This window comes from Chaetodon auriga, chromosome 5, assembly GCF_051107435.1.
Source record: "Chaetodon auriga isolate fChaAug3 chromosome 5, fChaAug3.hap1, whole genome shotgun sequence".
NCBI classification, from domain to species: Eukaryota; Metazoa; Chordata; class Actinopteri; order Chaetodontiformes; family Chaetodontidae; genus Chaetodon; species Chaetodon auriga.
The window spans coordinates 29,813,439-29,874,386 of record NC_135078.1 but is presented as its reverse complement, the minus strand read 5'-3'; the positions used below and the strand labels follow the sequence as shown (position 1 = coordinate 29,874,386).

At 43.2% G+C, this 60,948-nt stretch overlaps 3 protein-coding genes and 1 pseudogene across 4 annotated transcripts; 1 reads left to right on the top strand and 3 right to left on the bottom strand.

Annotated features, from left to right (window-relative positions):
- Positions 1-352: 352 nt before the first annotated feature.
- On the bottom strand, positions 353-30,103 carry LOC143320498 (formin-binding protein 1-like). 2 transcript variants are annotated; one of them, XM_076730202.1, is made up of 18 exons: positions 29,832-30,103; positions 24,727-24,842; positions 23,057-23,107; positions 19,514-19,661; positions 19,040-19,102; positions 18,774-18,869; positions 17,096-17,110; positions 15,060-15,188; positions 14,815-14,961; positions 13,487-13,663; positions 13,174-13,365; positions 11,046-11,060; positions 10,797-10,906; positions 9,497-9,629; positions 6,568-6,716; positions 6,337-6,473; positions 4,911-5,069; positions 353-1,463 (listed from the first exon to the last, which is right to left on the bottom strand). In XM_076730202.1, the coding sequence occupies exons 1-18, from the start codon at positions 29,859-29,861 to the stop codon at positions 1,435-1,437; spliced, it is 1,896 nt and encodes a 631-aa protein (XP_076586317.1). In that variant the 5' UTR covers positions 29,862-30,103; the 3' UTR covers positions 353-1,434. The 2 variants fall into 2 exon arrangements, with proteins under 2 accessions (XP_076586317.1, XP_076586318.1); XM_076730203.1 differs by lacking the exon at positions 353-1,463 and having other exon boundaries at positions 4,755-5,069.
- Positions 30,104-35,037: 4,934 nt separating this feature from the next.
- med27 (mediator complex subunit 27) lies at positions 35,038-49,185 on the bottom strand. Its single transcript, XM_076731047.1, has 8 exons — positions 48,957-49,185; positions 40,919-41,063; positions 40,493-40,623; positions 40,084-40,177; positions 35,661-35,768; positions 35,525-35,566; positions 35,366-35,443; positions 35,038-35,268 (listed from the first exon to the last, which is right to left on the bottom strand). Exons 1-8 carry the CDS (start codon positions 49,157-49,159, stop codon positions 35,134-35,136), a joined length of 936 nt encoding a protein of 311 aa, XP_076587162.1. The 5' UTR covers positions 49,160-49,185; the 3' UTR covers positions 35,038-35,133.
- Positions 35,728-40,075, bottom strand: LOC143320974 (uncharacterized). Its single transcript, XM_076731048.1, has 2 exons — positions 39,994-40,075; positions 35,728-39,951 (listed from the first exon to the last, which is right to left on the bottom strand). The coding sequence occupies exon 2, from the start codon at positions 37,441-37,443 to the stop codon at positions 36,847-36,849; it is 597 nt and encodes a 198-aa protein (XP_076587163.1). The 5' UTR covers positions 37,444-39,951; positions 39,994-40,075; the 3' UTR covers positions 35,728-36,846.
- LOC143320602 (ubiquitin-conjugating enzyme E2 D2-like) lies at positions 44,881-47,610 on the top strand (annotated as a pseudogene).
- Positions 49,186-60,948: the final 11,763 nt, after the last annotated feature.

Here is a 60,948-nt window from a genome sequence, read left to right as displayed (position 1 = left end):
TCATATTCGTATCTCTGTTGGATTAAAAATGTAGACTGTGCTTTTTAATCATTGTTCTGAATCGTTGTGTCAGGGCTTTTTTTTCCATTTGCATTTGCTTAACTCAGAGTGAACATTGTCAGTTGATTGAACTAATTCTGATCAGCTGTTCTGGAATCAAAAACTCAGGATTAATCGGCCCAGACTTCAGGGTCAGAGTCAAAGTTGGTTTACATATTAAAACAAAATGTCTCAAAGAGAAACAGCTGAGAGTTTAATCAGCTGACAGGGAGATGGTTGCTGGTTCACACTTAATATTTCTGCCAAAGTACCTCTCAGCAACAAGGTCTAAATGAAGACAGTGGACAGACTCTCTGATTCAGAGTGTAATTTATTTTGAAAGATTAACATACAGGAAGTTGAAAACAGCGTGATAAGCAGTCTCACGTCTCAATAAAAAAATGAATAAGGGATCAATATCTCACTAGAAAATAAAAAGTTTCACAGAATCACACAATAACATGATCATTGATCAACAAGCAGGGAGGGGCCAAGAGGTGGGACTAATACGGTCTGGTTAATCGGGGGGGGGGGGGGCATGTCAGTCAGTATACAGGGGGTGGAACTACACCTCTGCAGCTACAGTTTCTATTTACACACAGTTGACTCCTCAGGGGTTTAACTGCGCAGTTAGCTTCCATTTTTTTGACATTTATGTAAGTTTTAAAGTTTGGAGTTGAAAGTTTGTAGAGACGAACGTCACAGCAGCTCGCCTGCACCGACACATTCAGTTCACTTAAACCTTTGAACTCTCATCAGCCAACAGGAAGGATTGTCCTCTACAACATTTGACTTTTCTTTTCACAACATTTTTACAAACATTAGTTTTTTTAAAGTTTACTTTTGTCAGTTTTTATAAAAGATTTATGACAGCAGGTAAACTGTTCCCAGGTCAGTTTATTGGTGGATAAGAAAACATTCAAACTAATTAATTACAGACACTCAGTTTTCACATTGGAACAAATATTTAAAAAACTGGACACAAAGAAGATAAAATTATAATTTTGGGCTCAAAAATGTGAATTTAATAGTTAAATACATTTCATCAGAACTTCAGGGTTAGTTTAATTTCTTCATCTACATGTAATAATGTGTATTTCGTCACATTTACAGAAATCTGATCTGATGATGAGTCATGATTACGGTGACAGTCGGGATCAACAGTAATACAGATGGTGTGGATCAGTTTGGGACCTGTCTAATATCTGATCTCTGATTTCTCAGTCACCAGTAGAAGTTTGCCTCCATCGTATATTGACAGTAGTCTGTCACCTGATTGGTCAAGATATCTGAAGAGTTAAACTGTCCAATGAAAAACTGTTACCGGACTTCCTCAGAGCTCTTTCCTTTACATCACTTCCTGTGGCGAGACGTCCTCATTGGCCGATTACTGTGCTAGACTAGCCGACTACTCTGCACAAAGCCTACAAGATAGACAGAGGCAGGCAGACAGACAGACAGACAGACAGACAGGCAGATATGTTAGAGCTGGTATAGTGAGACAGGAGGTCAGACTGCTGCCGACCGTCTGCAGCACAAACACTAACAACTTCACTAAAACTACACTCAGTATTGCAATACTGCTGCTACTAGTTTTATTAATGCTAATAATCATGCTTATGCCAGTGTTTAATAGTAATGACAATAAAAATGAGGTTATTGGAGATAAACAGTTTTCTGACATCACAGATAGAAAATCTGTTGCTGTAGCTGAACTTTATTAGTTTGTGTTCAAATGGACAGAAATCAGGTCTCTCTTTAAAATTAATCTTGAACACTAGTTTCTTGTTCTCTGATTTAAATAATGGGAAACTGAATACATTTGACTTTTGAAGGAAACAATACAGCTCAAGTTGTCACCTTGGACTGAGATTGACATTTTTCACTTTCGACATTTCACAGGCCAAATAATGAATTGATTAATTTATAATGAAAATAATTGTGAGATAGAGTTAGTAGGCAATGATGTGAAATAAAAAGATGGAGGGAAGCTGAAAAAAGACATGAAGCATGAGCATGAGTCGACTGAATGAATAAATGGGACTGATGTGAACATTAAGATGTTTCATGGTTTATAGAATAAATAACTGATTTCATAAATGTTTCATATGTGCTCAGCATCAGGTGATCCAGTTAATGAGGCCTGACCCACCTGTATAAACACTGCAAGCAGGTCTCTACCTCAGTGTCACACAGTTAGGTTCAGCTTGGTTTGTTATTGATTAATCACAATAATTGATATTTTGCCACGTATTGTATTGCTGAATTGGTCATTTATTGTCTGAGTGAAAACACTTTAATCATCACCATCAGTGTTTAAATGCTGGTGTCATAGTGGAGAAGTCAATCTGTGGCTCCTCAATAAGCCTTCATCGCTGACACAGTTTCATATGTTTAATGTGTTTGGGCACTGATGGTGTAACTGTTGGAAATACAACAACCAGTAATCAGAGACCAAATCTACAACTTAACATTCATAATGGAGATCTCAGTTTTCTGACATGAATGAAACAGATTCAGGTTCATGAGAAAATATTTGTCTGAGCTGATCTCTCTCACACCTCTGACATGTCTTCACATCTCTCACATCTATAACATCTCCAACCTCTCTGACATCTCTAAAATCCTTATTATCTCACACATATAACATTTCTAACATGGCTGATGTGTTGTTTGACCTGATGAACTGATACACGATCAGTTACTGGTTCCAGATATCACTGAGCAGATCTGACTGTAGATCAGCATTACTGACATTTGACAGCCGTAAAAAAGTAAGTCTGTTTGTGAAAAGTAGGACGTTTTTCCAACAGTATTTGAATCCTGTGAACTCATTGGCACATTTCAATAAAGCACATAAGGTGTGGGCTGAATGGATAGTTAAGCTTGACATCCAGGATGGACTCTGCAGCTACAGATACTGATCTCTTAGACAAACAGAAGCAGAAGATCCAGATCTATACAATAAAAACAAGCTGTGTCACATAACCAGATTAAAAAAAAATACACAATACAACAAATTCATACTGAAGTACTCAGGAAATTGAACTTGGTAAGTTTGACTCTAGAGTCCAAACTTGGGAGGACAGTCTCAAAATCTCCACCATTGATGCTGGTTGATTTGAAACAGATGCTGGGTACTACTCTAAATTTAGCTCCTAAAGTATCCTGAGACCTCTTATGGTCCATTGGATTGAACTGGTCTGGAAGTGACTCTGGGTGTGAACTGTAGTCTAACTCATGACATTTCAAAAAGATTGAGAAAGAACCACTGCCTGTCTAAGGACAGTTGAATCAAGGGCAGCTGCCTTGATTGTAGAAACTTGAAAACATTTCACCTCTCACCCAAGGCGCTTCTTCAGGTCTAATTGACTGGTGGGGAGTCTCAGTTGTTTAACATCTGTGGAGTTGCCACCACAGTAGTTGAAACCACTTGGGTCGTTAGTGCTCCTGACTGTGTAACGGCACTCTGAGTCACCTGAGGCCAACTGTGAACATGTGTTAAATCTGCTGTGAAGGAATGAGGGGACAGCAGAGACTGAATGGTGTCACAGACCTTCTCCTTCAGGGATGGCTTCTCTGTTTTTATGTAATATCACTCCTCTTTCAAACCATTTGTCCTCTCTGTCCAAAATATGTATGTTGTTGTCCACCAGTGAGTATCCCTTATCTTTTAGGTGGAGGTGAACTACTGAGTCTTGACCTGAGGAGCTGGCCCTCCTGTGCTGAGTCATGCTTTTGTTTAGTGGTTGTTCAGTTTCTGCGATATAGAAGTCTGTGCTTTCCTCTCTGTATTGGACTGATTGCTTTTCTTGTGGAAAAAGCAGAAAAATAGTGAAACCATCCCTCAACAGAGGAGGAGGTCTAAGACAACACTTATCCCCCAGTGCTGTCTTTTCATCCCTTCTGAGGATATTTAATAACCACTCACAGTTGGCCTCGTGTGATAACTCTAACGGCTGTCAAGTACACAGCCAGGAGCGCGAACGACACCAGTGGTATCAATGACTTCAACAACAGCCCTACACAGGGTAAATACCTGGGACTCCCCAACAGTTGGTTTAAACTGAAGAAGCAACTTGGCTGAGAGGCGAAACATTTTCATGTTTCTACAACCAAGTACAGTTGCCCTAGATTCAACCCTCCTTGGTTAACCATGATCGAGAATCTTCACAGACATCTACTGCCTGTCATTAAAGACAGAAATTATCTTAAGCATCCCACAGTGCACTGCACACCGGTCACTGTTCAGAGCATCTAGTCATGAGCATGTGAGCATGTGAGCATGTGACCAGGTGTTTCAGGAGCACCTAAGTGCATCAGTCTGGTCTCTGCAGAAGGTGTGAGGAGGCAGGTTCAGCTCTCTGACAGACATACCTCTGTAGGCCATGCCCCCATGGAGACAGAGCCTGAGATCAGACACACCTGCCTTACAGGTGTACAGCTGTGTCACACAGGTAGTTTTCCTCAGAAAACAAATAACAGCATGAAAACCTCAGCACACAGACAGGCAGAGCACACATAGATACAGACAAGCTGCTGTTAACCACATCAACCAATGTCTTGACATTCACAGGTCAAAGCTCAAAGTTCACAGATGTCATCAGGTGGGAAGGATTACTTGAGGTTTACATAAGAAAGGTCAAAGTTCATCTGGAGGTCAAAGACCATCATCTGTACGTGTTTGACAAGAGGTCACCTACTGTCACATAGAGGTCATTCAACAGTCAAAATGAGGTCAGATTCAGGTCATTAAAAGGTTATATTATGGTCAGCTGTAGATCATATGTAGGTCATGTGTAGAACTTCATGTGTAGGTCATTTGAAGGTCAAATTTAGGTGATGTGAAGGTCAAATGTAGGTCATGGCACCTTTGGCACTGCTGTCCAGGAAGACTTTGATGTAGGAGGTGGGGACATATCCCTCCTCCTCAAGGTTCCTCCGTACTCTGGTCCAGCCATCACCTTTGTCCTCTTCCACTACAGAAAGTAGTTCTCCCTCCACCATTGACAGCGTGCCTTCATTCTGACCTGCAGAAGATCAACAGCAACAGGTTCACACCACAGAGAACCAGAGTGGAACCCAGTCAAACCAGAAGACAACTCAGCATGTGGTCCGGGTAATCAAAATGCCTTAGGGCCAAATATCGAATCATTTTTATACCACAATTGTGTAAAGTAGGTTTTTAGAATGATTCTTAAAAAGAATTAGACTACTTTCTCTAGTAAAAACACACAGGTGGAGGGAGGTTGTGGTTTGTGTTGATGAACTTGAACTTGACTTTCAGATAATTAACTGATTCAATGTCCTACAACCCTTAGTTGTGTTAGGATTTGCTTTTTGTCTTCTCCTAGTGTTATTGGTCTGTTTGTCTCCCCTGTTCTGTCTGAGACTGGGCGTGTCTTCCTCGTGCTCAGCTGGCCATGTCTGATTACCTGCAACACCTGAGATGTGTTAGAGCCTTAATGCTGGCAGTATTTAGGGGAGGCTTTCTGGACTCGTGGCTGCCAGTTTGTCCTGATCTCAACTGTGTGGTCATCCTATCTTCCATGTGAGCACTTGAGAAAAGAAAAACTTTGAAAGCCGTGCTTCTAAGATTTCGTCCAGGATTTTCCTGTGGATTATTTTGTTGTATTTTTGGACTCCATGCTTATCCGTGCTGTTTCAGTGTTTTCAGCCCCGCTCTGCGTGCCTCTCTGCCTCAGTTCTCCAGTATAGTTTCTTTGCTATTTCCACTCAGTTTGAGTGCACTTTTGGTTTTCCTTTTTGTAAATAAATTGAATTGTTTGTTTCTGGCAATTGTCTTTGTATTGGTCTGCTAATTTGAGTCCTGAAATTATTACTAATTAAGGCTAGTCCTTAACAAGGTGCTGTTGCTACATCAGACAAGCTTCACAAAAAGCACTCTTATTGGACACTGTCCCTATGCTCTCATTGGATACTGTTCCTGCCCTGTCAATAGACCCTGTCTGTGCATTTGTTGGATACAGTCCCCCAACTATAAGCACATCTAGTTTTTGGCAATCAGAAAATCAAACATGTATCATCTGGGACAACTCACAATGAGGTGAAGAGTCATCTCCGTCAGCCGTCTTGATAGATATGAATGCTGATTCCATACCAGCTCTAGGGTTTTACTCTCAATCAAAGAAATCTGTTTGATACAGGCATAGTGTAGTAAAACTCTTGTAATCTGCATTAAAACTAATGGTTACCCCGGATGAGATCACTGTGTGCCTGTATGTGAGGTGATGTACTGACAGTAGGAGCTAGTGCAGTAAAATAACATCATAGTACCTTGGAATGGGTAAAGGGACTTGCAGGTGCCAATACTTGGTAATGGTTCTTCATCATCAAAGTCATCATCAAACTCTGAACTACGAGACTTAAAGTGGAGCTCTGCACTGTGGTCCTCAGTGTAGCTGCCATCAGGGCTGAGGAGAGAGAGAGAATAATGTTTATAGTCTATAAACAATGAATCTGTATGTTGGAAATTTTTCTCAATAATCAATAATCAGTAATTAGTACCTCTCTCTGCTGGCTGGGCTGCGGTTGTCCAGCTGTTTCAGGCTGCTGCTGCTGCCTGGCGTTGTCACCTGGGAATTTAACCCACAACCTCCACTCTGTCGTCTACTGCTATGATCAGAGAGTCTGCTGTCAGTCTCTGTCAGCCAGGCCTGCACAAACACACCAACAGACATTAACATACACATTAACACATACAGATTAAGTCACAGAATGGGAGACAGCACGAGAATCAGCATCTCTCCAGATTCTGCTCATTTGTAGTTATCTGCTTAGTCTCTTCACTCAGATTTGACTGAAGAGTAATGAGCCAGAGAGAAGTGTGATTTTTATGAAACTACAGTAATTAACTTCCAGTCATTTTTGCAACACCTGCATGCACCTGTCCCTTTCAATTGACTCTCTTTATTCAGTTTGAACAAGAAGAGTGAAGTCAATAGAGCGATCTCTACCAGGTGTATCTGGGGGCATGTGGGTGAAGCAGTTGTTGATCACTTGCAGCCCCTACCAGCTGGTTAAGGGTGAAGAGTCAGCATTCAGTACTGGTATAAAACAGAGCAATCAATACGATAGGGTTTTCAAAAACTGTGAATCACTGCAACCACAAAATGTCCTTCAGCATACAGTGGCAAATGTGCACAAAAATGTAAGTTGACAGGTCCAGCTGCATGCACACACACAGACACACACACAACCAAACACGTGGAGGTGATAAAATGCTGATCGCTGTTACAATCCCAATTCCAAAAGAGTCAGGGCGATGTCGGAAACATCAATAACAACACAATCCATCATTTGCAATCAAACTAAATTTACGATCACTTTCTGAAGTGTTCCTGAGTCCATGTATTAATCTCCTTTATCCAATGATGTGTTCACAAAATGGTGAACCTCGCTTCATCTTCGCTTGTGAACAACTGAGCCTTTCCAGGATGCCCCTTTCATACCCAATCATGATACTATCACCTGTGACCAGTGAGCCTGTTTACCTTACTTTCCTAGTCTTTTGTTGCGCATGTCCCAACACACCATCCCAACTGTTTTGGAATCCGGGTTCTAATAAAGAGTGAAAAATATTAACATGTTTGATAAGAGATTTGTTAGTGCCAGAACAGAACAAAAATGAACTGACTATAGAATCTCTTTAAAAAAAAAAAAAAAAAAAAAAAAAAAAAGATGGCATCACACGAGTGGTAGCTTGTTACAGCAGTTCTGGTCATTTTTCTTTGTCTTAGAGTGCTTTTGTGTTTTTCTCGTGTTTCTTCCGTCACAAGTCTCAGTTGATCATGCATATGTATGGGTGTACAACTGGTAAGACTAGTGATTTGTTTTTACTCTTTCTTGGATTACTTGAAACAACATTGGGAGATCCACTCATTCAGGAGTGGTGGGCTGCCAGCCAACCGGCGCCTGTGGACCCATTTTCTTTTCCGTCACCATTGGTCAGGTGGTGATCTTCATGCATGTTTTTTAGAGGGGGGTTTCATTTTTTATGGAGGATCCCCTAGGTGAACATGGGGAGAACATGCAAACTCCACACAGAAAGGCCCCTTTACTCGAGATAAGGGGCAGCAGGCACCGAAGGCATGGTGGAGGATACGCCCTCAGCGCCCCAGGTGGGAATTGAACCCGGGACCTTCTAGCTGTGACACTGTGCCTACAAAGAAGGTGTAGTGTTTCCCAAACAACAAACCCTGGGTGTCCCTGGAGCTGAAAGCCTTACTGAATAATAAGAGGAGGGTCTTTAGATCAGGGGACAAAGATGAGCTCAGGAGGGTGCACATTGAGCTGAAATGGGAGATACGGAGAGGCAAAGACAGCTACAGGAGGAAGCTGGAGAAACACCTTCAGGGGAACAACACCAGAGAGGTTTGAAGGGGTCTGAAAACCACCTCAGGCCACAGCAGTGATGGGAGAGGGGCCCAGAATCTGGAGACTGGGAATGGGCCAATGAGCTGAACCTGTTTTTCAACAGATTTGATTCTAGCCCCATTCCTTCCCCCATTCACCAGAGCCCAGACCTGACTCCATTACTCCTCCACACTCCCTCCCTCCTCCTCGCAACATTCCTGACACCAGCAGCACCCTCTTCACACCCCCCCTCTGCTCCACTTCACAGACTGCATTCACCTCCTACCACCTAACTCAACAGAAGCCACCCCCCAGTCTCTCCATAACAGCTGATCAGGTGAGGAAGGAGCTCAGGAAGATGAAGGCGAGGAAGGCTATAGGCCCAGATGGCATCAGCTCCAGACTGCTCAGGGACTGTGCAGATCAGCTCTGCAGGTCATCCTGCACATCTTCAATATGAGCCTCAGTCTGGAGAGAGTTCCAGCCCTGTGGAAAACCTCCTGTGTGGTTGCAGTCCCAAAGACATCCCATGGAGCCCAACCACTTCAGGCCAGGAGCCTTCCATCGTCTTCCCAACTGGTGAAGACGATGGAAAGGATCACAGTGAACCCCCTGCGTCACTTCAGAAGCAAGACCCCCTACAGTTTGCATATCGATCAGACACTGGTGTGGAGGATGCAATCATCTACCTGCTTCACAGATCCCTTTCTCAGCCGGATAATACTGGGAGCACAGTGAGGGTCATGTTTTTTGACATCTCTTGTGCTTTCAACACGATCCAACCATCACTGCTTAGGGGAAAGCTGGAAGGAGCTGGAGCAGACTGCCACCCTGCTGCATGCAATTACAATTACAATTATATTTGTAATTGGTCAGCATCCAGGGTTTTTTTGTACATTGAGATTGTGGATGTGCACAAATACAAATATCTTAACCACAAACTGGACTGGACAAACAACACAAATATATATATATATATGTGTGTGTGTGTGTGTGTGTGTGTGTGTGTATATATATATATAGTACAGTGCATCTATGTTGTGTGTGCACTATGTTTAGAAATGTTAATTATAGCATAAACCTGGTTCCTCCTCAGCTCATCTTCCAATTTCTGTAGACTCTGTTTTACTTCCTCCAGTCGAGGCTCCAAACTGCCTGCGTCACCCATCTGAGGACTTCGCTCATACACCTCCCTCATCTTTAACAGAGCATCTCTGAAACAACACACACACACACACACACACAGCATGTAACACAATATTAAATACACAGTACACACAGGAAATAACACAGAAACATAATGCAGAAACATCAGAAGCAAACAATGGAAATGTGATTTTTATTCAGCCTGAACTCATTATATTTCATATTTTCATGTTAGCTTCGTCCAGACAGGGCTCAAATTTTAACTGATTTCCCAGAAAATGGTGACAACAGAACATGACTGAAGGCTTTTTTCCCATCCACACCCATTATGTGAATATGAGTTCATATTCATACGTGGCTGATGTAATAAACAGCTGATGGAGCTAATTCTCGAGTTGCTGCCATTAAACCATTGCAGGGGATGAGGAAACAATAAGATTAAAAGAGCTCCAGTCAAAGGTCAAACAATGGAAACCCGTGTGGAAAGCATAATGGAAATCAGACATTTCTGTTAGTTTCATGTATTAATATGAGGAAGGTTAAAGCCTCCTCATCGCTCCACATACATCTGATGATTTCAGCTGTTCACAGGAAGAGATGAGTGACATTCAAGTCACATGTTTCATTGCCATCATCATTTATTCATTCAATCTGTTCCTGTTTTTATCCATACCACTTTTACACCTCAACCAACAGGAATCACACATTTGCACTTTATTTATATGTCAAGTGTTTTGCAAGTTTTTTTATGGACACACTGGAAACCCATACATAAACAGGGGGATGGAATCTGTTTTGGCAGTTCTGCACAATAGTCTGTGTAAGCCAGAGGTCCTCAACTACATTTGTCTATTTCTTTCAAATCAAAAGCAAAATTTATTGACACCTACATAAAAAAAATGTAAAAATAGCAAATTTCACTTTATTAAGCCTATATGTGATTCTTCAATCATTTCACTTTCAATAACTCCACCTTCAGCAACTCCAACTTAAGCTCAACTGCTTCAAGCACTGCGTTGAGAATCAATAAGCAATAAAAGACATCAAACTGGATTTTGCTGAGAGATAGCTGGGCCCTTTTGCAGTGAGGGAGTAGTGAGTTGTCTGCAGTAGCAGAGCTTCATGGACAGACTCCTGCCTAGTTTGCCTGCATAGTACACATAGCAAGTGTGCATTTAGTGTGTGTGTAAGTGTGTATATGTATGTGTGCAAATGTACTGTATATGTGCGTGTACCTCTGCTCTCTCTCTCTCTGGATCTCTTGGTTGATGTTGTTGATTCTGGTTTGAAGTTTCTTTCGTCTCTGCTCAGGAGGAAGATGACTGCAGTCTGCAGGACCGGACCCCTACAACAAAACACATCTATACATTATAGTATGTCATATTATATCATGTTATACTACATTACAGTTACACACACTGATAACAGTAAATGTGGTATAATGCACATGTATAATTTCACAGAAAGACAGGTGTGTTACTGACCAGTTTGAGTGAGAGCTGTCCAATCAGAGAGGAGCGTGAGGGAAACATGACAACATTAAAAACACAGTTTTGGATTAATATACAGTATATGTGTGTATATGTGTACACATGTATGGGCATACACTCACACACAAATACATATACATGTATACATACACTTGTGTTGATGCATATTAGCATACATACAGTATATATATATGTGTAGACATACTGTATACCTTTGTACAATTGTACACATTGTATATGCATATACGCGTTTACACTGCTGTCCACACCAAGAACAATAAAACAACGATAACAATGTGAGTATCCACACTGATGTGCCAGAAATGGATATGATTTCTCACTTGGAGAAGGTTCAGGAGATGAGGCTCAGAATGAGGGGAGTCCTTTTGATATGGACCTCAAGGATAAGCTGAGGGCCATAACTTCTTTTGAACAAGCTTTCTATTTGAAGCCCCGGTTTTCAGAAGCTCCAGGCACAGCTGAATTGTTGGCTAAATCCTCCAGTAGCTCCAATGCTGGGCTAAGCATGAAGCCTGTTAGCTGCCTGTCAGCCCCAGTGTCCCAGCTATCATCCCAAGCCTCAGCCCCAGTTTCCCAGCCATGTGAACCACAGCCTGCTAGCTTTCAAGATGGCCTGTACAAGAAGAGTGAGGCCCCCAAGGACGTTGAAGGTCCATGTCATCTGGCTCCCTTTTGTCCAGCTCCCTGGTTTCTGCGAGACCTCGCTCCTCCACATGTAGCTCCATGGTATATCCCCAACTGGCAAACTTCACGAAAAGTAGAAAGGAAATGGCGTTCTACCAATTTGGAAGAATTTCATTTCGCCTGGCAAGTCAGTTTTAAAACATACAGGAAAGTCCTCCGCAGTGCCAGGGCAGCCTATTACTCGCACTAATACAGGAAAATAAGAACAATCCCAGGTTTCTCTTCAGCACTGTAGCCAGGCTGACAGAGAGACATAATTCAGTTGAACCATGTATTCCTTTATCTCTGAGCAGTAATGACTTCATGAGCTTCTTTAATGATAAAATTCTTACTATTAGAGACAGAATTCATTGGCTTCTGCCATCAACAGGTACTGTTTTGTCTTCAAACTTGTCATTAAAGAAATTGTCATTAAACCTGCTGCAGTTTTAGACTGTTTTTCACCCGTTGACCTCCACCAACTGATTTCAATAATTTCATCATCAAAATTATCAACCTGTATTTTAGACCCCATCCCAACTAAGCTGCTTAAAGAAGTTTTACCTTTAATTGACTCTTCCTTATTAGACATGATCAATCTGTCTTTATCAACAGGCTACATACCACAGTCCTTTAAAGTAGCTGTAATAAAACCTCTACTTAAAAAGCTGACTTTTGATGCAGGGGTGTTAGCCAACTATAGACCAATATCCAACCTCCCCTTTTTCTCAAAAATTTTTTATTTGAGGATTTCCAGTCAGGATTTAGAGTGCATCATAGCACAGAGACAGCACTGGTTAAAGTTACAAATGACTTTCTAACTGCATCAGATAAAAGACTTGTCTCTGTACTAGTCTTATTAGATCTTAGTGCTACATTCAACACCATTGACCATGGTATCCTATTAGAGACTGGAACACTTCATTGGCATTAAGGGAACTGCACTGAGCTCGTTTAAATCCTACTTTTTCAGATCGCTCTCGGTTTGTTGGACTCCCTTCAATTGCCTACCAGGCAAAGAGGTCAGAGGATGCAGTCAATATGGGACTGAACTACATCCTGCAGCACCTCGACCACCCAGGGACATATGCAAGGATCCTGTTTGTGGACTTCAGCTAAGCATTCAATACCATCACCCCAGAAATCCTCAGTCTAAACTCCCCCCGCTCACTGTGCCAGCCTCCACCTGTCAGTGGATAACAAACTTCCTGATAAATAGGAAGCAGCAGGTGAGGCTGGGGAAAATCACATCCAGCACCTGGACCATCAGCACTGGAGTCCTCCAGGGATGTCTGCTCTCGCCCCTGCTCTTCTGCCTCTGATTTTTTTTTTTTAAATGATACATTTGTAGTTATTGTTATAGTTATCATTGCTGATGTGGTCGGGCTATACGTGTGTGTAGATACATGTGTATATACACTTGTGGGTGTGTGTATACCCCTCTCTTGAGGCTGCGCAGACACTGTTTCCTGGTTCTGGAGCCAGAGGTCATGAGGTCATTTAGCCGCTGTGTGATTGGTTCCCTAGAGGCAGGGGGTGGGGACTGGGGACTGCTGACCACACCCCCTGGTGAGGGCGAGGTTGGGGGTGGAGGAGGAGGCTGCCGAGGGGAGGAGAGGAGGGTCAGCAGCTGGAGAGAGAGAGAGAGAGAGAGAGAGAGAGAGAGAGGCATGGTCAGTACAGCTAGGTGTGTGTGTGTGTGTGTGTGTGTGTGTGTGTGTGTGTGTGTGTGTGTATCTTTTGTTGTGCACCTTGTTTTTTCGTATAAAGGGCCACAGTTTCCTGCTGTGTCTCCGCCCCTCTGTTCGGTTGTCGAGGTAACTGGACTCAGAGATGCTTCTCCTTATGGTGGCACTATAGTCCTCAAACTCAACGTCACCTGGAGGTTCAAAGCCTGATTTGTACACCTCCACCACCTGCCGGGTGTCCTATATGCACACACATACATTAAAAAAAACACACACACAGACTGAAATATGACTTTTGACTTGTATGTCCCTCAGTGACACAATATCATTTTTGTTGGAATTTCACAAACAAATTCTCAACACGGCATCCACTTTCTTTGCTTCCAAAGCATTCAACTGCATGTTGTGGTGTTCCTCAGCAAGTTTGGTTTAGCTGCCAAAAACAGTGACAGCTACCAGGATCTCACTGGCAGCTGCCACAAACAGTGTGGCAGATGTATCATGATGAAAGTTCAAGCTACAGAGGCAGCTGTGGCTCAGATGGTAGAGTGACAAGCACACACACAAGACCCAGACTGATAAGCCTGCCACACAGTGGCAACCTCTGAGCAGTTCGGGATTCGTAACCTTACTCAAGGGCACCTCAGCAGTGCCCAGGAGGAGGACTGGCACCTTTCTAGCAGCCAGTCAGCACTCTATACTGTGGTCTGTGCTGAATTTGAACTGGTCACCCTTTGGTTTCAAAACCAAGTCCCCACAGACTGAGTGTACTGAATATTGCATATAGCCAGGGATGTCTTATTATGCTAGGGTGGTCTCATTATTGTGTGTGTGACACTGTGTTGAAGCATATCAGCAAGGACATGATTTAAAGATGCAGCTGCAGACTGTCTGTTTAGGAATGGCAGATTACAGTCACTCATATCAAGGTGGTCTCACTAAATAATGTACAAAAGATGCTGAGAGAAGAGGAAGTCTTCTTTCAGCCTGAAACACTGTTGAAAGTTGTTTGCACACACTTGCAAGTATGATAATAAATACCAGAATGACATTCTCTTGTTTCTGAGCCCTTTATTACAGATCTTGCCACCACACTAAGCTTTAGGTCTCTAAATAGCAATTCCTCCAGTGTCACTGATAACTGACAAACACAGAACTTTGTTTTGCTTTAATGAAAAATTGTTTGCTGTCTAAAGACCTGATGGACAAAGTCCCCTGAGACTTCCAGAATCTGCATGAGAGTGATGAGCTGGTGTACTTATCCACAGCTAGGAACAACAAAGGATTCTCAAGTTCAGTACTTTATATACGCAGTGTAGTCTCAAAGTATCCAGAGACTTCAGTATCTCAGATCAATCTATGGCCAGCAAACTTCCAAAGAGGAGACTCACCATCCTGGGCTGGATGCTCTCAGCAGCATCTATCATGGCATCCAGACAGCGACTTACAACAGGGAGAACTTTTCTCTCAGCCTCCGCTGATGAACGCATCGCTTCACAGATTCTCTCTATCCGCCGCTCCTCCATATCCTGGATACGCTGCAAACACACAGAAACAGAAATTAATACACTTTGTTAGACTGAGCCTGGTCTACCTGGTATGTAATTGGTAGCACTATGTGGTACTGCTAGTTTACCTGGTATATAACTGGTACCAGTGTGTGGTAGTACTGGTGCTGGTCCTGGTTAAATTGGTTTAAACTGGTAACATAGTCTTTCCTGGATTCATCGGCAGCTTGTTTTTTCTGTTGAGCCGTCTGACGAGCCTGAAACCAGCAAACAAATGAAAACACACTGAGAGATTTCCACCAAATACATCTACCAACACCTTCACAACTCAGCAATTAAGATGTTGTATCTTGTTTGTTCAATCCCAACAACAACAACAACTAATATAAAGAACACAGTTAGTGGTTTTACAGGGAGTTATGTGAAGAGCAAGATCTTGTAGAGCTAGAGCTAGCAGTTTCCCCCTTCCAATCTTCATGCTAAGCTGGCTAACCCCATCATGACTAGCTCTGTGCTGTGTACTGAATACACATCAGACATCATAATGGGAACATCTCACTGTCAAAAAAAAAAAAAAAAAAAAAAAAAAAAGTCAAAATACAGTAAACCTTCAAATACACCCAAAAACATAATCAAGTGAAAAACAGAACAATTGTTTTGGCTGTGCTACATCTGATTGCCCCTGGTAATACACAGTACACAGTACTTCACGGTGTGTCTGATGCTGCTAACACGGATGTTACCACGTTATGTCGGCTCACTATGCCCGCTTTATTTTACTCTTCAATAAACAAGCGTGTTCATCAAGTAAGTGTGATCCTTGACTCACACACAGAAACAGACAAGTTTCTACACCCTGCATGGTCAGTACCTAGTAACAACCACTTTGGTAAGTATCGCAGCTTGTTTTGAATATTTGTAGCCAGCTAATTGTCTTTCAGTTCTTGTTTTGTGGGATTTTCATCCATTCTTCATGCAAAAGCTTTCTAATTCAAATAGAACTGAACTAGAAGCTCATTTTGTATTTCTGTCCGAATCTATGTTAGGAATTATTGTACTATATATAGTTGAGTCAAAGTGTCCCATGATTTTAATTTCATTTTCAATTCAGTTTTATTTGTATAGCGCCACATCACAACTGAAGTTGTCTCAGGACACTTTACATATAGAGCTGGTACAGGCCAAGCTCTTTTATCTACAGAGACCCGACAATTCCCTCATGAGCAAGCATTGAAAAGCAGTCTACAAATGACTAGTTTTATTCTCATCCTTATTCTTCTTTATTGTATATATTTTATGTGTATCTGTATGTTTAACCTGCTCCTGCAACAAAAGAATTTCCCAATTGGGATCAATTAAGCAAAGTCTGAGTCTAATGGTTTACTGTCCAAAATTGTGCCATGTCCAAGTTTCCCCAGGAGGGGGTGTAGTTTGACACGATATCAGAGTTAATTGTTCACACTGAGAATTCTGAAATGATGTATGTAGGGACGTATCTGTGGTAAATATGAATGTTAAAGCCTAGCATCATCTTCACCTTTTCACTTACAAGTTGACTGTCTTCTTGTGCAGTAATTCTATTTCTTCTCTTAATCAAAATTTTTTGAGTGATTGTTATCACAAAGAAAGACAGATTGATGTTGGCTGGCATTTCCACACAGCTCCAACAGCTGTTTCATAAAGAGTATTATCAAGAAGTAACTTCGATCAAGTATAGTTTGTTCTTCTTTACAACGACGGGAACAAGCCAAATCCATGATTTGTGGTGTGAGATATGTAAAATATGAGCAAAGCAGCACATCACAACACAAACAGCCACAAATTCTCTATTCATTTTGAAAAATAGACTCAGTACATTATATATTAATCACAGAAATGTGATAGTCCAGCAATGATGGGGAGAAAATCACCTGAGAAGGGTTTTTTTCATTCTGCCGACGAGCTCAATATATATATATAGATATATCTATATATATCACTTACACTGACTATATATATATGTGTGTGTGTGTGTGTGTGTGTGTGTGTGTATATATACATAAACACACACACACACATATATATACAGTCCTCTATACAGAAATCCATCATCAGCCAGCAGGAAGGAGTTAATGACTTCAGACACAGCAGCTGAGTTTATACTAAATGTATGAAAGGAGCTTACCTTCAGAGAGCAGCGCTGAGACAGTCAGAGAGAGACAGGCAAGCAGGCAGACAGACAGACAGACAAGAGTTAGTTAAATATTAGCACCGATGTTGAATCAAAACATAAACTTCGCTCTCTGATGTGTTGATGAAATCACGTGACAGACATTTTTCCTCAGTTCTTCTTCAGGCAGTGTTGTTGATTGTGACACAACAGAGTCATGTGAATCTAACGACTGTCACATGGCAGCCAGGTGTCACTTAAATGGTATATGTCGGCTGTGGCTCAGGAGGTAGAGCGGTCGTCCATCGATCAGGAGGTCGGTGGTTCGATCTCTGGCCTTGGCAGTCCACATGCTGAAGTATCCTTGGGCAAGATACTGAACACCAAAAACTGCCCCTGATGCTGAGCCATTGTTGTGTGAATGTACGTCGCTTTGGATAGAGCGTCTGTAAGTGATTTACAGGAACACTTTTTCCTTTTTGCCTTGATGAGAACAAACGGCTTGTTCCAGAGTAATTTTCGCGTAGCTTTAGCTGCTGTTAGAGAGGAAACTGTGACCGTATTAACAGACAGTCAGTGGATATCCCCACAGACTGCTCTCTGACAGTTACACTGTGGGAGGAGGAATGGTTACAGGCAAGTTACACATTCTGAACATCTGGACAGAAAGAGTCTCCAACCTCCTCCAGCAGTGGTTTCAACAATCAGGTTTTAATCCATCTTGAACACTTCTTGGATGTATTTACACTGAACTGTTTAGAGATCTGATTCACCCGAGAAACATGAAGTGACTCACACTAAGCTGAGGATCTAAAGAGTCCAGCTGCCTTTGACTCATAAGCATCAGGTATTAAATAAGTGAAATAAACATCATCACTTCATCTTGTCTCCAGTCAGTTTGTGGACATGCGTGTTGATTGTATTGATTGTTATCAGCTGCTTCACTCATACTTCACAAACGTTAGCTCAGCCACAGCTGTGTGGTTATCAGCTTGCTAAATGCTCACTAAAACCCCTGCAGATGATCCAGAATGTGGCGGCTCGTCTGTTCTTCAACAAGCCCAAATAGCACATGTCACTCCGTTGTTCATGTCCCTCCACTGGCTCCCAGCTGCTCCGACATCAAGTATAAGTCCTTGATGTTCGACTATAAAACTGCCACCAAAACCACTCCGACCGACCTGAACCCCCTCATTCAGGTTTATGTTCCCTCCTGCTCACTACGCTCTGCCCAGGAATGGTACAGCCAGCTCAAAAAGACCCTAAGTCGCTAGCCAGACTCTCTAGGAAAAAATTAAAGACCAAGCTCTTTACTGAACACCTTCTTTCTTAAAAAAAAAAAAAAAGAACTATGCACTCTAAGCATCACCTCGTAGCACTGCCTCGTAGCACATTTGTCCAGCTGGACCAGAGATCAGCGTTAGAGGACTGACTCCTGTTGAACCTTGTGATGTATGAAAATCTCATCTGTAAGTTGCTTTGGATAAAAGCATCTGCCAAATGACTGACTGTAACTGTAATCAGCTGACGAATAACTGTCAAATATTATCGTTAGTCATCATATACGTAACAACCTCGCTCGCTGATATTCGTTTCTCCTCCTCCTCCTCCACAACCTTGTCTGATATATTTTTGCTTTAGTTGACTTGAAGCAGAGTGTGGTTATATTTAAAATTAATGTATAATTATCCACCTTCTCTCCATCCGTCTTGTTGTCAAGGTCAATTCTGTCGGAGACATGTTGAGCTCGCTCGGCCTCCTTACAGTCACGCTCAAAACGACGTTTACTCTGAACAACAAAAAGCGACAACAAAACAACAAATCAATAAATTTCTTCTTTTTTTAACTGGTTATGGTCAGTATATTTGATTATTAATTGAAAAGTGTTGTGTCATATTTATTGATGGGTATGGTCCCAAAGTCAGCAGGTGTTGGTGGGAGGGGTCAGAGGTCACTCACAGACTCCAGTTGTTTCCAGGAGCTCTCAATGTGCTGCTGGGCACGGCGGCCATCTTGGAAATGCTGCAACAAAAACTCAAAATAGTTAGCCCTAAACATACTGACAGGTGAACAAGGAAGGAACTTAATGACAGTTCACAAGTATGCTAACCAGCAGTAATTACCAAGTTGCTGCTTCAGATAAAATCATTATTTTAGGGTCAGCAACTGTGCTGAGAGTTAGTAGTAGTTGAAGACGTATCGAAACGAAAGTATTGAAAGTGTCTAAATGAACTGCAAATGTGTATTTGTGTTGTATCATAAATGTGTGTGATGAAGAACAGACACTTCTGAAATATTTCCTCTTGACCCAGAAAGGCTGACAAAGCGTGACTGAGCTTAGCTAGAGCTCAGTGTGCATGCGTGCAGTTACAACCTTTTGTCTGTTTCTTTATTTGCTGCTTTGTGTTTTTATGTGTGTGTTTGTTTGCTTACGAGTTTCCTCTCAGTTTTCAGCTCCTGGGTGTATCTTGTCAGCTCACAAACAATCTGTGAGTTCAGGTTTTCAGCAAGTTCTTCTTTCTGAACTGAAAGTTCATTCAACTGACGAAGAGTCGCAGCAAACGCCAAACACCAGGTGTACCTGTAACAACCAATCAGAAGGTGAACCTGTAACAACCAAATAGACACCAGGTGTACCTGAAGCAACTAATCAGACACCGAGTTAAGTATACAAGTAAAGTTTATTTAGTATAGAGTCTTTCACAAGAAAAAAAGACCAAAAAAAGAAAAAGCATAAAATATAAGCAACAAAGACCTTTACGAAGACACAAAATTACAAACATTAGACCGCACAAATGAGTCTCCAGCTGCCTTTTAAAGGCATCAACACAGACTGCTGAGTGAAAGTTCTTAGGAAGAGTGTTTCACAATGTCAGAGCCACTGCTTTAATGGCATCTTCTTTTGTTTTCAGTTTAGCGCAGTGTTTCTCAATTCCGGTCCTCGGGCCCCCCTGCCCTGCATGTTTTAGATATTTCCTGCTCCAATTCAAATGAGTGGCTCATTATCAAGCCACTGCAGAGCTTGATGACGAGCCGATCATTTGAATCAGCTGTGGTGGAGGAGGGAAACATCTAAAACATGCAGGGCAGGGGGGCCCGAGGATCGGAATTGAGAAACACTGGTTTAGCGCAAGGGACAACCCAACAGAACACCTAAGTGATCGACTGGTGACATAAGGATGGGGCAGATCCGAGATGTACACAGGTACCTGATAATGCAGGGCTCTATATGTGAGAACCAGGGGCCTCATTTATAAAACTTGCTTACGCACAAAACGGGGCTTGAAAGTTGCGTACGCAACTTCCTACGCAAAGGTTGTGATTTATAAAAATAAACTTAGCGTGAGAATGTGCGCACCGGTACGCCAACTTTGATGCTTGCGTACGAACATTTTGGAGACGGGGAAACTGGCGGTGCAGATGGTGAGGTGGTGAATTGAAGCCAGATTGATCTCATACATTTAATGTCATCACATATTAGACTTATAGACCCGCATAATCATAAACACCCAAGTGTGCAGTGTTATAGATGTGTTCCTTTAATGAGCCGTTAGGCTACTACTGTATGCACAATGTTCATATATCATACTTCCATCTTCAAATGATACAGAGCGGTGGATGGCACTGATGGATTAGTAGTAATTCTGACAAGGTGTGTAACAATCATTCAATTTGCTGAGTAAGCATATAAATAGTGCGGTGACACTCGTGCGTAATGCTGCACAATGGATGCGCTGGCACTGCTGGAAGATCACGCAAATGGTAGGATCAGGATGGAGAGAAATTTTAGGGACCACGGAGATTTGCTGGCCCATGATGATGACTGGCTAATAAGCCGATTTAGATTCCCTAGAGCGGTGCTGTTGGATCTATGTGCTGAACTGGGCCCAGTGTTAGATAGACCCACCCGCCGGAACCGCGCCATCCCGGTGCATATCCAGGTGCTGACCACTCTGGGGTTTCTGGCGACTGGCTCCTTTCAGTGGGAATTAGCCGACAGGTAAGTGTTTGATATGATTAATATTATATAATGTTACATTGTCTGTCTAAAGCCCCTTTTGGGTATGATATAATTCAGTTAAATTGTGTCCTTAGGTCTGGGATATTTGCAGCAATGTCCGGTTTCCCAAATATAATCGACGCAATTGACTGCACTCACATTGCTATAAGGGCTCAGAGTGAAAATGAATTTGCTTATGTGAATCGAAAAAATGTGCATTCACTCAATGTACAAATTATTTGTACCTCGGACATGATCTTGACGAATGTAGTGGCACGGTGGTCTGGGTCAGCACATGACTCATTCATCCTGACGCACAGTAGTGTAGGGATCTGTAATTTCTGCCACAGATCGCTCTGTGGCACTGGAACTATTCACTGCGGTGACGATGTGCCGCCACTCTTTTTTTTTTTTTTTTTATTGTATTCGTGACGCCACTACTGTGACCACCAAACAAAATATCCTTTCTAGCCTCCACCTCACCCACAAGCACCTCGATTTCAGTCTCCGTAAAATTTCTTTTTCTTTTCTCTGCCATGATCGAACGTAAAATGCCATTGATCAGCAGGCATATTTATATGCAAAGACATTCATGAGGTACTTTGCATTGACCATTCATGGTAAAATGAGGGTGTGTCAGAGGCGGGATGTGAGGTGAATCCACCTGCGCAATCTTCCAGGTGGAGTGTGATTTATAAAGGGAAAATTGCGTGCAGGTGTGAGTACGCACGTTTTATAAATCCGAATATTTTTTGGCGTATGCCATTTTCAGCTTTTGGGCACACGCACACTTTTAGTATGGATTCTACGCAATGTTTTATAAATGAGGCCCCAGAACCTTAAAATGAATACTGAACTTGACGGGAAGCCAGTGTAAAAAAAGATAAGATAGGCGGATGTGGTTAACAGCCTTGCAGAAATCTTCTGGGCCATGTGTAGACAGTCCAGAGACAACCTGCTGAGGCAGTTGAAAAGGGAGTTACTGTAGTCTAGCGAGGATAACATAAAAGCAGGAATGATCATCTCCAGCCTTTACATTTGTCAATAATATGCTTCCCTAAGGGAAGCAAATACAACACAAATAGAATACAAGCCAAGACAGACCCCTGAGGCACACCCCAGGAAAGTGCAGCAAATTCAGACATGGAGGGACGAGGCGACACAGAAAAACGGACACAGTAGGAGAACTAGTCCAACTGCCTGAACCTTTCAGTCAGGATGCTGGAATCTATAGTTTCAAAAGCTGTGGTAAGATCCAGCAGCACCAAAACAGAGCAGTCACCCACAACAGAAGACATCATTATGTTACTGAAGACCCTGAGAAGAGCTGTTTCAGTGGAATGTTTCTGATGAAAACATGATGAAAAACACATCTAAAATGTGTGCAGTTGAGTCAGCAGTGAGCTGTTTGGCAACAACTGTCTGTAATATTTCTGAGACAAACAGCAGCTTTGTGTGTGTGGGGGGGGGGGGCAGCGGCGGCGTGCATGTTTAAAATAGGCTGGGACCAATACACCCACCTCCATTTTTAAGCAATATTTAGGCTTGAGGAAGGTTTCACACTGCCCACTTGGTCAGTGCAGGGAATGGGTGAGAACCACGTCTTATGGCTGAGCTGGATGAGCAAAAAAGGGAGTAGACGAGGGGATGATGGAAGGCCTGACATGGACTACTCTTATAAGCCGAGAAAGAAAGTTACTGCAGTGTTTATTTGAAAAGACAGGCACATCAGGAGGAGCAGCAGTGACAGTGTTGATGGGGTCAAACAGAAATTTTGGGTTGTATTCATTGGAGGAAATTAAGTCACCATTCCACCACAACCTCCGCATGTAGATGTACGACATTTGTCCATCGTTACTGTCATTATCACCACGTGTGGGTAGTGTAGCTTTAAAGATTTGAGTATTTTTCACTGAATTTTGATTTCAGATGACAGATTAAACAATATAATAGTCTAAGAAAACATGCTGACTGACCTGCTCTCATCCTCTCTGCTTCTCTTAGGATGATACTTCTTAGACAGGCTCCTACAGACAGATAGATACAGAGAGAGAGACAGGTAGACTTCATCTGTATGTTGTGAATCAGAATACCAGAAACACTAATGGCATTGATGTTTTAATTTTAAATCAAACTCACAATTTCTCATGATGTTTCCTCCCAAATTAAATTCAATGAACGATTCAGTTTTTCAGTTAAATTTTATTTGTATAATACCAAGTCACAACAAAAGTTGTCTCATGACATTTTTCATATAGAACAGGTCAAGCCCATACTCTTTTAACGTCAAGAGACCCAGCGGTTTCAACAATTGTCCCACGAGTAAAAACTTGGCAATGGCAGCAAGGAAAAACCTCCTTTGAGCAGTCAGAAATCTCGAGCGGAACCAGGAGGGAGGGGGAGAGAGAGAGAGAGCAATGACAATAATAATAGTAACACCTATAACAATAATTTAAGTTCATTTATTTAGTTTAATTTAAGTTTAAGTATATGGTATGTGTATGATAGCATATGCATTTATCCATATATGACAAAATTTGACAAATATGTACACACATACACACACACACACATATATATATATATATATATAGTGCTTGACAAATTTATTGGACCACCTGCCATAAAAATGAGAAAACATCAATACAATCAATTTAGAAATCTTTCAAAAACTTGTTTATTGTTATTTATTTGTCAAATAACAAATTGAAACGACTAAATAGTCCTTTTTCACACATAATAACCAAAAAACTTCAGATTTTGTACTTTTCAACAGTCTCTTTTGTTATTGAGTTCCAAATAGTTTTAGTTTTAGTTTTTACACTAATGTGCCCTGGGTTACACAATCTGTTGTTCACAAATATCTCTATGCCCCCAGCTTTCCTCTTACCGCTCTCCTTTGCTCTCTCGTCTGCTGTCAGCAGACAAGACATAACATCCGAGTCCAGCGTGATCTTCATTTAACCAAGTTTCAGTGAAACACATGAGACTACACTCACAGTACTCCCTCTGCAGTCTGGTTAGTGCCTTTAGCTCTTTCATCTTACTTGGGAGAGATCTCACATTCCCCATAATAAGACACGGTGTGGATGGTTTGTGGATCTTTTCATCTCATGGCACTTCGCCACAGCTCTGCATCCCCTTCTCCTTCTCCTTATTTCCTTGGGCATCTCCAGTCTTTCGTGTATAAACAATGGAGCCATACTTCAATGGATCTCTGGATGTTGAGTTAAGTAATCCAGAAAAGAGTAAAAAGCAAATCACTAGTCTCACCAGTGTACATCCATACGTACACACGATCCACAGAGACTAGTGACGGAAGAAACACAAGAAAATACACTAAGACAAAGAAAAATGGCCAGAGCTGCTGTAACTAGCTGCCATTCGTGCGGTACCATATTATGTGGGGCATCCCCACATGATATTATCACTGTTAACATTATTACTGTCATTGATGTATATCTCTGTCTCTCTATTTGTCTCTCTCTGATGGCAGCCCACCCAGAGCCTACTTCTGGTCAAAGTTTCTTACATGACTTAAATTTGACACGTAGAGTTGAAGTAGAGGTGACATACAGGTAATGTAGAGGTGATGTAGACATTACACACAGGTGACATACAGGTGACATACAGGTGATGTTGGTACCTGATCTGTTTGGCGTAGCTCTGCTCAATGTCAGCTCTCTCTTTAATAAACTTGGTGTATCTCTCCAGGAAGTCAATTCCCCAACTGGTGTGTTTCTCCAAGTTATCAAACTGGTCCTGAAACACAAAACAAGACAAAAAACAGTCTGTAAAGGTTCAGTTCTGTCATCTCCACACAAGTCTACTGACACCACCACCCTGTATACTGACACCCTGTGTAAGATAAGTAAAGATATGGTAAGACATTATTGATCCCACACTGAGGAACTCAAGTTGTTACAGCCAGTAAGTATTACAAAAAGAAAAAGAAAAAAGAAAACAGTGGCACAGAAGAGTCAAGATATAAATGTAAAAAATGTACAGATTATAAAAATACTAAATGCCATAAAAATTCTACTGCCCATAAAAATACTATTGCCAATATTCTTATGAGAAAACTACTAATGGCATATGTTGTACTGCACTTGAGAAATACTGCTGCATAGAAAGGACACTGAATTTCACGCGTCTATGTGTACAATACTTACAGTTTATAAAAATACTGTTGCCAAAATGGATAATAAATAGTGCTATTGAACAGTTGAACTTAAAAAACTGCACAAGATGTAATGGTATTGCAAAAGATGAAACAGATAATGTGAGCATACAGTATATTAGCATTGATAATAGTAGTGCGGAGCAAAAGCAGGTTTATGATGTAGAATTAGGAAAAACAGCATCAACACAGAGCTACATCACATGACGCTGGAGTTAAACAGTCTGACAACTGTTGGGATGAAGGACCTGCAGTTGCATTCTTTCTTACACACTGGATGCCACAGTCTGTCTATTGACTGCTACATTTCAGTTTTCATACTCATGCCATGTTGTGATTTGATTGATGCAAACCACTTCAAGATACAATCATTATAGCAGGTAGAATTAATGCCAACAACAAACAAACAATTAAGGAATTGAGACAACTCTCAGATAAAGTTTGATAGTAATCCACCAATCAATGACACTTTGTCACAAAATTGTTTGGTTACATTGTCAAAGGTCCAGATGGTCCAATGCAGTTAAAATGTCAGTCAAGAACACTATAATAATCCATGGAAAGATGTTGAATCATTTGAAATTCACCGGCAGACGTGCTAATCTTGCAAAGCATGTATGTTTGTGCATTATATTGGTTTGAAATTGCCGCTGCACTTGCCCTTGATAGACATTTTAGGTTAATTGTACAGGACTAAATATGCTGACAGCATGGTGCTAGTTGGTCTAAATCTACGGTGGCCCTGAGGTGCAAATCACAACGGCAAATCAGAAAACACAATGGCAAAAGAGAAAACACAACGGCAAATCAGAAAACACAACCGCAAAAGAGAAAACACAACGGCAAATCACAAAACACAACGGCAAAAGAGAAAACACAACGGCAAATCACAAAACGCAACGGCAAAAGAGAAAACTCAACGGCAAATCACAAAACACAACGGCAAAAGAGAAAACACAACGGCAAATCACAAAACACAACGGCAAATCACAAAACACAACGACATTAACCAAAACGGAAAAGGTAGGTACCCTCGGGGGACAAGAATCGTCGCTGATTGGACGAAACAACTGGTCCATCCTTTGAACCGGAGAGACAACACCGACAGACAAGCGGCAATACAGAGGAACATGCTGCTATGTTTTGCCAAAATTGTGGCAAAGAGTTTGAAAAAAGTCCTAACTTCTGCAGTGAATGTGGGAAAAAGCTGCAGGAAGACGGTGGCGACGCTCACGCGCGACCTTCAAGTAAGTAAACGGATGTAACGTTTCCGGTTCAAAGGACGGACCAGTTCTTTCGTCCAGTCAGCGACGATTCTTGTCCACCGAGGGTGCCTACCTTTTCCGTTTTGGTTAATGTCGTTGTGTTTTCTCTTTTGCCGTTGTGTTTTGTGATTTGCCGTTGTGTTTTGTGATTTGCCGTTGTGTTTTCTCTTTTGCCGTTGTGTTTTGTGATTTGCCGTTGTGTTTTCTCTTTTGCCGTTGTGTTTTGCACTTCAGGGCCACCATATAATGCAGACAGGGGACACAGTTAATCAGTCCACATATTGTGAAGACAGTGCCCTTTTTATTAACAAAAGACTAAGGAGCTGATTATTGTCAGTCACCACAACATCTGCCATTATTTTACAGCTCTCTAAATTTGACAGCCAAGACAGAATAACGCTCGTAACTACACAAAGAATTGGATTCATACAGGTCTCATGGAAAGGGTTTTAATCTTAATATGTGTACATGGTTTGGGCACCTGGGGGCTAAGAACAAAAACAGACTGTCCAGAACTACAAACAAGGCCACCGATTGGGAAAGAGCAGAAACAAATGGGATTTACATTACTAATACCATTCATACTGGAACCATGTCTGTTATTGTTGTCTGTACTGTACTTTTTGACATACTTATTACTGTATGTTGTCTTATTTCCTATGAAATGTTTTAACCTACCCATGAAGCCATAGGCAAATTTCAACATTAAGACAATAAAGATTATTATTATTATTATTATTATTGTTATTATTATTATTATTATTATTATTATTATTATTATTACTTCTACAGAGTACTGATGGACTGTAAAACAGACTGCTGTATGTTCTTCAGCTTACTGACTGATGGTACTTTAGAGAGGTTCATCTTCTCCCACTTAGAGGCAGGAATTAAAATCTGCTCAGTCTGTGGTCTCGACTGTGAAGAGACAGACCATCGAGGCAAAGATGGAACTTTAGGCCTGGTTTGACTGCATCGAGTGCTTTTCAGGCTGCAGGGTAGTATTTCAACATAAATCATAATGAGATTTACATAGCTACATGTTACAAAATAAACAAATAAAATAATGTTGTCTACCATGTTGCACTCATTTCAGTTTGACTGACATTTCATTTTAAATCAATCAAAGTGACGTTGTGTGCAGAGTTTCCAGTTGGTGTCGGTCGATGTGTCCTGGAAGACTTCAATGTCAATGATTATGGACCATATTTTCCAATGTCTTTTGTGTTCAAGTGACGATTGCTGACAAGTTTTTCCAGTATTGATGGAGAGCGCTGCAGCTGGCAGCCATGAAACAGGTAGTGAAGCCACCAGACTCCATTAACAGAAACAGTAATTTTATCATTATAAAACACTGCATTCAAACTGACAGAAACACAATAAAACTCACCAAAACCTTCTTGGTTCACTGTTCAATAACTAGAGTGGCTGAAAAAAAACCCCTCAGAATTCAGCCAATCAGGAGAGGACTGTAATTATATAACGCTTCTCTAGTCCGATGAGCACTCAAAGCGCTTTTACAACACAAAATCTGCATGCACCCATTCACTCACACACACACACACACACACACACACACACATTCATACAATGGTAGCTAGACCACCTGCTCATTACGAGTGTTAACCATTCACACACCATTGACGCAGCATCATGAGCAATTTGGGGTTCCGTATCTTGCCCAAGGACACTTCAACACATAGACCAAAGCCGGGGATGGAACCACCAACCTTCTAATAAGTGGACGGCTGATCTACCACCTGAGCTACAGCCGCTCTATAGAGATTTAAATATGGAAGATTTTCCTGTTAAAAAAAAAAGTTATTACCACACAATGGAAACTCTGGGTTTGTGACTCCTGTCTGTCTTTAGTGCAGCTGCTGCTGCTTTTTTCCACAATTGTACATCAATTTTCACAGTTGATTGTATAGATTTTTTTACAATTTGAATGTAGAATAGTCATTGACAGCCCCCCTGCAAATACAACATTAAACCTGGCTTACAGCTAAACTCTGGAAGCTTTGTCAGGCCAAGGGGAAGGCCTACAGAAGTGGGGGCAAAGTCCTGTATGACCAGGCCAGAAACACTGACAAAAAAGAACAGAGTGGCAAAGAGGAGCTACACCGAGAAGCTGAAAACTGGTTTCCAGCCAATAACTCAGTTCAGTTTGGAGAAGCCTGAAGGAACTCATCTGCTTCAGGAAACCATTCCACCTGACACAGCTCACCTGCTCCAACTCAGACATCAAACAACCAACTGCACCCTCGGCCGGCAACCTGTCTGAGGAGCTGCTGATCCAAGTCCACACTGCAACCATCCGGTTTGTCCTCATCTATCATTGTCTGGTTTGGATCGAACAGACCACAACCGACAGTCAAGACTGCACAGAAGATCACTGGTGCCAAACTGTCCTCCATTCAGGACTAATATACCTCCAGAGTCAGGAAGCATCACTGCAGAAACCTCATGTACTGGAAGCAACCTGTTCCAACTTCTCCCCTCTGGGAGGCGCTATAGAGCTCTGTATGCCACAATGACCATGAGTGTGATGAACAGTCAGAAACCCTCTGACCAAACATCCACTGACGTCGACTATCTATCATTTTACTGTTTAAAATGCACCATATTCAACACGTCCATATCATCATGAACCATCACTGTCAATACAAATGCTGAGTGGAATGCATGCATACAGGTGTACATGTACATGTTGTACATCATCATCCACTCCTGAAAGTACTCCAGCCCTTGAGCCATCCAACATTCATTCAGAAACATTTGATTTATGTGGAGACACTCTAAGTTTTCGCTCACGTTGCCTTTTCTCCGTGTATTTCTCACCTTTCTGTCTGAGGGTTTAATGATCTGTCTTTATTCTGACCTCTTTGTTCAGCTGTTTGGCTTCTTGCTTTAAATTCTTCTGTGTGTAACACCACAGTCACATTTCCTGTATGCGACCACAGACTCGCTCCAAATAGCTCATTTATTAATAATTAATAATCAAACTTAGGTTAGGGTTGAGGGGGGTCTCTCTCAGGGTCGCGCGCTGCAGCAGCATCATGGAGGACGCAGAGCGCGAGCCGCTGTCGTCACTCACCGTGTTGCTATGGCAGAGCAGACAGAAGCACGAGGGCCTCTCTCTCTCTCTCTCTCTCTCTCTCTCTCTCGCTCACACACACACACACACACACCGCAAGCCGCCCGGCTCGTTACCGGCAGGTTACCAGATAAGCGGTCGCAGCTGATGGCATCCAGGTTTCAGGGTACAGTCGCGGCTGCTGTACAGGTGTGATCAGGTATACGTACCCACAGCTCAGTGCCCCAGTTGCAGCTCATGGTGACCGGTCCGCTTCTTGCGCTCCGCTGCGGCTGCTCGCTCCTCCGATCCGACAATCACCGCGAGCTGCTACTGCCCGCCGCGCGCATCCTTACCGACACACAGGCTGCGTGTCTGTCTCACCGTGTTTCTGTCTGTCTGCTCCTGTCTCTCTGTTTGTCTGTTTCTGTCTGCAGCAGCACGAGAGCAGAGGACGCGGTCACGCGCGGCGCGTCTCCCTGGAGGACCCTTTGTCATCAGTGAGGAGATGCTGAGATTTTGTATGTGTGTGTGTGTGTGTGTGTGTGTGTGTGTGTGTACTGAGCATGCTCAGTTGCAGCCCCGCCCTGCTGCCACACACACACACACACACACACACACACACACTCATTACAACAATAAAATGTTCCGGTTGTGTCAGTGCTGACAGAATAATAATTATGGAAAAAAAATCAACGATAAAGTCATTAAACAAGAAATACTTATTTTAAACCTACATGTAACAACACCAATAATAATCATAATAATAACAATAAACATCATCATCGTCGTCATCACCCAGAGTTGACAGAAGCAGCTGCGATGCTGTCAGTTTTCCAGCAGACAGCGCTCTTCACTTATTCTTTTTTATTCTCCATCGCTGTCATCTGTTTTTCCATCACAACCACCAACAAATTATTATTTATCATTATTACAAAGATGATGAACATTCTGACGGAGAATTTAACACATTCATTCAGTCAGAAATGAAAGATGAGTTTAGTATTTTCCTTTTTGCCTTATTGGGACTCTTTTGGAGAATTAGTCACAGGTTTGCAGGCTAATATCTTTAGGTTTAAATGATCCTGAGCTGAATCACCACTAAAATACCAACAACACATTCAACATTCATCCACACCACCTGCCTGTCCAGGTAACACAAACCAGTCCACATACATCCACACACAGACTCGTCCTCAGCCAGGTAACAACCCCCCCACCCTCCCTCCACTTCCACATCCCTCACCTGTGGAGTAGACCTCAAGCCCTGCAGGACCCCCAAACTAAAACAGCTGACATTTTGAAATATCACTTCCAACATTAATTGATTTTTCATTCTTCCCTCACTATCACCTGTCTATCAAATATAAACATATACGGTACGAAACAGAGGAACTTTCTCATCCAGCGTTTCTCATTTTGTTTTTAGCATTTTCCACATTGCAGGCTGAAACTGAAGACATTGAGACAATGAGAGACCACATGTGGACTTATGTCAAAAACATGTAAAAAAAAAAAAGTTTTATATTTCAGACTCTTCACAGTCGTCATGTTAATGCAGCACCACTCTCCGCTGTCATTCTCTCAGCAGCTTCATCACGTCCTCACCTGGACTGATTTTCAGTTAACAGGTAAGGCTCATTAAAAGCTCTTTGATGGATTTCCGGGAGGAGGAAACTGGGACAGAAAGCTGTTCATTCAGCCATGTGTTTATTGTTGAAGTCACAGGGTTGTGGTTGTTGTTGTTGGTGGTGGTGGTGTTGGTGTTGTTGTTGTTGTTGTTGTTTGTGGTGGTGTTCTCGTTCTTGTTGTTGGTGTTGTTGATGGTATTCTCGTTGTTGGTGGTGTTCTTGGTGTTGTTCTTGTTGGTGATGGTGTTCTTGTTGTTGTGGTTGTTGGTGGTGGTGATGATGGTGTTGTTGTTGTTGGTGTTGTTGTTGTTGTTGTTAGTGGGGGTGCTCTTGGTGGTGGTGGTGTTCTTGTTGTTGGTGGTGTTGTGTTGCTGTTGGTGGGGGTGTTCTTATTGTTGTTGTTGGTGGTGGGGGGGTGTTCTTATTGCTGTTGTTGGTGTTGTTGTTGGTGTTGTTGTGTTGTTCTTGTTGGTGGTGGTGGTAGTGATGATGGTGTTGTTGGTGTTGTTGTTGTTGTTGTTGTTGTTGGTGGTGGTGGTCTTGTTGTTGTTGGTGATGGTGTTGTTGTTGTTGGTGGTGGTGCTCTTGTTGTTGTTGGTGGTGGTGCTCTTGTTGTTGTTGTTGGTGGTGTTCTTATTGATGTTGGTGGTGTTGTTGGTGGTGGTGGTGTTCTTGAATCCGTACAGCACTGAGCACAGAGACTTTATTCCAGATTAGTGTCAGGTATCACATGTTGGAAAATGTAATCCATCTTGCTGAAAGTTGTCCGATACAGAATAACCAGTTAGACATTCATTACTTTTATGTATAATACTTGACTTGTAATGAGGCAGGCTTTGGACCCAAGTGCAGAACCACCACAACTCAGATAGTTTATATCAACTTTAATCTCAGACTTGGCAGGTACAGATATGCAGCAGCACAGTGAATAAAACACAGACAGAATTAACACATTCTGTTTATGTAGAAGTTCCCTTTAACGTAATAAACACGTAAGCTTTACATTGAAATTGATCCAGCATGATAGAAAAACTGCATATAATGTGATCCTTTAACTTTTGTAATTAGTAGATTTATGTTGCGTTACATGCTTCCTGTATAGTATTTGAACATAAATCATAATGAGATTTAAATCCCTACACGTTACTAATAAACAAATAAAATAATGTCGTCTACCACGTTGCACTCTTAAATCAATCAAAGTGATGTGTGCAGAGTTTTCAGTTGGTGTCGGTCCACGTGTCCTGGAAGACTTCAATGTCAATAATTATGGACCATATTTTCCAATGTCTTTTGTGTTTAAGTGACGATTGCTGACAAGTTTTTCCAATATTGATGAAGAGCGCTGCAGCTGGCAGCCATGAAACAGACAGTGAAGCCACCAGACTCCATTCACAGAAACAGTAATTTTATCATTATAAAACACACTGCATTCAAACTGACAGAAACAAAATAAAACTCATCAAAACCTTCTTAGTTCATCTTTCACTGTTCACCAACTCTAGAGTGGCTGAAAAAAAAAAAATCAGAATTCAGCCACTGTAATTAAGTTAGATTTATGTGTAATTGAAATACTTAAAGTAAATGTTTTCATCATTATTACCATTAAATCAAAAATTAACATGATTCTAATTCACTAAACCTTGCCTCCAACACAGCAAATAAACTACATTTATTTCATTTTCCGGTATCACTAGAGGAGGCAGAGGTATAGCTAAACACCTGACACACCGAGCAAGCTAAATGCTAAGCTAACATACAGCACCCACCCAGAACAGCCTCTAAACAACTAGTGAGCAATGAGAGGTAGATGTCCGGCAGGTAATTAGCCACTCTGTTTAGTATGGTTTACACAAACGTCTGATATTAGTCAGGATCAGGACCAGGTCCACATACGGGTCTAGGTCTAGGTCCAGGTCGAGGACCAGGATCAGTCCTGCTCTGATGACTTTTCCCTCAGAGAAAGTGACAGTAAATATCAGACAGTAAATGTCTGCAGAGTGTCTGTGCACTTTTTCTTTCAGATCAGGAGCTGAAATGTCAGCAAGTCCTTCAGTCTGAAGGTCGCTCAACGTCTTTTATTAAATATCACAGAGTGAATCCGTCCATTTAAAGGTTCTTTGCTGTCAGCGCTGACTCTGCACTTCATGAATGCTGCTCTGTCACTCTGTGTGTGTGTGTGTGTTCCGGCTGTGAGTCCATCCGTCTCATGTTATACATACATGTATTTGTGTACATAGAAATCTATACATTCCGCTTGTGTTACTATTCTGAGTTTCTTCATTGCTGAAAACAGTGTGAACATCACAGGAGTATTTATTTCATTTGAATCTAACCTCTCAGTGTTTTGATCCTGTTATTTAAACCAAAGTTTACATGGTTAATGTTTTCACGTAATCTAAGTTCATATAATATGATGTAAATATTAACACACAGGTTTCACAGCCTCAAGGCTGTGCAACCAAGACTTTCATTTAAAATTTGAAAATCTCATTTTCCAATCACACGCAAGCAGATCATCTGACCGTTGAATGTCGAAGGTCATCAGCCTGCATTAATCACACTCGTCATAACAATAATACTAAAGTGTGATATTTCATTTGTATGATAATTTAAGTTCCTGATGGAGGAGAATGTCTGTACGCTTCCCTCTGACTGCAGCTGCAGATCAATAATTGATGAAGGTTAATGATTAGTGTTGGAGGGTCTCTGGAGTTTGCGATGAGCTGCAGGAAACGGACTTCATCATCGTCTCTGATGGTCTGTTATTAATAAACTGACCGGGTGAACAGCGATTCTTCAATATTTTATTATGAAAGCTTTCTGGAAAAGTTCAGCTGCTGTTTGAAGAAAATATTTTCTACTGAAGTTTCAGTGGAGTTCTGAACTTTAACCGTCAAAACACTGGAAATCACTTGTGAGCTGATTAATCGATGACTGATCAGATTTGTTCAGCTGCAGTGTTTGAACACTGGTTAGTAAAAATGAGAAAGTGTGATGGAATATCTGTTTTCTTTGACAAGTCAAAGAAAAGACAAGTCAAAGCCAGAACACGCCTGATGATGTAATGTACATCTATAGAGATTTATTTTTTATTCTACGTCCTTTTCTTCTTCACCTTTCTGTGCCTCTTTCTATATTTTGCTGGCTGCAACCATTTAACTTCTCCAATGTGGGATTAATCAAGTGTTTTCTTATCTTAACAAAGAATTCACATTCACCAGGTGAGTTCTTCACTTAAAAGCAGGGATAAAAAAAAAAAATCATGAAAAATAAGATGGAGAATAAAATCCTCCAGATAAGGACATTAAAAATAATTCTCCATAGCAACAGCAGCTGAGGCTCATGGGTACTGTAGTATTAGGAATAACATTGAATTAAATCACTTAAACAAGTGTTCAGAACCGAAACCTGTACTTGTTGTCCTCACACTCAACTTCACAACTGAGTTTGAGTAATTTATTACATTTGATCCGTTTTTACCTGCAGAGTAATCAGACTACTGATACAACCACTACTACTAATACTAATATTATCAATATTACTAGCTCCACTGACAAGTACACAGGGCTCCAAGTATCGCACTACTACTACTATTATTATTATTATTATTATTATTATTATTATTAACCATAACAACAGTAACAATTATAACAATAATAATAGTAATACTAGCAAAAGGCAGGTACACTGGTTGCGTTTCTGTGATGATAATCAAATATATTTACAGCAGCACTGCTGTTTGAATTAACTTTATTGCCATAATTCTTACCATCAAAATGACACACACTCACACAAACTGTAAAAAAATTAAATCAAACTTTATTTAAACTTCTTTACACAAAATCGTAAGAGAAAAACAAAACCCAAAGTCCATAAACCAATGAAGACAAGCGTTTGTTCACATGCGACAGGTGTCGTGAAACGCCTCCAGGGTCCTAAAGTCCCTCCAAGTTGGAGGAAGTCCGTCCTGCAGGAAACGACCACAGCGCTGACAGGAAGACTGGAAGAGTTTAATGTAGCTCCGCAACCAGGTCTAGAGAGACACACAGGTTAAGGACAGGTGAGACAGACAGGTACTGCTAGTATCAGCCAGGTAGAGATGACCGGTCAGTTATCGATCAGTGACTCACCATGAAGGATCGAACCACGACGTCAGGCATCTGGGGCAGCTGGTAGTGCAGCAGGGCGGTGGTGGCGTGGTCCGTTACCTAGGAAAAGCACAACCAATCAGAGTGCTGCACACTCAGCTCAGGGGTGCAGGAGTTCAGATGAGGACAGGTGAGTCTTACCTTCTGAAACACCTGGTACTGAGACTTGGTCCAGATGTCCAGCTGAGGAGAACAGACAGACTGGTTATCATGGAGACAGACAGACAGACAGACAGACAGACAGACAGACATCAGTCAGATCATTTTGAGCTCTCACCTTTCCATCCTCATTGTAAACATTTTCATTGAATCCTCTAACCACAGTTCTGTCGATGAACAGCGAACGCATCACAACGATGGCCTTTAACACCTTCCCCAGAGTCACCTGAGAGGGAGATGAGATGCACACACCTGTTGCCTGGTAAAACACACCTGTATAGTGTTACCTGGTCTGAACTAGGGCTGTCAACAAATATTGTAAATTCAACTTGGAACTGTAAAAAAAATCCATACATTGGATTTATATTCGACTGTGGAAAAAAATACTAAATCAAACACTGTTAAAGCTTCAGCAAATTGTTTTATTTATTTATTTTTTTTAATTTTTTAAATTAATGAACAAGGTGTTCAGTTAAGAGTTTGGTCTTTAGTCTTTTTTTAAAGATCGCAAGGGACTCTGCAAAATGAATGGAGTTTGGTAACTCTTTCCACCACCTGGGAACCACAGAAGAAAAGAGTCTAGCTCGAGACTAAGGGCTTTTTGGAGGTGGCAGAACATGGCGCCATTCCTGGGCAGAGCGCAGTGAGCGGGAGGGAGCATAAACCTGAATGAGGCAGTTCAGGTAGGTCGGAGCGGTTTTGGTGGCAATTTTGTATGCAAGCATCAAGGACTTACTCTTGATGCGGGCAGCAACTGGGAGCCAGTGGAGGGATATGAACAGCGGAGTGACACGCGCTCATTTGGGCTGGTTAAATACCAGACGAGCCGCCGCATTCTGGATCATCTGTAAAGGTTTTGGTGAGCATGTTGGGAGCCCTGCCAGTAAGGAATAGTACCAGCGCTTGTGCTAGGAGTTGTGTTGCATGCTCAGACAGGTAGGGTCTGATCTTCCTGACGTTGTACAGGGCGAATCGGCATGACTGAGCGATAGAGGCCACATGCTCTTTGAAAGTTAGCTGGTCATTGATCAAGACACCCAAGTTTCTGGCAGATTTTACCCCAGAATCAGAATCAGAAATTGCTTTATCGCCAGGTATGATTTTACACATACAAGGAATTTGTTGCAGTGAAGTTGGTGCAGACACATCTACTAAAAATGAAAGTACAAAATATAACAATATAAATATATATACACAAGTCTGTTTTTTGGTTGTTTTTTTTTTGGAAACACAGTCTGTTTTTTTTTTTTTTCAGAAACAAGTCCAAACTGAGCGTTAATGTAACGCATAGAGTTGTATCTATGTCAATGTGGCAGATGAAGCAGAGGTGGAGTGTGAAGAGTGTCGGGGGGTTTCCGGGCCTTGTTGGTCAGGCTGACAGCAGATGGGAAGAAACTGTTCTTGTGGCGTGAGGTTTCGGTCCTGATGGACCGCAGTCTCCTGCCAGAGGGGAGTGACTCAAAGAGTTTGTGTCCGGGGTGAGAGGGATCAGCCACAATCTTTTCTGCACACCTCAGGGTCCTGGAGACGTGCAGGTCCTGGAGAGATGGGAGATTGCAGCCAATCACCTTCTCTGCAGACCGAATGACACGCTGCAGTCTGCCCTTGTCCTTGGCGGTGGCAGCAGCGTACCAGATGGTGATGGAGGAGGTGAGGATGGACTCAATGATGGCTGTGTGGAAGTGCACCATCATTGTCTTTGGCAGGCTGAATTTCTTCAGCTGCCGTAGGAAGTACATCCTCTGCTGTGCTTTCTTGATGAGGGAGCTGATGTTCGGTTTCCACTTGAGGTCCTGGGAGATGATAGTTCCTAGGAAGCGGAAAGACTCCATAGTGTCAATAGTAGAGTCACAGAGGGTGATGGGGAGTGAGTCTGAGTTCTTCCTGTTGTCCACAACCATCTCCACTGTTTTTAGAGCGTTGAGCTCCAGGTTGTTCTGGTTGCACCAAGTCACCAGATGGTCAACCTCCCACCTGTAGGCGGACTCGTCGCCATCAGAGATGAGTCCAATGAGGGTGGCTTTGTTAACTTGTGTATATATATTTAAATTGTTATATTTTATGCTCTTATTTTAGTAGATGTGTCATGCACCAATTTCACCAGAAAAAATTCCTCGTATGTGTAAAAGCATACTTGGCAATAAAGCTTTTTCTGATTCTGATTCTGATTCTGATTCTGGGGTGGTGTCATCCGCAAACTTCAGGAGCTTGATAGACTGGTGACTGGAGGTGCAGCTGTTCGTGTACAGGGAGAAGAGCAGAGGAGAAAGAACACAGCCCTGGGGGAATCCGGTGCTGATGGACTTTATGTCGGAGACGTGTTTCCCCAGCTTCACGCACAAGGTGGGCCTTGGTGGAGGTGACTGGAGCTGGAGCTGTTGGAAGCTGTCGCGGGGGATGGTTGCTGGACTGTCCCTTTGTCTTTCAAAGCGGCAGTAGAACTCGTTCAGGTCGTTGGCTAGGCGTCGATCGTTGATGGAGTGGGGGGCTTTAGGCTTGTAGTTTGTGATCTGCCTGAGCCCTTTCCAGACAGACGCAGAGTCGTTAGCTGAGAATTGGTGTTGGAGCTTCTCAGAGTACAGTCGTTTAGCCTCTTTCACCGCCTTGTTAAACTTGTACTTCGACTCTTTGTATCTGTCTTTGTCCCCTTACGGGAGTGAGCAGACCCGGGTCGAGCTGGATACTAATCTGTTGTTGTGTAGAGGGACCGGCTGGGATGACGAGGAGCTCAGTCTTTGACAGGTTAAGCTGAATGCGTTGCTCCTTCATCCATGCCGAGATATCGGCGAGGCATGCTGATACCCAAGCCAAGACCGTGGGGTCATTTGGCGGGAACGAAAGGAGGAGCTGGATATCATCAGCATATGAATGGTATGAGAGGTCATGTGAGCAGATGACTGCACCAAGAGCAGTGGTGTATATTAAGAGAAGGGGTCCAAGCACTGACCCTTGTGGTAATCCTGTGGGCAAGCAGTGGGATTTGGACACTTCTCCACTGAGCAACAGGTTTCCATGAAGGTAAACAAACATATACGATATTACGGCCCAAACCTGCTGTAGGTCTTTTCAAAGATGTCCATGTTGAAACAGTACACAAGCAGAATGTTGAAAATAGAAATTTACGTGGTTTGAACCTATGTGGGTTTTTAGAAGGAATGATTGAACATCATTTTTTGGCCACTGTTGACAGCCCTAGTCTGAACTAGGGCTGGGCGATAAAATGATAATCATATGTCTCGCTATAGACACGTAATCATTATCAATAAAAATGCATTCAATTAAACATTTGATAATTTTTTTTTCTTCGCCGGAAGAAACAAGAAGTTGCAAAGCAAGGTTGGTTGCATGAACAAAGGCACTCGCTCTCTAGTAACCTAGCAACGTAGGGAGTAATCACTGATCAGTGGGAGCGACACGCTAACACGCCAATCATGTAACAGTATCATGTTTGGTTGTGCCATCTCGTTGTCTCGTGTTTGATTCTTCATAAGAAGTGAGATGAGAAATAGAAAGTGAGCGCTGCAGCGGGCAAAGAAATTGTCGATATAACAGGGAAAGTCAGCTCGTCAGTATGGCAGTTTTTTGGATTTTATAAGTCGGACCGTAGTCAGACCAATATGGTCTGTAAAGTATGCAAGACCGTCGTCCCGACAAGACCGGTTAATACCACAAACTGTTTAACCACCTTAGCCGCGCTCACCCTTCGGAGCGCAGCCGTATTCGCCAATATTCAACAACATCTGCAACCGCAGCACCACCGCACAAGCAGCAGACCGCCATGCAGAGGTGCTCTGCTTCAGCGCCTTATGACAAATCATCTAAAAGGCACAAAGACATTACGGAGGCAGTGGTATCATATAGATAAAGACGTGCTCCGCTGAGCACTGTGGAGAAGACAGCTTCTAAAAATCTCTTACACGTGCTTGACCTCAATGTTACACCTGACCGAAAGTACTTTTCTAAGACTGCCATTTTTTTTCTGTTACAGATGTAAAGTCGACCTGTTTATTTTAATTTCTCCTATGTTTATAAAATGCTGCACATATTTGAAAACACTTTATTCACCAGAAGATTAATCAGTTTGTGAACTTTCTAGCACTAAACTTGCAATAAAAATATAATCGAATAGTTCATGCATGTTTAGAGTAAGAAGAGATACTAAAGTTATTCATATGTCTTTTATATGGTTTATATGGATTTATAGTTCAATCAATGTTACTGTCTATCATGTTTGTTTTTTTGTATATTACAGATGTCAAGTCTACCTCAGTTTCTGCTATCTTTACTGCACATATTTGAAAACTGTTTATTCACCAGAAGATTAATCAGCTTGTGAACGTCCTGGCACTAAACCTGCGGAAAAAAAGTTCAGAGGTTTCTCTCTGTTACCTGCATAAAGCAGCTGTTGCCTGATCTGAACACACCTATTACCTGCATAAAGCAGTTGTTACCTGGTGTGAACACACCTGTTACCTGCATAAAGTAGCTGTTACCTGGTTTGAACACACCTGTACAGTGTGTTGTCATGTGTGTTTTGTTACCAAAAGTACAGCAGATGTCCCGTTGGGTCTGAACAGTTCTATGGTCATATCAGGAAACATCCTGCCAATCCGAGAAATGACATCATCCACATACCTGTACACAGAGGAACAGAGTATTACAGTACTGTAACAGGAGGTATTTCAGTTTTTTACACCTGCACTTCAGTTCATTTAGTGCAAGTGAAACATGGACCCATTGTTGTCTTTTAGTTCTGGTGCAGTTCATGTTCACACTGTTGTTTTACATTCAAACCGAATAAGACACATAAACATGAAGACGGACAGGTGACTCGTTTCATAGGTAAATTAACGACGTCCCAAAGCTGTGGAACACACGACCGACTGATATCATAGAAGTCTTGTTGCCTTCGTCATTATTATTACCAGTATGTGTTACTGCACTACTCACTGAGGAGGTAGTACCAGAGTGCTGGGTTGGACTTTGGGTCGTCTCTTGGCTGAAGCTCCCATTTGATTGGCCGATCGTTTCAGTGACTGTTGATTCAACAAACTGGAGGCCAAACCGGCATGGTACTGCAACTACACACAGAAAAACACACACACATACATGTACACAAAACAAAGACATACACAAACAGCATCATCATCATCATCATCATCATCATAAATTAGATTAGGATCGACTCCAAACTGGACGCCTGAGAAACTGTCACTGATTGACGAGTATGCTGTGTTGTATTTGAAACATAAGTGAATCTTTTCACTCCACTCATATGGAGTGTGTCAGTGCAATCATCTGTACAAAGTGTGAGGAGTGCAAGTGAGCTCACAAAACCCTGAGCTTGTTAGCCTGTTAGTCTGTCAGCATACTTACCTTGTTGGACCACTTGTAGGCCTGCAGCAGCTGTGAGTATAATGGAGTTTTGTCCTGAACTGGATCCAGACTGAGAAGACCGCTGTTGTGGAGAGGATGAGACTCTGAGGGACGACCAACAAGACCACTCAGACGCTCCAACTCACTGAGACAGGTGGAGAGAGAGTTGGAGAGAGAGTCAGAGAGACAGACGGGTGGACAGAAAGAGACAGACACAATCAAACTGTTCAAAGTCTGTCATTTTCTGCTTATCTCACTCATTAGCAAAACATAACAGGTAAATATGAACTGACAACGTCAAACTGATCACCTCCTTCAGCTACAGGCTGCTCCACCCACTGTGTGTGAAGAAGAGATAGTGCAGCTCCTTCCTTCCTGCTGCTCCTCAGAGACCAAACACACCCAAACTGACTCATTGACACATTTGAAATATCAGTGTGTGCTGCAGCTCATGCAGATGGATTTCTCATTCTAGCTGGGGATTTCATCCATGCACACATTAAGACAGTGCTTTCAAAAACACACCAGCACGTTGCTTTTCCAACAAGCGGGAACAACACTCTGGATCTGGTTAATACAACCCACAAAGGAGCATACAAGGCGTCACCCCTCCTCCACCTCGGCCTGTCCCAGGTGGGGACACCTCTGCCCCTCAGAACTGCTTTGACACCACAGACTGGGACACGTTCAAGCAAGCAGCCACTTAGAACAAGTACACTGACATTCAGGAAGACACAGAGATCGTCACTGCGTACATCACCAAATGCACTGATGATGTGACGCACACTAAAACCATTACCACCCGGGCTAACAAGAAGCCATGGCTGACAGGCAAGGTCTACATCCACATCATACATCCACCTTAAAGGCCCCCCCCTCCCCCTCCCCACCCACCTCAGTGACGACTCTCTCCATCCATGAAAGGGACGTCAACAGACTCTTCAGGAGACAGAACCCCCGGAAAGCAGCTGGACCGGATTCTGTCTCCCCATCTGCCTTGAAGCACTGCGCTGATCAGCTGTCCCCAGTGTTCACAGACATTTTTAACACCTCACTGGAGACATGTCACGTGCCAGCCTGCTTCAAGTCTTCAACCATCATCCCTGTTCCCAAGAAGCCAAGGACCACAGGACTTAATGACTTCAGACCCGTCGCCCTGACCTCTGTGGTCATGAAGTCCTTTGAGCGCCTTGTGCTCTCACATATCAGAGACATCACTGACCCTCTCCTGGATCCCCTGCAGTTTGCCTACAGAGCCAACAGGTCTGTAGACGATGCAGTCAACTTGGCCCTCCACTTCATCCTCCAGCACCTGGACTCCGCAGGAACCTACGCCAGGATCCTGTTTGTGGATTTCAGCTCTGCCTTCAACACCATCGTCCCAACGCTGCTTCAGGAGAAGCTCTCCCAGCTGAGCGTGCCTGACTCCACCTGCAGGTGGATCACAGACTTCCTGTCTGACAGGAAACAGTGCGTGAAGCTGGGGAAACACCTCTCCGACGCTAAGACCATCAGCACCGGATCCCCCCAGGGCTGTGTTCTTTCTCCTCTGCTCTTCTCCCTGTACACGAACAGCTGCACCTCCAGTCACCAGTCTGTCAAGCTCCTGAAGTTTGCGGACGACACCACCCTCATCGGACTCATCTCTGATGGCGACGAGTCCGCCTACAGGTGGGAGGTTGACCATCTGGTGACCTGGTGCAATCAGAACAACCTGGAGCTAAATGCTCTAAAGACAGTGGAGATGGTTGTGGACTACAGGAAGAACTCAGCCTCACCCGCCCCCATCACCCTCTGTGACTCCACTATTGACACTGTGGAGTCTTTCCGCTTCCTGGGAACTATCATCTCCCAGAACCTCAAGTGGGAGCCGAACATCAGCTCCCTCATCAGGAAAGCACAGCAGAGGATGTACTTCCTACGGCAGCTGAAGAAATTCAGCCTGCCAAAGACAATGATGGTGCACTTCTACACAGCCATCATTGAGTCCATCCTCACCTCCTCCATCACTGTCTGGTACGCTGCTGCCACCGCCAAGGACAAGGGCAGACTGCAGCGTGTCATTCGGTCTGCAGAGAAGGTGATTGGCTGCAATCTCCCATCTCTTCAGGACCTGTACGCCTCTAGGACCCTGAGGCGTGCAGAAAAGATTGTGGCTGATCCCTCTCACCCCGGACACAAACTCTTTGAGCCACTCCCCTCTGGCAGGAGGCTGCGGTCCATCAGGACCAAAACCTCACGCCACAAGAACAGTTTTTTCCCGTCTGCTGTCAGCCTTACCAACAAGGCCCGGAACCCCCCCTGACACTCTTCACATTCCACCTCGGACTCATTCTGTCACATTGACTGATATAAATATAACTCTATGCGTTACATTAACACTCAACTTGGACTTCTTTCTGAAAAACAGAACTGTGTTTCCGGTAATTAGCAACAACAAAAACAGACTTGTGTATATATATTTAAATTGTTATATTCTTATGCTCTTACTTTGATAGATGTGTCATGCACCAATTTCACCAGAAAAAATTCCTAGTATGTGTAAAAGCGTACATGGCAATAAAGCTTTTTCTGATTCTTCTGATTCTGATTCTGACCAGTTTTTCACAATGGTGGTGGTGTACCCGATCAAGTGCCCCACCAACCTTTAACTGTGACAAATACTGTAACAATCACTTGGTCCTTAGAACCTACTGAATTATCAGTACTGTTAATGTTGTCCTCTTGTAGGACAGTCTTAAACAATTTTACCCAGCTTCGTTTATGGTGTATTTTTGCTTTAAAAAGATGTTTTACTTTTAATGAAATCACACTTATTGACACTGTGAAACCAAATAATGCTGTTATTGGCTCCTCTCACAATATGAAACAGAGAATTTTTATACTGCTTTTACTCTTGCTATCAGGCAATGTACAACCCAATCCAGGCCCTGCTTTAAATAACATTAGCACTCCTGATGAATTTAAAGCCAGGACAGGCCTGGGATTAATTCATATAAATATTCGGGGTCTGCTCCCAAAACTAGATGCTGTCCAAATCTGGATTCAGTCAACCAATCCAGACATCCTCATTCTATCAGAAACCTGGCTAAGTAAAGCAGTCTCTGACAAGGACATTGCCATTGATGGGTATAATGTCTTCCGGTGTGATTGCCCTCGAAAAGGTGGAGGAGTGGCTATATATATAAAAAACAAATTTCATGTTACCCAATTATCCTCACTCTCTATCCCCAAACAATTTGAACTCCTTGCCATGAAGTTAGAATTCTCCCACGGCCAATCTCTCACAATTATAGGCTGTTATAGACCTCCCTCTGCCTCCCCCGAAGCCCTCGCCTCTCTTGCATCTTGTGTGACAGGGTTTGATTCCAGTGAGCTTCTTTTGGTTGGTGATTTAAATCTTGACTGGCTGACTGCCTCGTCTGAAAATCTTAAAGTTGTCTGTGATTCACTAAATTTGACTCAACTGATCAATTCATCAACTTGGCCCAATACTAAAAACCCATCCAAATCCTCCTTACTTGATCTTATCTTAACAAATGCTCCCCACAAGTACATGGATACAGGTGTGTTTGCTAATGACCTGAGTGCTCATTGTACCATTGCAGCTATAAGAAATTCCAAGCTTCCAAAGCCAAGGCCCAATCTTATATGCAAAAGAGACTTTAAAAACTTTTGCACCGCAGCTTTTATGTTGCTCTAATTGATGATGTAGAGTTGGCTCTGAAATATTTTTATGATGAATTCCTACATCTGGTCAATAAACACGCTCCATTTCGTAAATTTAGGGTGAAAGGCCGAAATAATCCTTGGTTTTCCTCTGAAATTGGAAACCTCCTCAAAGAGAGAGACGTTGCTTGGGCTAGGGCTCGGAAAACAAAGACAGAGGCAGATTGGCTCAGCTTTCGCCAGCTAAGAAATAAATGTACTTTACTTATTAAGAGTGCAAAATCTGAATTTTACTTGAACGAATCCATAAAGAATATAAATGATCCCAAAAAATTTTGGAAAATCATAAAATCTTCTTCGAATCATGTGACAACTAATGAATTGCCAAGCACTTTAGTTACTAAATCTGGTACACTGTCTAATAAGACAGATATACTAAATTGTTTTAATGATCATTTTATTTCTGCTGGATCTTTGTTTGAGTCACTTAACCCTGATATGACAACTGCTGGTCTGGCTAGTGTCAACGCACCCCTGACCCCGCAGGCTGTGAGTGGAACCATCACTTGTCCATTTGAGTTTATGTCTGTATCTGTCTCTGAGGTTAACAACGCACTGAAGAGGCTGGACACAAGTAAAGCAGCAGGACCTGATTAAGTTGAACCCTATTTCTTAAAGTTGGCTGCAGATTTTATTGCTGAGCCTCTCTCACATATTTTTAACTTGAGTCTTACCAGCAAAACAATTCCTAAAATCTGGAAGTCGGCCTTTGTTCTCCCCCTGTTAAAAGGGGGTGAACCCACAAATGTAAACAACTATAGACCAATTTCTAAATTGTGTATTTTAGCAAAATTGTTTGAAAGGATCGTCAGTGATCCGCTGAAGGAATTTTTAGAATCAAATAATATTTTATCTCCATTCCAATCTGGTTTTAGAAAACAGCACAGCACTGTCACAGCTGCACTGAAGGTCCTAAATGATATTACTGAGGCTCTGGACAGCAAAAAAAATATTGTGTTGCTCTGTTTATTGATTTATCAAAGGCTTTTGATACAGTAGACCACAGCCTGCTGATACAAGCCCTACATTACATTGGCTTATCCAAGCATGCAGCAGCCTGGTTTGCCAACTACCTATCAAATAGAATACAATGTGTTCAGGTGGCTGGAACTACCTCTTCTTTTTTGAACATTACCAAAGGGGTGCCTCAAGGCTCAGTTTTAGGACCCCTTTTATTTTCAGTCTACATAAATAATCTTTGTAACAACTTGTCAAATGCAAAGTATCATTTCCATGCAGACGACACAATTATTTATTGCTGTTCAACCTCACTCACTCAGGCTTTTGAGTTTTTACAAGCTGCTTTTAATGTAATCCAGTCTCGTATATATGATCTTAAATTGGTTTTAAACACAGATAAAACCAAGCTCATGGTTTTCTCTCATACAAAGGTGCTACCAAAGAGTATTACAAATAAAATAACATCCAAAGGAAAACCTATAGAGCAGGTTTTAAATTACAAGTACTTGGGTTTTATCCTAGATCAGGAGCTCTCGTTTAAAGCACATTTAAATAATCTTGTAAGTAAGCTTCGGGTGAAGCTTGGGTTCTTTTTTAGAAATAGAACCTGTTTCTCTCTCAAGGACAGAAAGAAATTAGTGACAGCAGCCTTCTTACCCATCCTTGACTATGGGGATGTGCTTTATCTAAGTGCATCATCCAAATGTCTCCATTCATTGGACACTGTTTTTCATTCAGCACTCAGATTTGTCACTGGCTGCAGTCGTCTCACCCACCATTGCGAATTGTACTTGAAATCAAACTTGCCTTCTCTGAGTGCTCGCAGGTATGCACACTGGCTGACCCTTATCTATAAGACTCTTTTAGGCTTGATTCCCCCTTATTTGTGCACTTTACTGCAGAAAACAAGCAGTTGCCATGCCTTGCGCTCTTGTACGTCATTAGTTTTTTCTGCTCCTAGGGTACGGACAGAATTTGGAAAAAGAGCTTTTAGCTTTGCTGCCCCCTCTGCGTGGAATACTCTACAGGCCGAACTGAAGCTTTCTGAACTTATTCCACTTGCAGCCTTCTGTTCTATCCTGAGGGATAGACAGCGAGAGACCACTGAACAGTGCTTGTGTTTTAAATCGTAAAATGTTGTTTGTTGTTGTTGTAAAAGCTCCTGCACTTGAAAATACTACTGCATCTCTAAAATTGTATGTCTTATTTCATACCATCATTTCCTTGTAACTGCTCTTATGACATGTGCTACAGACCTCTTGGCCAGGTCACCCTTGTGAAAGAGATCCTGATCTCAATGGGTTTTTTAATCTGGTTAAATAAAGGTTAAATAAAAATAAAAAACATCCTGCTGAGCGCCCGAACCGCCACCTTCAGAGCCGGGGACACAGCTGGTCTGAGAACAATTGTGGCAAACCTGTCCTGTGGTATCAGGTATGTGGTATCACATCAGTACACCAAAAGATATCCAGCCATTTCAGAGACAGTTGAGACACATAGTATGTGTCCCCACATGCTTTAATACCACCGCACACCTGTGCCAAAGAAGTCATCTCAATCCAGCTTCAACGACTACTTCAGTATTGCAGATCCTCCAGCTCAGTGCTCTGCTGGACTGTCACATTTCAATGGCAAGCTACTATTATGGGATGTCCTGACACTCCCTATCAGGGCAGTGTGTTTCCCTGACCATTAATTTCTCTCACAGATTATCCCTTCAAACTTCACAACAAGAATTTCACTGCGACCTCAATACAGCAACGGCAGCATCCGTTTGATGTATTGAGGTCGCAGTGGTCCCCAGCATTAACTATCTCCAAACATTTGTCCATTCGTTCTCTGTGACCTCAACCCTGATGACCAGCTGGTGCCAGAGATTGCCAACATTCACAAAGCAGACCCTGTTAGGTAAGACAGCTCAGGACTGGACTCAGAGATACATCATGTCACAGCTGGATCAAACTGTTCTCATATGGCCACGCCCACTTCTCGTCAGCCAATAACAGACATTTGTTCCCGTTTCTTTTTGTCCCCTTCCTCACACCTCAATCTGAGGTGTGACTGTAAAACAAACCACAAACCAGAGTGGACTGACGATAGAACTGAACTTGAATACATAAACCTGCATGAAAAAAATAATCATTTCCTGCATGTCAATGATTGGTTCATGTGCCATTGAGATGTGTCCACTTAAAAAAAAGAACTGACAACAGTTTGTTTTTTATCTTTCTTGTCGTTTTGACTTTTATGCCATTTATAATCTTCATAATCTGTTCGTAATGTACATGCACATGTACACACAGTTGTTTTTCTATTCTGTATCCTGTACACATTTTTTTTTTTATCTCGACCCTTCTGTGCCCCTGTCTTTGCTTTTTGTAATACTTGCTGTATGACAACTGTGGTGGTTCTCATCAGCAACAACAATGAGACTAACTCCAGGAACCAGGTGAACCAGTTGCCCATGTGGTGCAGAAATAATCATTTCTCCCTAAATGTGGGGAAAACAAAGGAGAACCCACACCTGACACCTCGCACTGACCATTAATGGTTCTGCTGTGGAGAAATTTATGAATGTGCACATCACAGAGGACCTTTCCTGGAGAAACAATAGTGCATCACTGCTCAAGAAAGTCCAGCAGAGCCTCTACTTCCTCCACAAATTACAGCCAGTGGGAGCCCCGGCGCCCATCACATGCTCTTTCTACCGAGGAACCATAGAAAGTATCCCAACCAGCTGCATCACCATGTGGTATGAAAGCTGCACCGCCTCCAACCACAAGTTTCTACAGCACAGAGTGAATTCAGCTGGACAGATCACTGGTGCCTTGCTGTCCTCCCTCATGGACATCTACAACACCCGCAGAGCATTGAGCACAGTGGGTGACTCAACCCACCCCTCATACAGCCTCTTCTGCCTACAACCATCTGGGAGAAGATACTGGAGCCTCCATAAGAGCTCCACCAGACTGAGTCATATCTTAACCCACCAGGCTGTCGGGATGCTGAATTCTCTCCCACCACTCCCCTCTGACCCCACTGAAATCCCCCCACCTGGCCTGTCCTCATGACACATACATCATGCACCAGCCACTTAATTTAAAAAGACTACAGAATGCAATCAGCTGCTATCTGCTCTGCACGTGTATTTTAAACACTTGTTTTATCTTTACTTTTGCTTTACACACTGAGACTGAGGTGAAATCAACAATAAAACTGACTTGTAGTCTGGTGGGAGTATGACCCTGAATACAAGCTATTTAAATGTAGTTTAACGCGGCTACGAGCCAGAGTAAATACTGATATCAATGGACTTAAAGTTGACTGTGGTCTGGTGTGGCGGACTCACTTGAGGTCTCTGTTGACTGCCTGCAGGTTGTCCTGAAACTCGGCTATAAACTGCTTCTCTCGGCCCTCCAAAGTCTCTCTGTTCTTCATGCCGTCCTTCAGAGACTCGAACACGCGGCTCACGCTGGAGCGGAGCGCCTGAATGCCGCTGATGGCATGAGAGAAAGCGTCCAGATTCACCCCTACATTTACCACATCCGCCATCTTCTCTGCTGTTTCTGTCTGCTGCCGCTCCTGGCGCTCGTCTATGACGTCACCAGGTCCGGGCCGAGCTACGGCTTGCTGCGAAAGTAGACGAGAGTAGCCGACTGCAGCCGAAGACGGAGGTCGATCAAAAGGGTAACAGCTCGCAGAGGCGGAAGTAGCGTCAGTGATTTTGTTGCGAGGTGGAGGAAATGGAAATCGCTAATTATTTGGAGATGGGTATAACACCGCCCGTCAGTATTAGTATACATTTGAAATTATTAAAAGTATGAGAATTAACCTGAAATCAGATGAACATGATACACAGCCGCAGTAGTGATGGTAACGTCCCAGCTAACACAAAGTTCCAGTGACGTTCCCGGAATGTTCCTACGGTTTCTGTGGTAACTTTCCCACAACGTTCAGAATGCTGTGGAAACGTTTTCGGTCAATGTAACATTCCCAAAACTTTCGTTTTCAGGACTAATTTGAATAAAGGCTTCCCGCTGGTCCCCTTTTCTTGCTGGTAGTTTTTCAGTTACTCAGCTGGGTCATGTTTTTTTACTATTTATATTGAAACTTTGTGCAAAGGTAATTTTTAACAAGCTAATTATACTAATGTTGGTGTAATGTGTAGTGTATGTATTTAACATGTTTAGACCACCTCAGGACACCATTCTAGGGATACTGTGTTTCTTCATTCCAAAGTCACAAGGTTTATGATATCTGAGACTATTTGTAAAATATGAAAAAGAAAAAAAAATTTCAACATTGTTTTCAATTTTGAATTGGCTGCGTGTAGATGGCGTAAAATGTAGATGCAGACTGACTTTGTAGATGATTCTTGAATCAGTGCTGATTCAGTGTCAGTTATGATTGGAAATCCAATGTTAATTCAACATGAATCATAACCAGACATAATCATTTCTGAAGAGACTGGTGTGAATGCTGGATGTTGAAAGCTCACAACTGCACATCTGGCTGTAAAAGCTTAAACACCAATAATGCATGAAAGATATGGGAAATTTTAAGATTTAAAGGAAGTTTTTGGCTGAAGGTATAAATGAGCAGATAGACTTGAAAAATTTGTGCTGTGGCTGATCGGCTTGTAGCTGCAGCAACCTTTTGATGCACAGCAGGTCACTTTAAACACACTTCAGGAACCTTCATCGATGATTCAGTGGATGAATCAGGATCCACAGACATCATTTGTACTTAGATTGAAAAGTTTGACACTTTGGAAAATACGATGATATGCTTTCTTTTAGATCAATCGCACTCTCATGTCTGTAGAATAAATAAGAATCTACAGCCAGCAGTCAGCCTAGCCTAGCGTAAATACCAGAAAGAGGGGGAAACAATACAGATTCTCGTTAACTGCATTATGCATTCCAGTATGTTTTACTTCCTGCCATTGTTCATTTTCCCACCAGTTTTAATCATCAGCTGTTCTTGATTACCCAATCAGTCCTCCCAGTGCTTAGTCCTGACTATCACCACCTGTTTGCAGGTTGTCTTTGTTCCTTCTGCAGACAAGCGTTCCAGCCAGTAATACTCCAAAAGAGTACTCAGCCCATCTGCTGGAAAGTCGTATCCCATCAAGCATTTCACTTTTGCAGCTTGTGGAGACAAACTGAGAACGTCTTCGTCCCATGAGATTTCCAAGTTTCATGCAGTCAAGTCTTCAGAGTGAGGCACACAAAATCAATCATCATGCAGTGACAACAAGATGGTGATCTAAAGTGTGCAGGTCTGCATCCGTCTCATCTCAATTAAGCCTACACATGTAGATACCACATTGGCTGCTGCTGCTAACTGGAGCAATGCATCAACACAGCTGCCATATTGGAACAAAGAAGCTTCCTGCATGTATGTCTATGGAGGCAGGAGGTCTGACAAATTTCAAACATGTATTTGTGATATAGGATATGTGATTAAATGAAAAATGTGGATTTTCATACGAAAAGACTTCATTTTCTGTAGTCAGTAACTCATATTAACCTCTTCCAAGGAGGTTATATTTTCAGTTTGTTCGTCTGTTTGTCGGCAGGATTACAGAAAAACTGCTGGCCCAGTTTTCATGAAACTTGGTGGACGGATGTAGCACAGGCCAAGGAAGAATTCATTAAATTTTCCATTCTGATTTTCTGTTCCAAATCATGGGGTTGACGCACAAATTATTCTTCTCTTCCTTTAACATTGTGAGATAGGCAGAATAAATGCTATAAAAATCCTATATATATCTTGGTAAAGTTCAACTTCAAACGTTTAAGTTGTAAGACAGCTCACCGTAGATGACAAGATGACATGAGATCACACGACAGAAGAATCCATCTTGCCAGGTTTCAAGTTATGTGCATGTGGCTGAACCACAGTGTTTCAGACCAGTATGTGTTCTATGGGGAACAACTGGCAGCTTCAGGTGGGCATGTTTCAGATGTGGTGATGGTGCGACTGTTGGTTCAAAAACAACAATGGCGACACCTAAAGAGGTTAGCATAGATGGTGTCATAGCATGAGTTCCATCAGAACTGTAGCGTATTCCTTCATTGAAAGAAGAGCACCGCTGAAGGCTTGTCACCATGAAAAAGGTGGCACGGTGGCACGGTGGCAACACTGTCGCCTCACAGCAAGAAGGTCCTGGGTTCGATTCTCGCTGCGGGCACCATGGGTGTGTCCTCCACCATGCCTTTGGTGCCTGCTGCAAAAAAGAGGGTCTTTCTGTGTGGAGTTTGCATGTTCTCCATGCGGTATCCTAAGTAAAAATATACCCCCACTAAAAACATGCAAGAAGATCACCACCTGACCAATGGTGACGGCGAAGATGGGTCCCCGGGCACCGGTCTGGCTGCCCACCGCTCCTGGTCTGCTGCGGAGGAGGGACGACCAGGATGGGTGATATGCGGAGGACTAATTTCACCTCATGTGCAGTGCGTGCATGTGCATGTGTGTGACAAATAAAGGGGAATGTCTCCCCCTGATTCTTCGATTCTTCTTCTTCTTCGATTCTTCTTCTTCGAGAAGATGTTGTCAGTTATCTAATGACTGACTTTGGTTCTCCTACTAGGTGATGTAATTTGTTGATCTGATTGGTTGAAGTCAGCCTGCGATGGATGGTGACGATGGCAGACAGGGAGTCAAATGTGGACCAGGTTCAAACTGAGGCTGGAAACACAGTGGAAACAAAAGAAATGTCCAGACCAGTGAGAAACCAGAGAAAAAGAAAGGGAACAGAAACAAAGGAGGCTACAGTCAGGTCGTTGACAATGTGATCAATGAGGTCCTGATGGAGGAAAATGTGTCTGATGAAATAAGTCAGTCCAATAATCCTGGTAAAAGAAAGAACAGCAGTGACAAAGAACAGAGTGGAGCTAAGACAAGCCCGGGACAACAAGAGAGCGATGGAGGTGCTGTCAGACAATGAGGACAAATGTGAGTAAACGCCCTCACAGGAGGACGAGACAGTGTCCTATCCTCTGGAGAAAACTGAGACATTCCCGGTTGAAACTAAAGGCCAAAGAGCCGTTAAACCTGAGACAGTTTTCCCAGATTTAAGAGGTTTTGTCAGGTCTGTGACTCAGCTGAGGAAGGAAAGTGATGCCTTCAGTGAACAAGAGGTTTACCAGCTGACCAGAGTCAGAGCTCAGCTCATAGATGATGATGAAAAAACCAAAGACGTCTGTCCACATACTGCTGGTATGTGTGTTAGTTGCAGCGACAGCCTTTTCCCTCATCATGTGTGACTTAAATCTTGGTTCTTTGAATATCAGTGGAGCCAGAAGAGTCGTGAAAAGAGCCTCTCTGGTCAAACTTTGTGATTAAACTTTATGATTATTGCTGATCATAATGACATCATCAGCGTAGGCTGAAAGTTTAACAGCTAAGGCACAGTCTGGAAATCAAACACCTGAGAGTTCCTTCCTGAGCTTGTGAAGAAGAGGTTCAATAGCATTTTCCAGGCCCATAAGAGCAGTATACAGTTCATTCAAAAACAGCTCTGCATCCAACACTGCATTGCTGTCGGCTTCCACCTGAGGCAGTCCAGCATAAAATCCTCTAGCCAGCTCCACGTCCTCTAGAAATTCTTTTTTAAAATGTTCTTTGTAGAGAGTGGATGACCTTTCTCTGACCGTTTTTCTGCTCCAGACCAAAGAAGAAATGAGATGGGGCATCCATTTCAGAGGCGCTCATGAACTGTGACTGGACTAGAGCGCCCTGTGTTGTGAGGCCCAACAGGTTGGTTAAGGCAGCCCTTTTGGATTTATAGGGCTTCAATATGCCCTTGATTTCCCATAGAATCAACTAGACTTTGTAGTTCTACCACCTCAGTCTCCAGATCCTGAAGAGATCTGTTAATGTGCTTGGTGACATTGCGAGTATACCACTGACAAAACTGTTTTATCTGACTCTTTCCAACATCCCACCACTGCTGCACTGGGGAAAAGGAGGATTTGTTCTCTCTGTGTAAAACCCACAAATATTCAAAAGCCTCACTAAAAGATTTGTCATGTAAAAGCCCAGTATTAAAATGCAAACATGCACTGCGTACTTTCACGTTCATGGATGTAAAATTATGTCTGAACAAGACATGATCAGAAAGGCCAACAGGAACGATTTGACACAATTTAAAAATATTAAAATGATGTTTAAAACAGTAAAATTGATCAAGTCTGGCCAATGATAGTGAGTTGTCTCTGGAGTGACTCCAGGTGTACTGCTGGTCCGTCCTGTTAAAACCTCTCCAAACATCTTTCAGCTCACAGGTTTCAATGAGACGCTCGAGTCTGGCAGATGAAGCAGGATGAGGTTCCAGGTGATTTCTGTCCAGTTTAGCATTTTCTGTGCAGTTAAAATCACCTCCCAGAAACAAGAACTCATCAGTGCAATCATGAAGAACATTAAATAAAACGTTTAAAAAAAACTCATTCTATCTATGCTCCAAACTGGCTCTTTGACATTTTCATACTGTGTTATGCCCCGGTTTAGGGGAACCCTTGGCATAACAGATGCGCTCCCTCCAGGCTTCCCACTCCAAAGAAGGCCAGCAACTGGATAAACCAAATTCAAACAATGTGCAGTTTTATTTATCTTCAGGGGAAGAACAGGCCAACAGAACAAACAGAACAAACTGAAATCACCCTACACTTTCCTAACAAACAAAAGGAAAATAAATGACAAAGTTGTAACTGGCAGCTACAGCGGCTTCCCGCTCTATCTCCAGAGCCTTTACCTTTAAATGCATGGCTTCCACCTCCAACTCCCGGTGTCTCACCTCCACCTCTTTTATGCACAGAGTTAGCCTCAGCTCCTCTTCAGTCTTGCCATGTTGGATTGGGAGGCCTTGGGGTGGGGCAGGAATACCAGCCAGATCATCCCGCCCAACTCCACCTGTCGGAGCTGGCTCACCAAGTAAACCCCTTTCACTCAATTTTTCATACAGGACGTCCCTTAACTCCTTTTTTGTTGCATACAGTGGCACTTGCACCTCAAAGAAACTAGCAATTAGAGCCAGATCAGCTTTTTTACACCTTTATAATTTCTCAATGGTCGGATTATCAATGAATTCTTCTAATTTGAACTCTGTTTTCTCCATATTGCCACCAGCACAAAGAAAAAACTGCCAACCACACAAAAGAGAGAACAAGGAAGGAATTTATCCACTTACCCGACGTGATGAACACAAGAAAGAACGGACGAGCCCCCAATCATGTTATGCCCCGGTTTAGGGGAACCCTTGGCATAACAGATGTGCTCCCTCCAGGCTTCCCACTCCAAAGAAGGCCAGCAACTGGATAAACCAAATTCAAACAATGTGCAGTTTTATTTATCTTCAGGGGAAGAACAGGCCAACATAACAAACAGAACAAACTGAAATCACCCTACACTTTCCTAACAAACAAAAGGAAAATAAATGACAAAGTTGTAACCTAAACTCCTGACATAAAACACAGGAGAAAACGGGTGCAAAACAAAAGGCTTCTTCCCCCTACTTCACTGCCCTAACTATTTACACCTATTTACAATATTTACAAGGGTTCAGAGCTTGGTTTTAATACAAAAGTATATGCTGGACTTTCACACTCTCGGAAGCTGCTAATTCGAACAATCTACACATCCTGCTGGTGTCTTTGTGGTGGAAATGCTGGAGAGAGGCCAGGGGAGTGCACGCTGCCAGTTCAAATAGACTGGGGATCCACCCCCTGACCAATCGCGCTGCAGCAGCCATCATCAGGCTCCATCCCTGTTGGAGAGAGAGAGGGAAAAGAGACACACACACACCGGAGGAGGAGACACTGCAGCAAAGAGGAAAAAAACCACATTCACACTCACAAATGACCCACAGGGTCATAACAACTGTGCTGTGACTTTTAAAATGTGACCACACATGATCTCCTCCACCTCCACGGAACAGGGAGTGAAGCCCATCGAGAAGATCAGCCCAACTCCACCACTGTTGGACAGTTTATGGCTGAGAAAGACTTGTCCAGGCCACGCCTTCCTCCACTCCCTTTCACCTCAGTGTTGCTGTGGGTCTCCTGCACAAAAACCACATTTACTTTCGGTGGCGAAATACGAGGCAGCCTGTTACAGCAGTTCTGTAGACTCTTTTCTTCTCTTTTTCTATTTTCTTGTGTGTCTTTTTTTATCCATTCTAGTTCTGCGTGCTTGTAAATCTCTGGTGCACCAGAGACATCAAGCACAGTAACTCTGGTGCTATTTTTTCATCACTTTACAACTCATGCAATTTTCTCCGCGTCTGTGGGCCCGTGAGACAATGGCCCCCATTGTTTACAGTAGGGATCAGCTGCTGGCCCTGCGTAACACAGCTGTGCGGCCGGAGGAGCGACCTGATGTCCCCCGCGAGTTAAGGAGGAGGATATGGGGATGCCGTGCTGGGATCAAACGCTGCGACAGGAGGAGAGCTTATAGACCGACTCTCCCGTCCGTCATCATGGGGAACGTAAGATCTCTCTCCAATAAGATGGACGATCTAGCGGCGTTGACCCGGCATTATCAGGAATTCCGGTGGTGCAGTATGCTATTGTTTACTGAGACATGGCTGGGAATGCAGCACACAGATGCGACTGTAGCGCTGGATGGATTCTCACTCATACGGGCAGACCGGACAGAGAGGAGCGGTAAGAGGAAAGGAGGAGGGCTGGCAGTGTTTGTGAACCATAGATGGTGTACTTCCAGGCACATCACTATCAAAGAGCAGCACTGCTGCCCGGACATTGAGCTGTTGGCTGTTAGTTTGAGGCCATATTATCTGCCGCGGGAGTTCTCACATGCCATAGTGGTGGCTGTGTATATTCCTCCCTCGGCTAACGCCAAAGCAGCCTGTGAGGTCATCAACACCATGATCAGCATGCTGCAGACTCAGAAACCACAGGCCGTCTTAGTGATCTCTGGGGATTTCAATCATGCCTCTCTGTCCTCCACTCTGCCCAAATTCATCCAGTATGTCACATGTGCCACCAGAGACAATAAAACACTGGACTTATGATGAGAGAGATGGTGCCTGTGTGTGCGGCTGCAGTGTTTGGTGTTTTTACTGTTTTTAACCATCGGCACTAAACAGATCGAGTCTCTGTTGGTGTATGATCGCCAGTCCCTTTTGTTTCTCGGGCAGAATGTCAGAGATCTAGGTGCGTTTAATCACGGTGGACAGAATACTGTGCCCCCGCTCCTGGCGGCCATTCCGCATCACCTGTACCAGGCCTCGGCCCTACGCTCGCGGTGGAAGCGTCCCCAGCGCCGCGGCAGACGTGGCGGTCGGTTGGTGAGGCTGAAACTCCAGCTGGCATGCCCTTCGTCCATTTCCCGGACAGGACATGGATTATTCCCTCCTTTTGCTGTGCCCCGGCGTTTCCTGGATCCCATTGATGCCTGTCTGGTACCTATCACCGGCTCATCTGAGGGACTCCGGCCCCACTGCCTCTGCCCTCTCTCAGCGTAGGGTAAACCACCGGCTCCTCAGGACGCTGCCCCGGGCTCCCCGATCCACCAGACCACAGGCCCTGGCTCCCACCAGGATTGGCTTGGTGAACACTAGATCCCTTGCGAACAATACCTTCATCGTGAGGAATTTCTTCAGCTCCCGTGGCCTGGACTTCCTCTGTATGACAGAGACTTGGATCAGTGCCGGTGAGTGCAGCTCTCTGGTGGAACTTCTACCTGCTGACTGTTCTTACTTTAACTCCCTGCAGATGTCAGGTCGTGGAGGACGAACGGCGATGGTTTAAAAAAACAACTTTAAATGTAAGCAGCGCACCGCCTCGTCCTCTTTTTCCAGCTTTGAGGTGACTTTATTTGAGGTGGGTCACTCCGACCCGGTGCTGTGCGCCGTCATTTACCGACCCCCCAAATATAATAGGGACTTCGTGAATGACTTCTCTGGCCGAAATTATGCCTAAATTTGACCGTGTTCTCCTTCTCGGGGATTTTAATATTCATGTGTGTTGTCCTGATAAGCCTCTGGTGAAGGACTTTTTAAGCCTTATTGCTTTTCTCTCTGTATTTACTCCCTCTGGGCTCCATCCTTAGAAAGCATGGCATCTCTTTTCATTGTTATGCTGATGACAGTCAGATATATGTGCCACTGAAAAAGAAAATCCCTTCTCCCTCACGCCACTTCTGTCATGTCTTGAAGACATCAAAGCCTGGATGGCCTTGAACTTCTAAAATTTCAAAGAGAAAAAAATGGAAGTGATGGTGTTTGGCCCCAGTGGCCCTTGTGAACCCTCTCCTGTTGACTTGGGCCCTTTGGCAGGCTATGTTAAGCCAACAGTTTCAAACCTGGGTTTTAAGATGGACAGTGTTTTTAAATTGGATCGGCAAATTAGTGCTGTAGTGACATCCAGCTTTTTCCAGATTAGGCAGCTGGCAACGGTGAAGCTTTTTCTTGCACAACAGCACTTTGAAACAGTAATCCATGCCTTCATCACATCTCGGCTGGATTACTGTAATGCACTTTATTTTGCAGTCAGCCAGTCCTCCCTCGCACGCCTCCAGCTGGTGCAAAACGCAGCCGCTCGCCTCTTAACTGGAGTGCGTAATAGGGAGCACATCACTCCCATCCTGGCCTCCCTCCACTGGCTGCCTGTGCACTTTAGGGTCCATTTTAAGATTCTTTTATTTGTTTTTAAATCCTTACATGGTCTCGCCCCGCCTTACCTCTCTGAGCTCCTTCACCCCTATGCTCCTGCTTGGTGCCTCAGGTCAGCTGATCTACTGCTCCTGGAGGTACCAAGGTCAAAAAGAAAGCTCAGAGGAGACAGAACCTTCTCTGTGGCGGCTCCTAAATTATGGAATGAGCTACCGTTGCTCATTAGACAAGCCCCATCACTGTCCACTTTTAAAATTCGTCTTAAAACCCACTTTTATTCCTTGGCTTTCACCCCCACATGAGACTCTGCTTTTGTTTTAGTGTTTTATGGCCTGCTTTTATTTATTGTTTTATTGTTTTTGATTGTTTTTAAAAACAATAAAACATTCATTTTAGAGTTTATTCCTGTTTTATTTTACTTATCTTATTGTTTTTATATTGTTTTGTCTATTTATGTACAGCACTTTGTTCCAACTGTGGCTGTTTTTAAAGTGCTATATAAATAAAGTTGAGTTGAGTTGAGTTATTCTATGCCAACACTGAGGCATACAAATCATCACCCCTCCCCCCTCTCGGAAGAGCTGATCACAACCTGGTTCATCTCCTGCTTGTATACAAGCCCCTTGTCAACAGGCAACCAGCTGTGTATTGTGCAACCCGCACAGTGAAGAGGTGGTCTGACGAGGCTGAAGAGGCTCTGAAGGACTGCTTCGATACAACAGTGTGGAATATATTCAGTGACTCTCATGAGGAGGACATTGACAGTTTGACAGACAGTATTACGAACTACATAAACTTCTGTGTGGAGAACACTGTACCCACCAGGACTGTACGGTGTCACTCTAACAACAAACCCTGGATCAATCCTGACATGAAAGCTCTCTTAAAGGAGAAGAGCAGGGCCTTCAAGTCAGGGAACAAAGAGGAGCTGAAAACTGTTCAGAGGGAGCTAAGAAGGAATATCAGGGAGGGGAAGGACAGATACAGAAAGAAAATGGAGGAACAGCTGCAGGAGAACAACACCAGGGAAGTCTGGAGAGGCCGGAAATCCATCTCAGGCCACCAGGAGCCAAACGCCTACACACCTGGGGATCCAAAGTGGGCAGATGAGCTGAACACCCCCTGACCCCCCCCCACCCCCCACCCCCCCAACTTGTCCCTCACACCTCTCCAGGTGAGGAATCAGCTCCGGAGGTTAAAGATCAGGAAGGCTGCAGGACCGGACGGCCTCAGTCCCAGGCTCCTCAGATCCTTCTCTGATCAGCTGAGCGGGATCATTGGACATCTGTTTAACGTGAGCCTGAGACTGGGAAGGGTGCCACGCCTATGGAAGATGTCCTGCGTGGTACCTGTGCCAAAGACCCCACATCCCAAGGACCCTAGCTGCTACAGGCTGGTGGCCCTAACATCACACCTCACGAAGGCCCTGGAGCGGCTGGTCCTTGCCCACCTGCGCCCCCTGGTGAGCTCGTCCATGGACCCGCTGCAGTTCGCATGCCAGCCTGGCATCGGAGTGGACGATGCCCTCATTTTCCTCCTCCATCGAGCTCTGTCTCACCTGGAATCACCTGGGAGCTCTGTTCGGGTCCTTTTCCTGGACCTCAGCAGTGCTTTCAACACCATCAGGCCAGCCATCCTGAGACACAAGCTGGAGCTTTCAGGGGTGGACCGACACCTCACATGCTGGATAGTGGACTACCTTTCAAACCGCCCACAGTATGTGAGGACATGGGACTGTGTGTCAGGAACTGTCCTCTGCAGTGTGGGGGCCCCCCAGGGAACGGTGCTGGCACCGTTCCTCTTCACCCTCTATACAGCAGACTTTTCCCACCTGTCACAAACCTGCCACCTGCAGAAGTTCTCTGATGACTCTGCCATTGTCGGCCTCATCACAAATGGGGACGACAGGTCATACAGAGGACTCATCCAGGATTTTGTGGACTGGTGCCAGCAGAACCACCTCCTGATTAATGCGGATAAAACCAAGGAGCTGGTTGTGGTCTTTCGTCGGCACCCGCACTCTTCACCACCCCAGTGAACATCCAGGGAAGGGACATTGAGATGGTGACATCTTACAAGTACCTGGGTGTTCATCTGAACAACAAACTGGACTGGACTCATAACACCACTGCACTTTACAAAAAAGGACAGAGCAGACTCTATTTGCTCAGGAGGCTGAGGTCTTTTGGGGTGCATGGGGCACTCCTGAAGACCTTCTATGACTCTGTTGTGGCCTCCGCCATTTTCTATGGTGTTGTCTGCTGGGGGAGCAGCATCACTATAGCTGACAGGAAGAGGCTGGACAAACTCATCAGGAAGGCCATCTCTGTCCTGGGATGCCCACTGGAACTGGTGGAGGAGGTGGGGGGGGGGGGGGGGGGGGATGACAGCCAAGCTGTCCTCCATGACAGACAATGACTCCCACCCCCTCCAACACACACTCACTGCACTGAGGAGCTCCATCAGTGACCGGATGCTCCGTCCAAAGTGTGTGAAGGAGCAGTATCGCAGGTCATTCCTCCCTGCAGCTGCCAGACTGTCCAATAAAAACTACTCCAAGTAATCAGTGCAATAGTCTGTGAATAATCTGTGCAATACAACCTGTACATACAGTCTGTAAATACTATTTACAATTTTATTTTTTAGGACGGCGTTTCTTTTTATATTTCCCACTCTTTTGTATATACTTGTTGTGTTTAAT

Bases quoted from the DNA above. Each gene is read 5' to 3' on its own strand.
- LOC143320498 (XM_076730202.1), bottom strand. From the start codon at position 29,861: ATGAGCTGCAACTGGGGCACTGAGCTGTGG. The intron at 19,662-23,056 runs GTCAGTCAGCAT...TGGTTGTTACAG, and splicing joins AGCAGAGAGGATGAGAGCAG to GTACACCTGGTGTTTGGCGT. The intron at 6,474-6,567 runs GTACTAATTACT...CTCTCTCCTCAG, and splicing joins AGCCCAGCCAGCAGAGAGAG to CCCTGATGGCAGCTACACTG.
- LOC143320974 (XM_076731048.1), bottom strand. From the start codon at position 37,443: ATGGTTGTGGACAACAGGAAGAACTCAGACTCACTCCCCATCACCCTC.
- med27 (XM_076731047.1), bottom strand. From the start codon at position 49,159: ATGGCGGATGTGGTAAATGTAGGGGTGAATCTGGACGCTTTCTCTCAT. The intron at 41,064-48,956 runs GTGAGTCCGCCA...CACCTGTCTCAG, and splicing joins GCAGTCAACAGAGACCTCAA to TGAGTTGGAGCGTCTGAGTG. The intron at 40,178-40,492 runs GTGAGTAGTGCA...CTCTGTGTACAG, and splicing joins ACTCTGGTACTACCTCCTCA to GTATGTGGATGATGTCATTT.